This window comes from Lytechinus variegatus, chromosome 2 (genome assembly GCF_018143015.1).
Source record: "Lytechinus variegatus isolate NC3 chromosome 2, Lvar_3.0, whole genome shotgun sequence".
Classification (NCBI taxonomy): domain Eukaryota; kingdom Metazoa; phylum Echinodermata; class Echinoidea; order Temnopleuroida; family Toxopneustidae; genus Lytechinus; species Lytechinus variegatus.
Genome location: NC_054741.1, coordinates 16,735,159 through 16,795,807, shown reverse-complemented (window position 1 = coordinate 16,795,807; position 60,649 = coordinate 16,735,159). Strand labels below are relative to the sequence as shown.

The 60,649-nt window shown below is 35.0% G+C and overlaps 2 protein-coding genes across 3 annotated transcripts; one reads left to right on the top strand and one right to left on the bottom strand.

Annotated features, from left to right (window-relative positions):
• Positions 1 to 9,229: 9,229 nt before the first annotated feature.
• Positions 9,230 to 11,601, bottom strand: LOC121407451 (serine/threonine-protein phosphatase 1 regulatory subunit 10-like). The gene is made up of 2 exons (XM_041598528.1): positions 11,378 to 11,601; positions 9,230 to 10,369 (listed from the first exon to the last, which is right to left on the bottom strand). Exons 1-2 carry the CDS (start codon positions 11,430 to 11,432, stop codon positions 9,471 to 9,473), a joined length of 954 nt encoding a protein of 317 aa, XP_041454462.1. The 5' UTR covers positions 11,433 to 11,601; the 3' UTR covers positions 9,230 to 9,470.
• Positions 11,602 to 13,966: 2,365 nt separating this feature from the next.
• LOC121407450 (adhesion G-protein coupled receptor D1-like) lies at positions 13,967 to 57,727 on the top strand. Of its 2 annotated transcripts, none has more exons than XM_041598527.1 (26): positions 13,967 to 14,277; positions 17,177 to 17,225; positions 21,816 to 22,004; positions 25,447 to 25,895; positions 26,986 to 27,238; positions 28,954 to 29,097; positions 29,906 to 29,992; positions 31,127 to 31,236; positions 31,571 to 31,775; positions 32,970 to 33,112; positions 34,069 to 34,380; positions 35,044 to 35,212; positions 36,019 to 36,141; positions 36,517 to 36,589; positions 47,174 to 47,288; positions 48,043 to 48,098; positions 48,753 to 48,873; positions 49,527 to 49,633; positions 50,197 to 50,302; positions 50,815 to 50,968; positions 51,772 to 51,905; positions 52,499 to 52,584; positions 52,829 to 52,955; positions 53,388 to 53,501; positions 53,833 to 53,881; positions 55,502 to 57,727. In XM_041598527.1, exons 1-26 carry the CDS (start codon positions 14,197 to 14,199, stop codon positions 55,570 to 55,572), a joined length of 3,627 nt encoding a protein of 1,208 aa, XP_041454461.1. In that variant the 5' UTR covers positions 13,967 to 14,196; the 3' UTR covers positions 55,573 to 57,727. The 2 variants fall into 2 exon arrangements, with proteins under 2 accessions (XP_041454461.1, XP_041454460.1); XM_041598526.1 differs by having other exon boundaries at positions 32,970 to 33,118.
• Positions 57,728 to 60,649: the final 2,922 nt, after the last annotated feature.

Here is a 60,649-nt window from a genome sequence, read left to right as displayed (position 1 = left end):
GCAGTGGCCTGCCAATGCTGTTTATTGCAGAATGGTTTTGAATTATTTTGAAGTACCCTTTAAAGGGGAACCCAGCCTTGGTCATAAATGTTATGTTTGGAAGGAGAAAAATAAATTAAACAGAATGGTGAAAGTTTGAAAGAAATCGGACAAGCAATGAGAAAGTTACAGCTGCTTTAAAATTGAGATCACTAATACTATGTAGATTTCAAATTGGCAACTGTGTAAGTAAATTATGATAAGGGGCAAGGACAACTTTCCCATAGGCCATGTACTTTATTATCAGGGATTTGTGGTTTTCTCCTAAGTACCCATTCCCCTGGGGCAGTAATCTGAATATAACCCAGGTAGTATATTGTAGTATGTCCTCATGAAAGAAATATATAATTTTAAATAAAACTTTTGGGAAAAATGACATTTTAGCCATAATATGTATTGGAGTACATGGAAGAGTAGTCCTTGCCTTACATCACTATGACATCCCATATGCGGCCAATTTGAAGTCTCCATGGGTATAGTGATTACCAATATTTACAACTTTTAAAAATTCATAACTTTCTTGTTGTTTGTCCAATATTGTTCAAACTTTCACCTATCAACTTGTTTGATTTTTCTTTTCCTTATAAAAACAAGTTTTTATTGGGTTGGATTCCCCTTTAATGAATTTGATATTCAATCATTTAAAGAGTAAATCTTGTGCCATTAGAAAGAGATCAGGTACCTGGATTTAAAGAGTATAGGTAAAAGCTTAACAGGGTGCTCTCAGACCTTAAATTTTAATATTTTTTAGGAAAAGGCCGCTCTTCCATTTGGCAGATGTATTTTATTACTGCACAAAGGGGGGGGTACAGACAAAATACAAAAACACTGCATGGCTAATTAAATGGGTATTAAGGCAAATGGGTAGGGAATCTAATGCCGTTAATTGCTTGTAGGGGGGGGTCAAAGGTGTTTTTTTTTCAATCTCCAGATTATTTATTTAGAACACTCACCGAGATTTGTAACGGGTGAAAAGCAATGTTATTTTTATGATGAAAGGAAATTCATTACCTAATTCAGTGAATAACCAATCTATCAACCCATTTTCTATTGAATTGTTCTTGTATGGGAATAATAAGTAGGACAGGGATATACTAATCAAATTCCTGTTGACACTGCTGTAGGAATGTTTTGAGCAAAGGTTTGAAGGGTTCAAGCATAGTTAAAGGGGAAGTTCAAGCTGACAAAAAAGTTGGTTTTGATAAAAACAGAAATAAATGAGAGAAAATAATGGTAAAGGTGTGATGAAAATCTTTCCAAGAGTAAGGGTGTTATAAATTTTAATTAAGCAATCAACAGACACATGTATTCCATCTGTAAGAATTCTGTTTTTTTTTCATTGATTCCCATTAAAAAAATATAATGTATGGAATTTATTTTTCATGAAATATAGGGGAGCTGCTCAGGTCTGACAGGTGCCGATATGATAAGATCTAAATCATGCTTCTTACTGGTTAGAAAATAAATAAATGTTGGCTGATTGCGTGGAAGCGTTATGGTCTAGGGGTCCCGACTCTTCTAAGTAGAAGCTCATGGTTTCAAATTATACTTTAGGCATCAATTTCTGTCAGCAAAGAAATTGATGCACATTGGCTGCACTCTATCCAGGTGACCTTTACGGTAGCTCAGCTATACCCAGGGTAATAATATGATTAAAAGTATTAAGTGCAGTAGAGTACATGCATACATGTATAGAGTTGCTGTGCTATATAAATGGACCTATTATTATAATTCGAGTGTGCAGGAAGTTTGTATGAGTGAAATTAGAAATTGGGGTGCAACATGTTCTGTATGTATAGACATTTTAAATGTACGGCAACTTTACAACTGTCGGTTATGGGCACTGTTGATAGCATTTACCTTTATTTAGAACATGATAGTAATACCCCTTTCATAAACCCAATTATGCGGCTAATAGCAGCATAATTTGGTCGTAAAATTGGAGGAGGACCAGAGTTATCCGCATTATTTTGATGCTGCTATTATCTGCATAATAGCAGCATCGGGACAAGATTTTGAGTTTATGAACGTATTTCCAAATATGCAGATAATTGCCATGGTGCGGTCACAAGGTCACCCTTTTCCAACACAACCGCATCGGAGGGGGCGTGTCCAGTTTTCATGACGATTATCCGCCTTTTTCAGGACGGGTGCTCGTAAAAATAATGCGGCTTATTTTCAGAGTTTGTGAACGCAATTTTTATTGAATTATCTGCATTACTCTTAGGCGGCTAATTGGAGGATGGGTTTATGAAAAGGGTATGAGACTACACAGACAAGCAACAAGCTTTTGAATTTATCAATTTGAATTGATAACAACTGTTATCAAAATTTAAAAAGTCAAGGGTTAGTTTATGTAAAGTCTTGATTTAATGCAGATACGAACCAAGGCCCCATCTTACAAAGAGTTACTTTATGGAAATCCATGAGTCATAATTTTCTACATGAAATTTGCAAAATATCCTTGCAAACAATGGAGAACAAATCAATGAATTTATGAATATATATCATATCTAGATTTTTTTAAGAAACATGCATTTTGTGTGTTAACTTTGCTGGCTTTCCATAGTTATGATTGATTGGATCAATTGTAACTCTTTGTAAGATGGGGCCCAGTAGCCTTGTAAAGGACTACCTCATGTGACCAGGTGCCCATCATGCAACGTTCTGAACAGTGTAGTCTTGTGATATAGACCCACTTGAATGATCCAAACTAATTCACATTACATTTATTATATTCAATACAGTAATTATTGTGTTACCAGATTGCTGGACAAGTACTGGTACTGGGTAGTTTTCCTCTCAAAATACTTAGTTTCTCTCTACAAATGAAATGATAAGCTTATTTGTTATCTATACCATTATTTAAGAAGAAATATTTTAAGACTAGCTATTTATAACACACAGTCAATGAATAGTCTGTATTACAGACTCAAATTTAACACATACCAACTATACAATGTCTAAGAGTGAAAACAAGATTTCAAACATTGCTGTCTGTGAAATAAGACAACCACCGTAAATAGTGAATCTAGTCTCCCTACTCCAGACTCTATATTATGCACTATGCAAATTATGAAAACCAAAGGTCTGTGCCTGTAGACTAGCTAACTAGTCAATGAGACCATGTAGGGTCCATGGTTTGTTCCCCCTTTAAAAGGAGAACACAATCCTGATGTCACGTTTGGTCTAAAAAGGTAAATTGAAAAACATGTTGATGAAATGCAATATTCCACAGTAACATTCTAAACATTTAAATCACATATTAAGTCAGATACATGTATAATTGTGTTTTCCTTTGAAAATCTTTTTATATAATCTTGTACTTTTGTCGATATCATGGTGCTGTTTTTGTATTGTGTTTATCTGTGGTAAATGTAGATCACACTTTTATCTGATTAATATGATATTGCACTTGTGAGAAAATATACCAAACTACTGATATAGATAGAACTATCCAATAGAATAACCAGTAAGGTATTCAACAAAAAACTTTATGAAATATTTATGAATTTTAGAGATATCATCTTAGCGAAATGTTTTATGGATTTCAGTTGCTTTAAGTTCTGAAGAAAAAAAGTAATACTGTGTGTTGATAGGTTTCATAATAGATGTTGTATTTCTTAAGTGAACTATGTTTTTATTTGCATGCTTGTATTTTTTCTCAATTTGACACAGTGTAATATCATTTATATATCAAAGCACGCATGATTATTAATTTCTCTTTCAAATGGCGCTATATTGTGAAACTGTAATATCTGAATGTACAACTCATCTCAAAGTTTACATGTGCTATTAAGTATAGTGATATTAAAGTAAGTGGTATTAATCCATATGACATACTGGAACCTTGTAATCCCTTTACAAAGCCTATAATGGAACTTCAGAATTAGTAGTCAATGTGTTAATCCATTGCTTATAGGATTCGGGTTGTTCCAGTACAAAGCTTATGTGAATTCAGTATTCAATGTGTTAATCCATTGCTTATAGGATTCGGGTTGTTCCAGTACAAAGCTTATGTGAATTACTGAATTCAGTATTCAATGTGTTAATCCATTGCTTGTTGGATTCAGGTTGTTCCAGTACAAAGCTTATGTGAATTACTGAATTCAGTAGTCAAGGGATTAACCCATTGTCTACTAGAGAACTCATGATCCTTGTACAAAGTCAATGGGAATCACAAAAATTCCAAAAATCTGTTGCTTACTGGATTTAGGTGATACTGGTACAAAGCAAAGGTATTTTTAAATGATTCAGTCAGGAATTAATGTTCAATATTGATTGGTTGATGTAACAGTCCAGTTGTGTGGATGTCTTATTGGTGGTGTACTGATAAATGGTTTCAGCATGGGTAATAGAATGTCTCCCTCTTGAGTTAGCAGATGAATATCTCCTCCCCATCTCTCTCTATCTTTCCCCCTCTCTATCCCTTTACCATGTCTACCTCTTCGATCAACCCTGTCCCCATTTACATTTCAGTCTCTTCACTAAAAAATCTGCGATGTTAAAACTGACACCAATTGGTGTTAATAGAGGACCACACCCTGAGGTGTTGAAATTACACCCTAGAGATTGAACATAACACTAAAGAGTGTAAATGTAACAACACCTATAGGTGTAAAACTAACACCACCAATTAAACACCGGTGTAAAACAATTAGTGTGGTCCTCTATGTAAACCGGTTAACACCACAGTTTTTGCTGTGTACCCCTTCCTCATTTTCACAGGTAATTTTATTTTAAAACGCACTGCTACTAATTGAAATTTAGGGGAAAGTCCACTTTGAAATGACTGTGGTTCTTACAAAATAATGCAGAATAAGGTTTAAAAAAACCTTGTCAATAAGATCTTTGACATAGTAACTCCATTAAAGGACTTGTAGTTTTTAATATGGTTGAAATTTTATTCAATCAAATCACCAGCTATAGCTGCTTTTGTACATGTGCTATATATTTTCTGTCTTTCCCTCAAAATATACCCAATTGACGATGCATGATATATTAATATTACCCATTTTGCTAATGATGCTACTGTATTTTTGTTCAATTTTTTATCTTCCAAGTATAAGATTATCTAATACTATTTGAAAGCTTTCACTTTTTTATCAGAATATAGAGATTTTAAGTTTATTAAGCAGCAATTTTAATGTATTTATTGATAAATTTGTGAGTTTTTAATTGTTTCCTCTGTGTATTCTTAAATCATGTACTTAAAATAAATATATTATGCATTACTGAACGATGTGTCTCATATCTCAGAGATTCCAATGTCATTTCCCACTTATGATAGATTTGCAGTGAGTGATGTTATCTGAATAAGTAAAGGTGAAATACATGTTCTAATTATTTTTGTGGGATTGCGGGTCAGGAGAAAATGCTTGATTTAATAAATTTATAAGCAAATTTATGGAACATTCCCAGCATGTTAATCGCTCTGCAGATATGGCTATTTTATCCTTTTTTATACAAAAATATGCACGTTTTATGAATTTTTGATAAATATTTTTATTATACACATGCCTATTAACTCTGCCAGTATGGATGCATTATTTGAAACTGTTATACATGTAATGTATCGCATCAAAAAAAGAATTAAAAGATGTTCCCAAAATAATGGATTTCGTGAAATTCCTGGCCCTTATCTGAACTCGGTTTTATCTTAGACTGTGGTTAAACTCTGTTCTAAAATTATGGGAAGCCAAACATATCACAATAAAGATGTTTCGTTATTTTTACTGTGTTCTTTCTTGATTATTTAATGGCGAAGACAATTATTAACCCTTCCCAGACAGTTAGAAGGATTTGATAGTCAAATGAGCTGATACCAATGAGCCTCTACTGTTAGAGAGTATGTCACACTCAGCTGTCCATAGTGAAACCACAACTTTAGACTAGAGTTTAAATTAAACCCGACTTCAGAATACGGGCCCTTGAATTCAGTGTTCTTCCCATGTCTTGGTTTTGTTCCAGTTTCCGTTTCGCGGAAATCAGGGAAATATTATACAATACTATTTACTCAATAACCTCAACCAAAATGTTAATCATACTTTCCTTAATATCGTGAATATTATTCATACACTGGCTTTTTATGGTCCTCTATCAATATATCACAAAACTTGGGTGACGAATAAAGCTAATACCTGTTGGTATTCCTATGTCGTGAGAGTACAAAAATTGACACCTCGCAAATCCCCAATTAAAGTGAACATGCAATTATTATATAAGGAATTACTGCAAAGAAGGAATCCAGATGTCAAAGGTGTCATAATCCTTCAAGGGTTGCCTTAAAATCCATTTCAAAACACATTTTCACCAATTTATATCATAATTGACTTAGAAACACTGTTATCAATTCTCAAGCTAATTTTATTGAAAACGGATTCGCAAATATGTTTAATAACTCATACAGGATGATGACATTGAAATCCGGATTCATTTATTGCAGTCAAGTCTTACTTTGGCTCAAATCAGTATTGACACACTGCAAATAATACCTTCTGAACATCCAAGTGTGAACACATGCCACATAAATATGGTGTCAAATTATTTGGGAGAAGATACTCTTTCAGGTCATATATAATAAATATGTGTTTATGAAAAAAAATCCTTAAATTAGGGATTTATGAGGTGTCAAGTTTTTTTATTCACGCGGTATAGGAACACATCATTAGGTGTTGAAATTGCACCCAATAAATCGAACACTAAACAGCATAAATACATTACCCAAAGGCATTGTAATAACACCTAAAGTTAATTGGATGATCCATTAAAATACTCTGCTCACTTTACAATCATCTTTTTATCGAGTATATAATCCATCCCTCTAACATCTTTCCAATTAATGTGATATATGAGACCATTGTTTCCGGTACCACAGTTTAATAGATAGGAAACCATTATAGGATTATGAAATGGGTATCAGCGTGATTAGTTCAATGTCAATTGGTAATTTTCTATCATCAAAAATAATGAATGGAATCCAGAATTGCGGACGAACCTCGACCCCGATCCTCCTAACTGGTAGTGGTAGCCGTTATCTTATGTTGAGGTTGTAAATCTCAATTCTGTCGACCATAATCCTCGGTCTGAAATAATTCATTTGGTACAGCTATTTTAATTTCGATCAAGGCTTTAATGAACGTCACATGCTCTCCTATTCAACAATCCAAGATAAGGTTTCTTTCTTAATTTCTCCGACATTCTAATCCCATCCCCTTAGTTGACGAGAAGATCTTAATTGATTAAATCAATTTACGAAGAAACGAACGACCCCTTCAAGTGAGGAGTTAAATAGAGAATCTGTGCAAATACACACGGACTTTAATTATCAAATCAATCGATACCGTTCGCGATGTTTCCAGAGATTCTAATTGTATGATACTGAATAGAATGTAACACATGTGTGTGAAATAAGATGTATTCATGCGGGTATTCATGGTATGAGAGGATTGTCGTTTTGTCCTCGTCGGCCGAAATAAGGTAGTTCTCACATTTACTACGGGGAAACTCTCTACAACGCATCGAATCCTTTGAAAATACAATCAAAATCATATAGTGGAGAGTTGAAAGCCCGGAGGGGCCACTTACATTTACGAGTGGATACCATGCGCGACCAGAAAAACACGTAAAAAGGATGTCTTTTTCACGATAGGGCATGTTACGTACGTAACGTGATAAGGGTGTCAAAAACACAAAAATAATGAAAAAAGGGTATCTTTTTCACTAGGAAAATTACGTGTTTAGGGTCATATTTGCGGGGATGATACAACAAAATTAAAATGTTTTATAAAGGATGTCCATTTTGCCCAAATACTTAGTGTTTAGAGTCCGATTTGCGCGAGGTGTAGTCGTACTAAACCATTTAAGGTAAAGCCGACAACCAAAGGACCCTTAATAATAAAACACTCCTGTACTTGTTTAGGGGTTCATTTCAAGGCGGAATATTTGCCAAAAACGGTTTTGTTTCCAATACTTGTTAAGGGTAGGATTTCACACGCCAATACTTGTTAGGGGTGCATTTTTTCAGCATTTGGAAATCACGTGTTTAGGGTGCTTTCCGAGACCCCATGTCGCGCATGGCAACGTCTTGGCAAAGGCAAGCAGACCGGCCAATGAATCACCTCACCTCGAGATATGTCCAGAATTGTTAGTTACATTCATATCACATGGCAGTTGCCCGGGGGGGGGGCACTTACATTGACGAGTGGATACCATGCGCGACAAAAAAAAACACGTAAAAAGAATGTCTTTTTCAAGGGTGTCAATAAGGGTGTCAAAAACACTTATGGGAAAAGAGAATCTATTTCGCGAGGAAAGCTACCGACGTGTTTAGGGTCAAATTTGCGAGGGTAAAACACTAAAATGTTCTATAAAAGTTGTACCTTTTGCCCCAACAGTCAACACTAAGTGTTTAGAGTCCGATTTGCGCGAGGTGTGGCCGTACTAAACCAAATGCTGTCGGTAAAGGTAACGGTAGTCCATGACATATAACAATCTAAATATCGCTGTACTTCTTTAGGGGTTCAATTACTTGCCAAGGGTATCGTTTTGTTTCCAATACTTGCTAAGGGTAGGGTTTCACACGCCAATATGGAAAATACTGTCTTGTTATTGGGCTTTTCGAGACCCCATGGTCGCGCATGGTATCCACTCGTCAATGAAATGGCCCCCGGGGGCCGTCGATCTGATCACTTGAGCATTGGGACGATGGGGAGGGGGGGGCAGATACTGTGGCAATTTACCTCATAATATTGTTATAGTGACACCCCCCGCACCCCCCATCCTTTCCCCTTTCCTCTCTTCTCTTCAACCTCTATAATTATATCCATCACTCTTCCTCTCTATATGTATTCATGATCTTTCTACACCCAATCTTTCATGCCTGTTTATTGATTTTTTTTCTCTATCATTGTTTCTCTGGGTCTCCTTTCAAGCTTCTGTCTGTATCACTTCACACGCATATAAAGTTTCCCATGCACATCTCTCCCCAATTTTCTTTCCGAGCTTTCACCATGTTCACTCCGATAATTATTTGGAGTCTCCTTTTTCCCATCCACCCCCTATACCTCTCTCTAAATGAATCTAAAAAAATCAACCCATAATATCACATTCTCTACTTTTCTCTTTCAGAAATTATGTAAACTTTATCTATAGTAGTGTATGAAAAAGTAATGCTATGAAAGAACATGAGTCTGGTATGATATTTATCATGTTTATTTTACAAGTCTTTCAATAATGAATTAAAGGTCTAATTCATGATGAAACGTGTTGTATCTCCATTCAATTTTCATGTCTGTTTATGACTAAAAAATATATATGGATGCCCGGCCTGAGAATCGATGAAACATCGTCAGGAATTTTTATCAGTCAATACTAGAGGAAAGACATGGATGACTTCATTTTTACCGTATCAGTCATTTTTAAAACAAAATTTACAGTTGTCCGATGACATTAGTATCTATTTCATTGTCATTGATTGCAATTTCAATCACTTCCGGTTGGGAGGATGGTGTTATCACTTCCGATGGGGAAGATGTGGTTGCATTTTCCCTAGTTGTAGACTCCTGCACTTGCTCCTCCTCTTCCTCCTCGCTTTCATGTGACCCCCAGCGTCCTGGGAACTTGCCAAAGGGATGGCGGCGGCCATCATGTCCGTGAGATCCTTCCTCGCCGGTTCGGTTGTGTCTTCCAAATGGCCAGTTTTTGAAGAACCGGAACGGCCTCATCTGGAATCTTGGTCCGTCCCAATCCCAGTCTCCGGTCTTGTTGTGATGGCGATGGGGGTAATCTCCCGTCTTGTTGTGAGGGCGGTGGCCTTCAGTACGGTTATGACGGTGGTGATGGTGGTGGGGGTGGTAGCGATGGTGATGGTGACGATTACCTCCATCCTCTTCGCTGCTGTCGTTATGCTGTTGACCTTCTCCTTGATCTTGAAGACGATCCCAACCTCGCGATTGTCCTCTAAAAAGCGGACCGAGTCCAAAACGATCAAAGATTGATTTGGAGGCATCTGCGGTTTCTTCTTCTCCACCACCACGTCTGGTTCCGTCTTGACCGAAGAAAGGCCTTCCGACTCCTTCAGGTCTAGAGCCACGGAAAGGACCGTCAGATCTTCTTCCACCACCCATCGGACCACCAAATTGTCTTCGTTGGTCCATCTCAGGGGCACCTAGTCCTAATCCGGGGCCATCAAACCTCCTTCCATCCATCATTCCACCACCTCCTCGCCTTGGCCCGCCCATTGGCAACCCGTCAGGCCTTCCTCCGAAAAGACCATCTCCCCTCTGTCTCCCAGGCCCCATACCTCCACGACCACCTCTTCGTGCATGAGCTGTAAAAGAGGTAAAGGTACAGAAAACTTTATCATTCCTATTAATTAATTTTTAAAGCCTTCAGGATTCCAATGATATGAAACTTTTTCCGATGCCCCCAGGGGCCGTCGATCTGATCACTTGAGCATTGGGACGATGGGGAGGGGGGGGGGGCAGATACTGTGGCAATTTACCTCATTATATTGTTATAGTGACACTGCTGTAAGAATATTTCTGTCACGTATATATATATTATAATGTTCATTTTACCAATTTATGCCTTGCCTAGGCCTATATTTCTTGCTATGTCTGATATTTCAGATATATTTAATCTGATTAAAGATTTATGATGATTTAGTTCTTATAGTCCGAATTTATAACAACAATAAAAATTTCATTGTTTGTTTGGTTCGATGTGACACTATTCATGTATAGTCATAGTAAACTCGAAAAATATTTGACAGATTATAGGATATAAACCATTTTGACTTAGGCAAGTTTCTTTTGTATTAGCAATTCCCCGACAAACTCAGAATACTGAATACTCATGATTAATGTTGAATTACGAGTTACAACTTTTGGCAAAGCCATAATCACCCTCCCCTTCCCCAAATAACAATAACAGTAGTAATGATAATAATAATAATGACGATGATGGTGATGATGATGATAATAAATAATGATAATGACAGATTAAAACCTGGCGTATGGGGGAAATATTTTTTTAATCGCGAGGGAAAATTTTGACCTTCTAAGATCTTAATTTGCGACATTTTTTTTATTTTCAGAAAATAAAATCATATTTCACTCCTTCCTAAATGAAAATTTAGTTTGGTCACGGAACGTTTGGGGACTACCCCCTAGCCCCTCCCCATCGATACAGCAGTGATGATTGATAATGATATGAAGTCCTCCTTTAACAAACAAAATAGAAATAATTATGATTCCTATCAATGAATTGCGATAATCAAAATATCGTCTTGTGTAAAATACTTTTAGATGATCGAAATTGAAATTTGAGAGCTTACCTGACATAGCAAGTGCAGCCAGGATAGCAACGATCACAGTTGCTTTCAACTCCATGTTGACGTATTGGGGGTCTCACTCCAGTCCCGTAAGTTTGAATTCTTTCCGTGTATTGATAGCTTCTCAGGATGACAGGATCAGCTCCAAACCTGATTAAATTCTGTTTAAGATCACTGTATTTATACACTTTCTCTCCCAGACGAGAACCGCCCTCGTACCAAACCGTGTCAGGCTTTTCCACGTATTACCTGGTTAAATCATTTATTGCTTTTTTAGTTTGTTGTTATTTACTCGGGAAACGTTTCGTTGAGGCATCGTGTCAGTGGTTTTCACTGGACAAATTTGCTCTAAGCCAATCAGATGCAAGGATTTTCAGTAGCTTATAACAGTTTTCAGTGGAAATCCCTTACTTTACTGTTTAGTGAAATGCTCACCTGGTTACTCTTTTCAATATCAAAACATGATCCAGGTGACCTGGAGCCCGTAACATAAAAAATAGCAAATGATCGTAGAACATTTTTCTACGATTGATGCCATTGGCTGCAATGTACAATCAATCGTAGAAATCAAGCGTACGATCAATCGCTAACCTTTGTGTTACCCGACCCTTGTCAACTTTCATTCGCATAAATTTATTGCTCATTGTTTTAGAGAGTGCATGGTACCGGATGGCATTACCTCATCTTCAGATATCGGTTCGGATATCCTGTAGAGCCATGTTTTGGATGACACCACAGACAATGGCCTTACAATCTCGCGGATATAAGTACACTTTTTTCTTTCGGTTTTGAATGCAGTCGTGTACTCGGAAAACCTTAAACGAAGGGGCAATAATTTTCGGACAACAACTAAAAAAGAGGCTAATGAGGCTAGTTCATAATGTTTATCTCTCATTGCCAGACCTGTCAATTTCGCTAGGGGAGTCTTGATGCATTTTGAAATTGTTTTGTTCGAATTCAAAATTTCTACTAAAAGCGCCATTCTTTTCATGTTTGCCACTTACAAGGCTTTAAAATAAATCGCTCTACGGGGGGTGGGGATTGTTTGGACCAGATAGGAGCGATTAAGACCTCAAACAGGAGCATGGACCCACCCCCGGGGTTGAAAGGCTTTTGTCGAAAGTTGGTGGATTGGTGGACTGGGACAGCAGATCATCCGAAGATTTGCAGTAGATGAACACTTGCAAATATGTCGTCGTCCATATTCAAGAGATTCCGATGCTTTCCCTCTCCACCAACTTTTGACAAAAGCCTCTTAGCTCTCCTTTGTGATATGACTTGCATTTTCAAAGGATTGGCGTGTAGTTTCGGATAGACTGGTTTGGCTACAGAGAGATTCATATATTCGCAAGATAGAACCGAAGTTTTAGAAATATGAACAGATATTTTTTCTTTCTTTCTTTCTTTCTTTTTTTCTTCTTATGCTTCTTCTTTTTCTATTTCTTTCTTTCTTTCTTCTTCTTCTTCTTTTTCTTCTTCTTTATCTCCTCCTTTTCATTTTTTCCTTCTTCTTTAACATCTCTTCAACGTACGCCTTATAGCTCATAATTTTTTTTCTCTTACCGTGAAGAACTTGGTGTTTCATGAGCTGAGTGATTTCCTGTTTTGCATTGAAACATAATAGATTCAAATGTAAACCCTCTCTGAGTCAGTACATTTTCGGCAACAGATCTGTCCTATATTTACTAGAAAAATATATGCAATATTGATAAAAGTGAATTATAGAAAGGCCTTCGTACAAAATGGCACGCCATTCTAAGCGACGTGATGTGTTTTATTCTATTATTGTGGGATATTGTCATCAAATCCGAATGTGATTATATGCAGTATACGGTGCATATCATTATTTGACGATTTCGAATTGGTGAAAAGTACAATGGACCTAATGAAAGGTGATATCACTTGAAACCAAATTTAGGAGATGCAGATATAATTCTATATAATTCTAGAAGATTATATTCACAGTAAACAATTAAATTTGTCGTGTTTATTTATCATTCGTATAATACATTTTCTTTACATAACAAAGGTCGCATAATATTCATTACTGTTTTTTACATGAATCATATAAAAACATATATGTTTACTAAAATATATCATTCTAAACAAATAGAATGATCTACTACCAAGTTATTATAATATTCATACTTACAGGAGAATGATTGTCATCATAAGCTGATTGCTCTAAAAAAATGAAAAATCAGGATTAAAATTCATCTTTATATTAATCGTAAACTTTTCTTTTCACTATAACATAAAAAATAGCATCAAATAATACACGGCGCCCGATGTCACGTGGTATACCACCTCCCAACCAATCAGCGATGGGATTGCTTGTGGTTTGTGAGAGTGTACCCGCGCGTGTGTGTTATAATTCTCAAACAAAGCTCTACTTTATAAAAAAAAAGTGTATTGATTTGTCAAAACGTTACACCAATATTGACATGTACGAGCGTGATGGGAACTGGTGTTTGACTTTATTTTCAGATTGTTTTACAGGAGCTTTTGGAATATGTGTTCCCGGGGAAAAAAAATGTAGAAATTGATGTGCAAGAAGACACCGACGCCTGACATTGTTTCAATTATACTGACCCGCCGACAATACCGAGGCTAATAATCGACTCGAGTCACTCGCTCGATGAAATTATTGCCATCGTTTCTATTTGACCAACCAATTATCGGGTATCAAGAGGCAACGGGTGCGTTATTATCATTTTTTGCGACAGAGTATAGGATATATTCGATAATACTTATTTTTGCCAGAGCTGCGAAATGACATTCATGTTTAGTTTTTCGTCGTCGGTGGATTGCTCAGTTCACGGATGGAGATGGGTGATCTGATGGCGGGTCTCCACGGGAAGAGCTGTGTTTGGCGATTCGTTGTTCACCTTGTATTGATTCTGGTGGGTTGTTATTTTTTTGCAACATTTATCATTTTAATCGTTTCTATTTCCGTTTGATTCATGTTTTGTCCAATGGATAAAAAAACGACGTTTGACTGGGCATTTTTGTCATGACAATTCCTTGAGTAATAAGCAGAAATCCTTTTGTTCTCCGAAGGACTATTGTGTTTTAACAACAATGGCCGTCTTTATACAAAATAATTTTTCATATTTTTAGTGATATAGTTTTACAGGCGTATCCCGACACGACCACCTGCTTTCTGTGTTTTACGCCTAGCTACATGCACATGATTTGAATATTATAATGTTTTCGATTTTGTTTTTCAACATTCAACATTGTTTTTCAACAATGTTTTCATTGTTTTGTATATACTTCTTTGTAAATGGATGAAATGTCAATCGAAAAAGGAAACTTTTATTTGAATTGAATATTGAATTCTTCTGTTCTGGAAATTAAAGGGTCATATGATGAATAAAGGTTTGAAAATCTGCATCAACACACCAAGATTAGATTTTTTAAGCTTTAGTATGTACATAAATATGGTCAACAGTTTTGAAGGGGCATTTTTTTATGCGGTGTAATGTTTTAACAATCTGCAAGCGAGCGAGCATAACGAGTAAATTTGATCAAATGAATCTGGACTTTTGTATTAGGATTAAGGCATAACTTAAAATTTGTTAGATGTCAAATGAAATTCGACAGATATAGTGATGTCGAAAAAATACCACTTTTGGAAACAAAAATTATTTATTTGTATTTTTGTAATTCTTATTTCACTTTTTTCTTCATTTTTATTTATTTTTTTCTTCTTTTGATTCTTCTTTTTCTTTCCTCCTCCATTTGTTCACACAAAGACCTCTTTGTGTGAAAAGCTTTGCATTTGTTCAGTAATTATGTTTGCATCAGTATGATTTCTTTTGTTCTCTTTTCTTTCCTGTAATACATACATGTACGCATATAAGAATAAGTCGACTATACTTTCTTCATTTCCAAGGGGGATCCACACTTTTACAAGCTTTGCTTTTTAGTGGATCCCCCTCATTTCCATTTATGCTCTATATTATACTATTTTTTATGTTTGTTTTACGAAGTAAGAATGCCCTTCTGTAAAATTGTACTTGATTTGTATTACTTTATATTACTTTGTATTATGTTTTGAATAAAAATGAAATAAAGAATTGAATTGAATTGATTATCATTGTTGAAATCATTTAGTATCATTTATTATGGGGGCACAGCAGTTATCATCGCCTAATCACACATTGCTACATACAATGTTACTCTAAAATTAATGTTACATTACATGAATTCGTAATAAACCTAGATGTTTTATTTTGGTTTGTAATAGCATATCCGTAGCTAAATGTTTGTTTAGTTGTGATTTTTCTTTGTTTCCATTAAAAATAACTTTGGCGTTCATGCCTAGAATTTCAAATTGTAAGCACCGTATTTGCACGTTAATGGCCAGAGGCAGATTCCTTAAATAGTAACACTTCTTGTCGTAAACAAGAACCTTTTTTTTTATTTCTTTCCCTTTTTTGGCCAAATAAGGTTGAATATTTTTTCCGGACTGTTTTCTTAAAAAAACGTTCCTGTCAGGGTTACATTATGATGAATGTTATTGATATCTCATCTTGTAAGTGTCATCCAGTGTCCCCCATGACGGTATATACGTATTTATTTTCTTCTTTCTTTTCATTGCGCTTTGAACACTCTACATAGTGGATCTGGTGCATTATCATTTATGTCACTTTTTGGGAGCCAATCTTGTGTAAACTTTATATTCTCTTCGGCAGCAGGAGCCAAAATGGCGGACAGAAAATGAAGTCAAGGTTCGACTCTATGGATCCGACTTGCTTGGCAAATATAGTCAGTCAATAATGATTTAAACAAATTAATAACGCGCATTCACGATGAGCTAATTACTTTTTTTTATCTAAAATCGAACGACTCAAGACTCTAAGTAATCCAGGGCTCCGTAACACAAAGCATATATGATTACTTGTAAGCTTGATTTTTACGATTGATTGTACATTGTAGTCAATGGAATCAATCGTAAAAATTTGTTCTACAATCATTGCTTAGCTTTGTGTTACGGGCTCCGGGAATTAGAAAAAGCGACAGCCTCTAATTACCTTGTGAAGACCATTTTTTTAAATATTCAACTCAGGTATTCCCAGGGGATATTTAATCTGGGATATATTCCTTTTGAAATATTATATGTATGTCCTTCATAGGAAAATATTATTTATCTTTATTATTATCTACTCTATGCCAGCCGCAGTACCCCTGTTCCCTTGTTATATTCATGAAATCATTTATGTCATAATATTTCATAATCATACATTGGCAATGAATTTTGTATTGTTTTCTGCACTCTAAAAACAGTGAGTAAAATTTTACCCAATATTGGGTGGGAAGGGAACATGCATCATTCCTAGATATAATTTTAACCCGTATTGGGCTATTTCAACGCAACATTGTGTAAAATTTACAAAATATTGGGTATCTTTTTACCCAACCAGCATGCATGTTCCCATTTTACCCTATATTGGATCAATCTTTTCGTATTTGTTCATTTCTACACACTCTATTTAGAGTGTGTAGAAATGAACAAATACGAAGTAAGATTTTATTTAGAATTTGAATAATATGTTTTGATATTTCCTTTATAACGACCAAGACCATGGAGACGCATGTACCTGCTTCTACCACCTTTTGCATCTTCTCCCCTCCCCCATCCCTCTCTCTCGCTCTGCCTGTCTGTCTCTCTCTATATATCTCACTCTCTCCATCTCTTTCTTTATTTACCCGTCTCACTTTCTCTCTATTATTAAATATAATATACATGATAACTTTCTACAATTCTATCATTTATCGATCTCTCTGTTCTTATAGTTTCTTACCGATGTCAGCTGTAATGGCCAGCATATCCACAACTGTACAGGTGAGTATCATTCAATTAAACTCCTCGTTTTCTTTCTGCTTCATACGGCATTCGAATTGTTTGTTGTTATGAAAGAGGAAGTTCACCTTGACGATAATTCAGTTTTAATAAAAGACACAAACATAGAGAAAGATATTGGTGAAGGTCTCATGAAAATCTTTCTTTCTTTTATTTTGCCATGTCACAGATGGGGAACTATTCCGTTTTTTGTGTGAAATCGATTTTTTATTAAATTTCGTTTTCAAAAATCGAAAGTGACTTAATTGTGCTTGAGGTGCATCATCAGACACATTCTTTGAAACCCCTGTATACAAATATTTTTATTCATCATTGCTCCATTAAAAAATGTGAATTTAAGAAATTTATATTACATATAAGATACGGTGAGCTATTCGCATGTGACGTCATAATTTGACGTGTTTGAAGCATTCAGAGAGAGAACTTTAAACTATCAATTAACTGAGTTTCATCGGTGTCCATGATAATGACTTACACCATCGTGTTCTTCTTATTTTCTCCTTTAATTTGATATATAATTCTAAATTTTTAGGATTTGCAATATATTTCTACTTTAAAAATTCACAAATTTCTCATTCTTTGATGGATTTTAATGAAACCTTCACCAATATTTCATTTATGTTCTTCTGATTTTATCAAAATCACCTTAATGCCATATAGGGTTAAAGACCCTTTCAAGACAATTCTCTCTCATACCTCTGAATTTCGAAGAAGAATACGCCTCGAATACTACACTCATTTCTTTAAATTGCGACATGGCTTTGCAGCAAACATGTAACTGACCTCATAAAAATTATAATTTCTCGTTAAGACCATAAATGTGTGTATGATTAAGCATTTTATGTAATCAAATTTATTTAAAGAAAATTCATATGTGTTCTATGTATTCTTTTTTTCTATAGATTGAATAAGATTTGTCGATGTTCATGATAATTTTGTGATGTTGATGATGGCGATGATGATGATGACGATGATGATGATGGCCGATAATGATGGAGATGATGATGATAATGTCGACGATGATAGAGATGATGATGAATACGATGACGTTGATGATGATAAGATGATGATGATGATGATAATGGTTATGATGTTGATAGTGAAGTTGATGATGACGAGGAGAAGACGGAGGAGGGTGATGGTGATGATTATGATAATGGCGTCGATGACGATGATTATGTTGATGATGAGGAGGACGATGATGAAGATGGTTAGATGATGCTTATGGTGGTGAGGGTGATGACAGTAATAGTGATATCGAATAATATTATGTTGGCGATAGTGATAGTGAGTGATAGTAAGGAGCACATCCTGTTTTACCGGTTTGCCTAAATATTATGGGAGCTTATCACGAGTGGTGTTCACACACAAGGCAAAAAGTGAAATTAAAAAATATTTTTTTTTTTTGGGGGGAATGTTTGTGGAAAGAAAATGTCCAAGAACTGTCTCGACCAAGGTCGCGATCCAAATCGCACTTCTTTTTGTATTTTTTTTAAAGAATAATCGTGATTTACTGCTCGCCGTGTTTATTTGAATCTTCTAGCAATTTGAAAATGCTTTCTTTTTTTATCCCGTTGAAAAAAAATAGATCTAACTCTTCAAATTGCGGTCAGTCTCGAAATATACAAGTATGGAGCATTTTTTCCTTGCGATATTTCTATGTGTGTGAACGGTCGAAACAAATAATCGAAATTTGGATCGCGATGCAAATGTCAATCAGGGCCTACCCTTATATAAACGCCCCTTTCATGATTGTAGACTCCTGCATATTTCATTTTGACCCGCTTATTTGAAATTTGCCTGTGGCGATGAAAAATAGATTACTCGTTTTTCGCCTTTTGATTAAAAGATATGAGGTTGATGATCATAAGATCAAATCAAATTTTCATGTAAACTTCGTCAATTCAACAGAGCTAATCAACCCAATTAATGGCAACTCAATATGAAAAAAAGATATCAAACATGGATTGACAAAGTGCACTTATCACATTCGTACATGAGACTTTTTTCAGAAACTCAATGCAGACGAAAAATATGCGCTCCGTGTGCTGGAGAAGCTAGTGGATATAAACTTAAATTTTGATCTAATGTTGCTTATCAAGTAACTTATTTTTTTTTCCTGTATGGTTATGTTTACCAACGGAAAACAAATTTCTTTATAATTATAATGTTGCGATGACTAAATAAATATATTGTATCTTGTTTCTTATATGTAAACCGACAAGCTGTTTGCTGAAGCAAAATAAGACGCAATATATATACATACATATATATATATATATATATATATATATATATTAAGCTGTTGTACATGTATAACTTTACACATTTGTATTTCTTCTCCTATATGTGTACTGTATCGAAGCAATCGCTTTGATCCAGCTGAGGCATGGCGGCTTGTCATTGTTCTAAACCCACCTTCACCCGACAAAGGAAATTATAGGTATAGTGTCGAAAATCTGTCTATCTGACGGTCAATCGGATTGGGTTCGCCCTAGCCATTAACCCGTCTCTGTGGTCTAGTGGTTAAGGCACCGGCGTTCAAAGCTGGGGGCCCGGGTTCGATTCCCGGCAGAGACATTTTTTCGGCATCGCCAATTTTTCCAAAGGGTAGATAGCTCTGGGGAACCTTGATTTAAGCTACGCCTACCATTGTTCTCTTCATCCATTTCTTTAAAATATTTAAATAAAAAAAGAGTTGCCAAAAGCTGTTGTACATGTATAACTTTACACATATATTGGGGGTTCAGTTGTTAGGTTCATATTTCAACCAATAAGTTCTGAGTTGGTTAAACTATTAAGAGTGCACTTTGCAAGACAAAGACTATACATATAATTAATAAGCGTAAAACTGAGCCCTGGTTAGATAAATATTGTTTGATCCTATAAATCCAACCGTCCTCGAGATTTTTGTACAGGTTCTTATAAGCCATTACGTTCATTGCATTTGAGTGGGTAATTAAAAGGTCATTCATTGATACTTGAATATAGTTACATATTCCATGAATTGAGCTTCACGTTTGCATTGAGATGGCAATAGGTGGTCCAAACATTTGTCTCAACCCATTGCATTGTTTTTCAAATTCTAATTGTAGACAGGTCTGCAATGGATATTTATAAATGCATTTATAAATTTGTCATATATATTATCGCAGTAATACATCTAGGCCTATATTTAAATACAGAAAGAAAACTCAAAAGCCAAAAACCGTACCAGACATGCGCACCACTAATGTACACCATCTTTTAGATTCACCTCACTTGCGCCAACATCATATTTTCTGATGTTTGACTTTCCTTACTTTATTATTATTGCTCCAGTTTCCACCGCACATACAATTCGATTATGCATGGCTATTGCATCAATATTCATATGGCTTCCCTCTATAATTTAATAATGAAAGTGCACTGATAATAATAATTTATTCAACGTATACGCTGATAGAAAAATGATCAATTCAAAAGCATTCTTCCTCGCTCGTCAACATACACAATATCATCATAATTTTATTGTCTTTCATTCTCTTTTAAATATCTTTACAATGAAATTTATCAAATTTCATTTCCGAGAATAAGTCTTTGATAAAGGGCAGGGTGGTTCTAAGTTTCTTTTCTAAGTGGGACCAGAAGGACCATCACAGCGTGCTGCGAAGCGGCGAGCCAATTTATTGTTATTTTTGTTGCTATTTTCGGGAGCAGAACCAGCTTTCGCCAAAATTACACCTGCACAATATCCCATTACATTGTCATACTTTATGCTGGTGCATGTACGGTGAAAATACTTGATATTCATTACTCGATGCCAGTTTTTGGATTATTAGTTCATCTAACCCAATCAGGTCACCAAACCCGTTAAAGGGGAAGTTCATCCTGGCGATAATAATAAGAGCAGAGAAATATATTGAAATATATATTAGTGAACAATTTGATAAAAATCCTTCAATGAATAGTAAGGTTATATAAACTCTTAACCTTTTGATATTCTACTGGTAACGTCACAGAGCATAAATTTTATTATCACATTTTCATTTTTTCCTTTAACATTTATACATCCATCAAAATAAACTTCCTACCTCCTGTATACTTTTACCGTCGGCCTTTTATCTCTTTGGTACTCTTTTATCATGTCGAGTCGCAATATTTTCATGTAGTCCCTACATTAATTTTTTTTATATCGGTTTCAATTAGGACTCTAGATGTCATAAATTTGAAATAAACCCAGATCGATCAACATCCATTTATATCCTTCCTTCAATACAATTATTAAAAACCAGGTTAAAATATATTTTCTTTCCTCTGTTATATCCTTTATTGTTATAGCACCTACAGAGTACATTTATTCATTGTTATGTTATATTGTAAAGCGCTTTGAGCACGTTTACGTGCAAAATCACTATGGGAAAGAGGATGAGGAGGTGGGCGGGTATATTATGTGGGAGGGTGCGGGGTGAAGGTGTGTGTGTGTGGATGTGAGGGTGTGTATGTATGTATGTATGTAATGAGAGGGTGGATGTACGTGTGTATGTTTGTAAAACAATTTCAAAGTACAAAAATTACTTCATTTCATTTCAGATCTCGTACTGACCGATGGCACGTTAACCATCAATACAGACTGTGGTGTTTGGTATCTTGTTTGTGACGACAACATGACGTCATGCCTGCCATACAACGTCTCGGATAGTGAAAATGGGACGTTTTCGTGTGTTTATTACATGGACCTGGATTTGGAACTGGCTCTGTTCGCAGACGAAGGAAGTGGAGGTGAGAAATAGGGTCGCTTTATTGGATGTAAATCCACTTCCGTTTCAAAATAAAAGTGTAATAGTAACAATGAAAATGACAAAATACAGCAAATGCAACAACAACAATAATAACGATAATAATAATAATTGTAATGAAAATGATTATAATGATAATCATCATAAATGATGATAATAATAGAAACAATAAAATATTAATAATAATGATAGTGATTACAATAATAACAATAATAATAATAGTAATAATAATTACAATAATAGTAACCAAGAGGAGGAGCGATGAGGAGATTGTTGATGAATTAGGGATCGGAAGTCAGTATTCCTTCTATGTTAGCTTTCGGAAAGAGAGCATCCATACATTTTAATTTTAATCTGGACGTATGTGGGGTCCGCGAATCCTTTGGTGTTTGTATAAACGCAAGAACACCGCATGTGATATGCACGAGCATCGGACCACATGTACGCAGTTCTTACGTCGAACGCACAGGGGAATAGGGAGATCGCATCAGCATCATTGTTTAAGATAGACTACGTGGCATGAACCAAGTTGGTTCATGCTGTAAGTCGATTGTACATTGCTAGTCAAGTGCGGTGCTGTGTACGTTCGCCTCAAGATTTTTCATTTGTAAAATGGTCCATGGTATCTAACAGCCCACGAAGACACAAAATTTTTTTATGACGGGATTTATCCGCAAAGTTAGACGTACGAAGAGCAAAAATTCGTTCGCAGGCTGCGATACTCGTAAAGACATGCACAGTGGATTGCGACCGTAGCAATACTCAGCGAATCACCCACTCGCGCTGCTTTGGGGAATTAAATTATATCAATAATTATCCTTCGCAGATCAATTATTTCATAATGAATAACATCATTCTGGCCTTGATGAATTATTATTGGAAGGTATCACGGAGAACTCCCATATTACGTTATTTGAACCTGCATAGGTCGGAAATCGTTAGACAATGGGGCCTCCTGATGGAACAAGCGCTGAGCCGACTTAAAGGGACAAAGAATCTTGGTAATGACACGATTTTTGTTTAATTAGCGAAATGTGAATGAAAAAAAAATATAGCAAAATGATGGTTAAAGTTTCAAAGAAATTGGACAAGACAAAATTACGCATTTTCATCAATTATTCATGAAAATTGAACTGTATAGATTAGACAGATCGGACCTATACCCAATATTTAGACTGAATGGTCCTTAGACTACAACTAGCTGATCAATAAAGTAATAAAATTAGTTACTTGCTAAAAGGGTTACGAGACGATGTGATAAATTGTCTAAGTTTGGATATAAGCCAAAATGGACGCAGACCAAATGTGTACTAAGACCTGGTCCCGGACCTGGTCCCACTGGCCGACGGACACAAAACGTAGTCATAACTGGCTCCATCCGTTTTCATCCGCTACAGACAATGGAAAAAATGGGCGAACAATGAAATCACAGTGGACGGATGCTAAATGGATATAGAGCGTATGAAACACGTATACAAAGAGCACACAACGGACACATAACGTTTTCCAACGGATGGAAAAATTCTTTTCCGTTTTACATCCTCTCTGCATCCGTAAGTGTATAGTGGGACCAGCCTTTAGACATAAAGAATAAAATAAACCTTAAACGGACGAGATGATGCGAATCGAATACATGTATTAGACAAGCTTCAATATGCTAAGCATGGTAATTTAGATGAAAGAAGGGTTATTAGACGAATCAGTTGTAGTCAAAATGGGATGCGACAAACTCGGTAGCAGAAGGCATATAGACCAAGTTGCAATTCACTCATAAGTACCACCCCCCCTTAACCTAACACCCGGACCTAGCCCTGTGGGGGAAAAAATACGAAAACTCAATCTCGATCTATACTGTATGATGGCCTAACCCCCCCCCCTCCTTCCGTCACAAAATTCGTCCCAATCCTGTTGATCATGATGATTATCCTTCAGGGATAATATAGACCCTATTATTTTACTCTTTTTTTTTACATCTGGAACGCTAAATCTTCAACCCCCTTACCATAAAAAAGAAATCCGGGAATATTTCTCCCATGCACGAAGTGTCTTATGGTTTTTAAGTTACGTCACTGAAATAGTGTGTCGGCAAGTTACATTATAAATGCACATTTTGTTTGAAGGGGATCCCGTCAAGTATGCGTTCCTTGATTACAAAACTTTGTTATTGTTTTGATAAAATGAGGAGCAATTACCGAATGTGCAATAACATTAATGTATAGTAAAGATGCATTTGGGTACATCGCTCATTTTGTGTAATTTACCGAAATTGGCGATTAATCATATTGACACTAATATTATTCATCGTCCTCTGGAGAGTAAGTCTCGAAGAGACTCCGGGGACCATTATCTTTGTTGATCATAAAGTGAGACTGTAGGCTAGTAAAATTCTAACATCCAACAACTCGCAATCACACACACCCACATACCCTTCCCCTCTTATCATCATCATCATCACCATTATCATCATCATGTGAAAGAGCCGTGGTGTAGTGGTTCTGACTCTCGCCTTGTAAACAGAGGGTCGTGTGTTCGAATCCCACCGCGGTCTGGCGTCCTTTGGCAAGGCGTTAATCCACACTTTGCCACTCTCGACCCAGGTGCTAAATGGGTACCCGGTAGGATGTGAAAATCATTGTAGCTTGTCCAGTACTGTGTGCGCCTCACAGACAACTGACTGGAATACTCCCCAGGGAGTGGAGGATGTGCACAAATTGTGTGCGGGAATGACTGATTGAATCCGATGACCGGGGTAATAATATATCTGTAAAGCGCTTAGACACGTCGTTCCGATGTATCAAGCGCTATATAAAAAAGCGGATTATTATTATTATTATCATCATCATCATCATTATGATGATAAAAATGATGATGATGATGGTGATGATAATGATATGATGATAATAATAATAATACTAATAGAAAATATAATAATAGGCATATAATAAAAACAAGGTTGACACATTCATGCTTTATTTCAACATATTTCAAGTATGTGTACATTAGGCTAGTACCCGGAATCGAATTTCTCTTGTCAGTTACTTTCGAAAGATGATGATAGGCATGATAGGATGGAGGACAACCATGACAACGTTGAAAATTTGTGCATCAAATAAACTAGGATATAATGGAATTGCATGTAGGATATGCTGGAATAAAGCATGAACGAGTCAAGCTTGTTTTAGAATATAATTAGACATAGATATATAGCGAGAGAGAGACATCTATTCTGAGGCGCACCCCTCACACACGCACACACCCACATACCTTCTCTCCTTCCCTCTCTCCCCCCCTCTCTCCCCCTCTCTCTCTCTCTCTCTTCCTCTCTCACACACACACACACACACGCATTCTCTCCCCCTTCTCTCCCTCTTTCTTTCTGTCTCTATCTCATACCAAACTTATTTGCGGCTCATTTCGTTTCACAGTTGATACTACCACAGGGCTTTCGACTACACAAACGACGTACACAAACACAACAAGCGGCAACACCTTAACCTCGGAAGGAAGCGAGAGCAGCATGACAAGCCCAAGTACAGGAACTCCAGAAACTACAGTTCAACCCGAGAACACCGGGAGCACAACCCCTTACACGACTACGCAATGCCAATCAACGGGAACACAAGGAATAGATGGCGCATCCTGTTCGTCAGGTACCCAACAGACACACAGTAGTGACAGTACAAGGACGGGACCCATGGAAAGCACTACCGAAAGCCTTGGCGAGAACGTAACCGAGGTTGAGAACATAACCGAGATTGAGAACATAACAGAGATAAACGGCACCGATATGACTACCACAATTGACTATACCACGACTGATCCCGAGTCAGACCAATCAGAATGTGACCAGCTTTTCAATTCAAATGTAAATCAGGTACGAAGTGTAATAAGTAAATCAAAGTATAGACGAACAAAATAAAAACCTGTCAAGTTCATTTGATAGTCATAATCTGATTAATGGTGATGCATATTTTTATCATTTTCAGATTAACTCATTGGTGTTAACATTAAATCCAAACGTGATAAGGTATAAAAAGATGAAGATTGATAGAACATTGCTGGTTTTTAATAATTAGTGTATTTTTTGCAATCTAAACTACTGTACCCTCAGAATTTTTATCCTGAAAAATCCCTTGGAGATTCAACACTCAAGAACGAGTCGAGAAAAGCAATATGTTCTGGTTTTCTGATGAAAGCTCTTCAGTAAATTCTTGACAGTGTCATTAAGTCACTGAAAATACAGATCATTGATGTTGTTTTACATAAGACCATATAGAAAATATATATGTACATGATAAGCGTCTCCGCCCTTAATATCATTTTGGAGGCCACTGCTTTCCTTTTTATATTCCTGAAAAACGAAAAGATAAATTATAAATTTCATTACCCTTTTTCTGTTCTATTGGTGACTTAATTTACTACAACCTAGAAATATATAAATTTATACCAATACAAATATGTATTTATCTGAAAATGCTATAGTGAGTTCATATTCCTACACTGTCACAGTTAGGAACATTTAAATTATATTGTCTACGGAATTAGCTTTAAGATGCTATCAACGTGACGAGATGGAATATATTCTATTTATCCAGGGCGAGATACGTTATCTTTCAAAGTCGACTTATCAAAAGAGTTGTTTGTCGACATTACGAGATACATTATCTTGCCAAGTCAGTTTATCAGAAGGGTTGTTTGTCGACATTGCGAGATACTTTATCTTGCCAAGTCAACTTATCAAAATGGTTGCGTGTCAACATTGTGAGATACTTTATCTTGCCAAGTCGACTTATCAAAAGGATTGTGTACCAACATTGCGAGATACTTTATCTTGCCAAGTTAATAATGTTGTCGACACGATGAGATCTTTTTTTCTTTCCAAGTCGTCTTTCAAAAAAGTAAGTGTATGTCAACATGGCGAGATGCGAAGTATAACATTCACTTAATATGGTCTCTATTAACAGCATATAGTTCTCCGTGGCAGTGTAACATATCATAACTACACGGACGACTTCAATCGGACGTGGGAGTATGGCGTCGCCACCTTTAACATAAACGGTTCACTTTATCTTGGGCCATCGCTGAGAATCGAGGTCCGTGGAGAGAATGCACTTCGTGTGAACAGCACCTTCGGTGACGTCATGATAAACACAACAATTACGCTCGATCGGTTGAATTCCAGTTCATTCACAGTTCGACATATGGGTGGGTTTGGAAGTAAGTGGAAAATAAATTGTTATTTAATACCCTTTCATCAAGGGTCCTATTTGATTGATAATTCCAATTGCAGGATTTGGTCACTTTATGCCATATTTCCTCCCACCACGCACACTCCCATTCACCTTGATCCCCCTTGATCCCGCAAATTCAATTTAAAAACACGACAAGTCCCGTTCATTTAAAGATCGGCATTTAGGTAGATTTAGGCATAAAAGAATATATATTGCTAGTTGATACTGTTTCATTACGATGAATTTAAGAATAAAAGCCGGTTCTGTTCATGAAGTTCTTATGTTGCCCCCACACAGATGCAATTAAAAAAAAGATTGATGATGTGATCTTTTTTCAAATCCACATCTCCTTTTAAAATGAAAACCTGTAGTTACCTGTACCCGGTCACAGTTGTTTTTTTTTTTCAATTTGATACAATAGAGTTCCGTCTCTGACAAAGAAAGTTAGAAATAAAGATTATCAATCATAAACATGGACGTCAGACTGGGGAACTTCGCGTTCACATAGTGAGATAGTCTGTTCTTGATTATTTCCTAGAAATAGTCCTTCAAATGTTCTATTTGCATGTCACTTTATGAATAGCGCGTGCCTCGCGACCGCATTAAATGTTTAGTAAGATAAGCCTCTATTTAATGATTACAAAGAGTGCTTAAAATGCCCAGTTCTTAAATCTTTATCTAAAAAAAATCGACCCGTGCTTTGTGCTCGCATAAATTTATGTATTGTCATACGTATCCTCTTTATGATTTTCTTAGAAGTCGAACAGGGTTTCAAATGTTCATTTTCTGGTCAGTGTAGTCCTATTTACAAATTTTGCTTGCGCTTCGCGCTCGCATAATATGATTGGTAAGATATGTATCCTCTTCACGAATCACTTGCAATAGTAAAACCTTGATATATTAAAAATATGTATTTTTTGTTATAATGAACAGGATAGATTTCTAACTAAACAATAGATGCGAGAGAATCCTGCTGAGCCAATAATGACTGCACTCGAGTGGTAAATCCGATATATCATTTCCGATGTATCGTTTGTAACTATAGAGCAAATATTACATAACCCTTACACGAGTGCCAAATTCATGCTATTGAATTCAATACATCCGATATGCCACGGATGCCAGTCAATAAAATCGTTATTATCATTCAACAAAAAACGCGGAATGCCCACGGCAATCACCCCTGCATTATGCTATTTCATGTTGACGTTGTTACATGATGATTATCAAACATTCTCATTTCACTTTTTAACACGTTGAATCACCTTTCAAATACATACATGTATCATTTTTAAAATGTGTACATATACATGTATCACATCCTTGACATAATATATTTTCGAATTATACAAGTATCGTCAAATTTTACTTGGGTGTTGAGACGTAAAGCAATATGCTTATGTGCCCCAAATACAACTATTACGACACAATTGTACATGGAGAGGGAGGAACGCAATATACAGAAGAAAATATGTAAACAATATTGGATTTAAAGCTAAACGATTTAATAAAATGCTGTACTGTCTGTACATGTTTTTGTTTTTGGAAAAAAATACTTATTTCTAGTATCATTGGAATATTTGTCATTGTACATGTATTACTTTTGCATACGCATCGTCGTTCCATACTGTTAATCCCACTCTCTCTATCTTTTCTTTCACCCCCCCCCCCCTCTCTCTCTCTCTCTTTTCCCTCTCTCAGGTGCCAGTGGTCCCGGTGGAGCAGCTCCAAACTCATCTGATGGGGCGGGGCATGGAGGAATGGGCGGGGCCACAAACCCCTCAACACTCTATAGCAACGCCTACTTACTGAACGACACGGATCATCTTCTTGGTGGAAGCGCAGGTTTATTTCCGTTTTCATTAAGCGCGGATCCAGGGGGGGGGGCACAGGAGGCACGTGCCCCCCTTCTGAGAAGCAAAATTAAAATTTATGATGCAAAAATGCCCTCTTTTTGAATTGTAGACCCTTTTTTTTGCTTGTCAATTTTTTTCGGTTACGAAATATCCCAAATTTGAGGTTAAAAACCTTTTTTTATTCTTTTTCTGTTTTTTTCTTGTCAAATTTTTCCGCCGAAGAATTTGCCCCCCTCCCTTTTGGAAAATCCTGGATCCGTCCCTGGTTTTCATAACCTTTGTTTTCGTTCATTCTAAATAAATGTAATATAGTAATAACCCTATGGGCAATTCCAAACCCATTTCCGACCCCCCCTTTTTGTCTATTCTTATTTACTTCATATACTGCCCAAGCTATGATAAATTTGAGAGCATTACAACTTTGTATGAATTAGAAAACAGAGACTGATTATTAAAAAAAGATCCCTCATATAGATGGATAGGTGAAGATGAGACGAATTGTTCCTGTGGTTCTCCTAAAAGAAATATAGACTTCGATTGCAAAAAATGATAGTTATGCATATAAAAAAAGTCACAAATACTTCCACTGTCTTGTACTTTACTTTTTTTTACTTCTCTGATATTTGATGATACATTTCTGTTCTTCCCTTTGTTATCATTACCCCATAAAATCATATTTTGGCGTTATTACATTGTATCTTTATCCTGTGTTAATGAGAAAAGCATCATTTATAATACAATGTTTTGGAAATTGATCATTAAATATTTTACTCCTTAAATCTGATTACCCTAATTAGGTGGAATATCATCGAATTGTACTGAGGTCGAGCAAGCTTATGGTGGTGGTGCAATTGAGATTATTGCAGCAGGTCTCATATACATTGGTAAGTTTCTCTCTCGGGTGGGCAAATCAGTGTATGGTGTCTCTAAACACTTTAAATTCGTTCAATATATCTTCTCTATTTTATTGATTGGTATCATTGGTTGGCCTTTTATTTGCATCCAAGATGAAATCATACAACTAACATGATAAAACAATATTTAAAAATATTATAAAGAGGCAAGGGATAAAAAAGCAAAATACAATTTTAGAGATAACAATTACAACTTACATGTACCGGATGCAGGGGACCAGCAAAGGCCGAACTCCTATCAAGGTTAGTCCCCGAACATAACATACAAAAAATAAAGTATACACCAATACAAAACGTAATAGGGCAAAACAGGCAACTGAATGGCTATTGAATCACCGATTGATTAATAAAATATGATTTGTATTGTCTTTTAAAAAGAGACATTGACTGGCAAGATTTCTGTTCTGATTTCAAATTATTCCAAATAATAGGTCCTCTGTAATTAATAATGGAACGAGAAAAAGCATATCGGTACTTTGGCAAGTATAAATCATTATAGTGTCTTGTTGCATATTTATTGACAGAACTTTGAAAAATAAATGCAGTCCTTTGTCTTTCGAGACCGTGGCCATGCACAGAGGCTTTTTTCATTTCATATTTGGTTTTCATTTTATGAGTATACCAATTCACTTCCCCTTGTTTGAGTGCAGCACAGTGACAGTTGATTTTGAAAAAGAATTGCGCAAAATTATAGGGTTTGAAAAGTTATGAAAACACATTGTCCATATTCCCGGTGACTATGCGATAAAAGACCCAAAGACTTTGATAATTAGGTAATATTGGGCTTGGGAAATCTAGAAAGGTGGTCAATTTGGTAAACTTACTTTGGCATCAAAGTTGTCTACGAAGGTGTTAGTCGAAGAACAACAAGATGCATTAAAAGAAAGTTTATTTGAGAAAATGTAAAAGAGTGAAATAAAAAAAATTAAGAAAGAAGAAAAACACAAAGGAGGGTTAGATGTTGGTAGGAAATGAAACAGAGGTCACCAAAAACAAACTTATCTCTTTATCAAGAATAAAAACTTGCTGGAAGAATGCCCTAAATATCAAAGCTAAAATTGGTACCAACTCATATGATAATCTATACGTTATGCTCATTCATAGATTCTGAAATCAAAGCCGCTGGAGAAGATGCAGCGGAGTTTACCCCAGAAGGACAAGATTGTTGTCTTGGTGGTGGCAGCGGTGGGTTTATTCGTCTTATTGCTCAAAACGTGAGTATATCAAAATAATTCGCCCTCATCTTGTATATCTATTTGTGAAAGGCATGATCATGTGACAAAAGACATGATAATTATCTTAACACTAAGGTCTTGATATTTGTTTTATTATTTAGTTATGACGCCAAACATGAATGTCAATTACAGATTTATTTGTAGATCTTGATAATGGATTGATTGTAGGGTTTAAAATATTAATATCTTTACTCAAATATTAATCTTTGACAGACCTCGCATGAATGAGATTCTAGATGTTTCTAAACATTACATGCATTGTTCACAGTTCTTTTAGTTATATATATATATAAAAGGTTTGCATTTATTACAGATCTACATGGGTGATGGTGGATTGTTGAACGTTGAGGGTGGAAGTGGATCTTCGGCAATCAATGGAACCACATTGTGCGGAGGGGGCGGGGCAGGAGGCGTGGTTCAACTTTTGGCCAATGAGAGCTGTCTTACCTTGGACGCAGTGAACGTTCAGGGTGGAGTTGGATTTAAAAATGGAGATGTTGGGTCGATGACAATCAACGGTAAACACATAGTTTCATTTCCCACGTCTATGTTTTCACAGGGATAATTAGTATAATTGAGTTTTATTTGTACGAATTCATGAAAACAGTAAAAAAAAAAACACGCTGTTTAAGCATGTCACTCTAAGTTGTAACTTTTTAATGAGTTGTTTAAAAAGTTTAAACAGTTGTTTAAAAAGTTTAAGCATTTGTTTAAAAAAATTAAACAAAAGTTATTAGAGTGACGAGCTTAAACAACGTGCTTGAAATTTTAAACAGCGTTCTTACAGTGAAGGACATATGGCAAGTATTCGTTGCTGTTCAATCCAAGTAGCTTATATGTTTTCCCATTAAAAAATTGATTACGAAAATAGTATAAAATAATACACATACAAAACCAACAGTACCGGTACGGAATTGTAAATTGTAAAGGTGTGAACCATTATTTAATTATAAATTTATATTGACATATTTGACATCAATTGTTTGAGATTGATCAACTGCTCTATGAACAAGATATTTTTGTGCCCCGCTCGTATATCAATTCAATCATGGATACGCTTCCGTTCGTGATAATTATGTAACGCAGTGTTATAATCTAATAATGAAAGCTTTCATTTTGCTTGTTTGCTCATGCAAACCAAGGGGCACGTCATATCAAAATGTAATTATCAAGAAGTTACACATGATGTTACCAACGACTGGTGGTCGTTTCTTATGCTAAAAATATATACTCCTTATCTAGCTACCGGTCTAGCTATCATAGCATCTTAAAACATTTGAAGTCTTACGTGTTTCATCGTGCGTAACTGTACATGGCCCTGGAAGCGAAGGTGTTGGGGATGCCGATGAAGCACTACTATTTTATTCTCCATAGGCAGCACCCCCTGGAATTGTGATAGGTATGACACAATGGAGAAATGTAACCAAAAATACGTACATTTTGTACAGAAAACCCTTTTTTGCTTGTCAATTTTCTCGTGACGAAAATAGGCTTCATTTTTTGTAGAGAAACCTTTTTTTACGCTTTTCCAATTTATCGGGGCCAAAATGACATTCATTTTTCTTGTAGTGAAACCCTTTATTTTTTTTTGCTTGTCAAACATACATCAGCACTCCCTGTAAAAAAAATTGTTCCCATGGCCTCGTAACTTTACGATCAGCTACTTGAAACACCACCAAGCGATATTATTATTATTTTCTTTCATGATACAGGATCCCAATGTCCAGTCAGAGAAGGCGAGAGTACTACTGGAAACGGCGGGAACGGAAATGGCGGCAATGGGAAAGGGAACAAAAATCAAGAAGCATCCGATTCTGGATCGAGTTCATCTCCTGTGACGTCAGAGGGGGGAATGGTAAATGTGAGATGTTCTCTACGTTTCTATGCACTATGCACAGCCTGAGCCACGATTCTTATTTTGTTTCCTGACTATCATTGATAGAACCAGCTACCGGGCCTTTTCTTCTTGTTCTATTTAATTCATTAATCGTTTCAGTTTTTAAAAGAATGGTAAAACTACGTGGAAAAGTATATTGTTTCAAGACAACTAGTGCTCTGTCTTGCAGGGGCCGCAGAACGTTTTGGAAAGTGGGGGGGGGGCTTATCATGAGGAAAAACATTTAAGCCTATTTTCGCGTCAAAGCACGATATTAGACTTGATCTCTGACAGTAAACTTGAGAATGTTTTATACATTTGTGAAACTTCGATGACATCGTTATGGAAATATACATTTAAAAAATGTTATTTCTGCTTTAGGACTATAGTACATGTTCGGAATAGGTGGAGGGGCGCATGCAGCTCTTGCAAAATTTACCGCTGTGCTTCACACCTCTCTAAGACTGTCCACTTCCTCTTGAAGCGAATAATTTTGGGACCCCCATTTTTTTTTTCTTTCTTATTCACTTACCTCTTTACTTATGACTACCAGGAACCTATATCACTTCTTCAGCTACACCCAATGTCATTTTATATTAGTTTAACTGTTTTCCTTTTCGTTTTAGCTTCGAAAGACACATCTGGGGGGCGTTTCATGAAAGGACTTGTCGGACATTTTATCCGACAAGTACCAGTTTATCCGACAGTTACCATAGGAACAGTACCTCTTAGCCAATCAGAATCAAGGAAAGATGTCAAATCTGATAACTTGTCGGATGAAAATATTGATGAAACGCTCCCCTGAAATGCATTTTATTTTAATAAGGTGACCAAATGAGCGTTTTTGTGCCAAACACTCTTTGTCGCGGGAAGGGGGGGGGGTAATGTGGAAAGTTTAGAATCGTATCATGTCCACAATCGTTTCACATATACAGTCCACGGGGATGACACCCAGACTGATGACTACACCTAGAGATGGAAATGGAAGTACTACATCAACCACTACTCCAGCAGCATCATTGCCTACCACATCTGCATCAACCTCTAAAACTAGATTGTTAACCCCTACTTCATCAGGCACGTCCCATGCAACATCAGCAACAATGCTTACAACATCCTCTATAAGCCATACAACATCAGCTACAAGCCATACAACAAGAGCTACAACCTATACCACGTCGCAGACAACTACTCCAAACAATACTGTCGTTCAACAGGAACTTGCCAATCTGATTTCATCGCTTTCAGTAAGATATGAGAATGCGTTGTTCCTCATTACAAATGTATGCTTGCGTAGACTGTTGAGATAGAATGGTAGATAAATGATAGCAATCATCGTCATCGTATATTACAATTACAAATCACCATCGTCAGAAGGAAAAAAAGAAGAAAGAGGAGGATGAGAAGAAAGAGGAGGGTGAAAAGAAAACAGAAGAAGAGGAGGAGGAAAAAGAAAAAGAAGAATCAGAAGAACGAGAAGAGAAAAAGAAAAATGGTAGAGAAGGAACAAATTTGAGGAAAGAACATCTCCATGTCATCATCATCCTAATATTCATAATCGTCAAATTCATCAGCCTCATCATCAACATCACTACCACCATCATTATCATCGTCACCATCATCATCGTCATTATTATCATCAGCATCATCGACATGATCATCATACATGATCACAAGTCATTCATTCATATACACCCATCCACCCATTAATTAATTCATTCATTTATATATTCATTCAATCATTCATTCATTCATAAGCCATTCATTCCTTCATCCATCTATCCATCCATGAATTGAATAAATCAATAATTATTTCATATATCCATCAATTTCTTCATTCCTTCATCCGTCCATCCATCCATCTATCCAACCAACCATTCATTCTACGTCTCCTTCCTTCATTGATTTAGGTGAGTACTTCGGAAGGAAATGTGAGTTCAAACACCAATATCTCATCTTCTGAGGCTGCTACTCAACTCAGAGATCTTGAGAATGCAGTGTCTAATGTAGCACTCAATCTACTTCAAGACTTAGCAGCCGATGAGCAGTTAAAAACAGCGATCACAATCGGCGATACCGGTATGTTATTCTAAACATACTAATTTATGTGCATATCCCAATCATGTGACGAGGCTTTTTATGTGAATTATAAAATATTTCATAAACGATTTGAATGTTTACTTTACCAAATAATGATATTAGATAATCAACACATTTCAGACAATGGCGTACAGATGGGGGGGGGGGCTTTTTTTATCCCAAGAAGATATGGAGTGAAGGAAAGAAAAGGAAAGAGAGAAGGGTGGAATATAGAATTTACAGGATATTATGTCAAAATCTATCACAAAATTCGATTCTTGTAATACACGTAACAACATGTCGAAATATTTGTTCGCTCGCAACTTTTTAGAAATTATACGCGTTACGCCATATCTAGACCCCCAATTATTATTTTGCTCATTACACCTCTGTTTTTAGAATATTAGATTTACAGACAGTGCAATAACACATCTTTTGTGTGAAATGGTATTTTTATATGAAGTTCCTGATCTTCCTCAAGATCTCTATTTTAATATATTTGACGTTTTGAGTGAATGAATGAATGAAACCTAAATCTAACGTTCTTCCCGTCTTCTCTCTCCTTAAATCACTCTCTTCCTATATCTTTCTCTCAAAATATATGCATTGAACTTTACCTTCTCGATAACTTTTCGTCGTTCTCTATTTCTTTCTCATTTTCTGGCCTTTTTCACCCCACTCCCCTTGTTTGCATTCCCTCCGTCTTACTATTTTCCCTATCCTCTTCAATTTCCCTACCCCTTTCCCCATCCAATGTATCTCCTCTCCTTCCTCCTCCTCCTTCTTCTCATTCTTCCTATTATCAGCCGTTGCTATAGAGATTGTACCAGTGGATGACTTTGAAGGGTCGTCGTTTCCATCTAGCGATTCGAACTCCAGTGACACTAGCATTACCATCCCGACCGTGGTCCTTCCAGAAAATGCCACCGGTAAATGAAACTTCCAAGTAAAAATAAAACATTCTTTATTCTCTGTATTTTCTTTTATATTCCTCTATTCTCTATCAATATTCATATTTTATTATGGGAATTATGGCCTCCTGGGAGGCTGCCAAGATACCCCCAACAACTAGTTTGTTTACTTGCATCCTTTACAACTACATTTAACAATGTATTAACCCTTCAGAATTTTAAGTTATTGAATGTGTCTTCAATTTTTTTATTATTTCATGAACAGTTTGAAAACTAAAGTGGAGAAGTAAGGTTATTTATCTTATCTGGAGACTGGCCAGCTTTGTAATAAGATTTTTGTGTTTGTTTATTTTTAAAAGTTTTCTTTATCAGTTTTTTCTTTTGTTCGTTCAGGTCACTTAGTGTCAGTTTTTATCCTTCATACAAGACCGCCCCCTCTCGGTGGAAACCTGGTTGAGAATAATCGGTAAGAGGATTAAAGGGATGGTCCGGGCTGAAAGTATTTATATCTTAATATATAGAGTAGAATTCATTGAGCAAAATGCCGAAAATTTCATCAAAATTGGATAACAATAAATAAAGTTATTGAAGTTTAAAGTTTAGCAATATTTTGTGAAAACAGTCGTCATGAATATTCATTAGGTGGGCTGATGATGTCACATCCCCACTTTCCGTTTTCTTATGTTATGACATAAAATCATATTTTTTTCATTATTTCATACTTGTGTGAATAATATGTCTCCCTTATAATGAAATAAGTTGCAGCAATAAATATCTAATGCACTAAATCAGTTGTCAATCCAATTTTTCTAGTTCTTGGAGGAAAAACAGAATGAACCTAATTTCATATAAAAATTTATTGCTGCAAATTATTTCATTATAAGGGAGACATATTATTCACACAAATATTTGATTTGATTTGACTTTATTTTACATATTTCACAAGTACAAACAAAATTTGAAAACAATATCAGAAAACTCATGAGAATACAAATCAGACAAGGCATAACAATGAATTCAAATTAAAGAGAATAGCGATTTGGAATTAAAGACAAATAAAAGGAGTGAAATATGAGGGAACCTGCATAAAAAAGCAAGGCTTGTTAAGTCTGCAGGATCCAGAAAAAAATTCGGTCTTAATGAGGAGAGGACAGGTAAGAAATTGATTATAACAAAGTAATGCCAAAATGTGACGATTGTGTAAGGAATACAAAAAAGTAATAAAATAAATAAGTAAAAAAGAGTCCGCCACTCTATCACTATTATTTATTACTCATTACTCAGCCAGAGCGTATTAACAAAGTACATGAATACAAAAGTTTACAAAGGGAAATTATAAGAATTGATAAGCATCGCTTTCAATTTACGTTTGAATATATTAAGTGAGGTACTCTGTACCATATCATGGGGAAGATCGTTCCAAAACCTGGGCCCTTCAAATGCGATTGTTCTTTGAGCAAGGAGAGTGCGAGTACGCGGAAGGTGATAGGAGTCACTTAGCCGGGTGGGATATGTGTGGATTAGGTTGCTCCTTTGAAACATAGAAACAAATGTATCAGGCAATTCACCTCTTGAAAGCTGAAACATAAATATACCAACTTGAAATGCATATATATCAGAAATTTTGAGTACTTTATTTTGGAAAAATAATGGGTTTGTATGGGAATAAAAACCAACTTGATTAACCACTCTAATTGCTCGTTTTTGTATCGTGAATATTTTATCAATTAAGGTTGTATTGCAATTACCCCAGGCCAATATTCCATAATTCATATGGGATAGAACAAGTGTAGAATATAATGTTTTTAAAATGTGATCAGGAAAAAAATATTTTAGTTTATTCAAAATGCCAGTGTTACGAGAAGATAACTTACATATATAATCAATTTGACATTTCCATGATAATTCATGATCAATGTAAAGACCGAGAAATTTGGTGGAATTAACTTGTTGCAAATTAACATTGTTTATAATTACATGGTCCGGCAAAGAATTCAAAGAGTTACTGAAAAGCATAAAATTTGTTTTGTTTACATTGAGTGACAACTTATTTGCTTGAATCCATGTCTGAACAGACCGCAATTCCCTATTCAAAATGGTAAGTAGTAAATTAGGGTTACGGTGTGACAAAAAAAAGGTTCGAGTCATCCGCGAAAAGAATAAATGATAGGTCATTTGATGAATTATTAAAATCATTAATATACAACAAGAAAAGCAGTGGGCCTAGGAGTGATCCTTGCGGTACACCGCAAGAAATAGTTTTCATTTGAGATTTATGGCCTTCTATTGAAACAAATTGTTTTCTGTTAGTTAGGTAACTCGTGAACCATTCCAAGGCCTTTCCACGCACACCATAATGTGATAACTTGTAAAGCAAAATATCATGATTAATCGTGTCAAAGGCCTTGGAAAGGTCCAGGAATACACCAACTGTGTGCAGAGAATTATCAATAGCATTTGCCACTTTGTGAATAAAAGAAAGTAAGGCGTGTACTGTGGAATGTTTTTTTCTAAAACCGAATTGGGAATCGCATAATATATGATTATCAGATAAGAAATTTATCAAACGAGAATATATTAATCTTTCAAGAATTTTAGACAGGGAAGTAAGGAGTGAAATTGGACGATAGTTGCTGACAATCCGTTTATCGCCTTTTTTAAACACTGGAACAACCTTGGCTACTTTCATATTTTGGTGAACCAGACCAGTTACCAAAGATTGGTTGAATATAAAAGTCAAGGGAGTTAAAATTTCATTAATGACACGTTTTATGACACAATTTATTCGTAAGTTCGTCGCATCCAGGACTTTTTTTAGGTTTTAAATTATTTACAATATTTTTAATTTCAAATTCAGTGATCGGAGTAAGGAAAATGGTTTTAGGGTTGGGATTTTTTAGAAAGTATTGGAATCTTTTGTCAGGTTCAGGAATATTATGGCAAAGAGTCGCACCAATATCGACAAAATAGTTGTTAAACACGTCAGCCATATCTGCAGGATTTACAACCGTTACATTATTATTTATAATTTCTTTAGTGAACTCCTTCGATTTCTTTGTTTGTAAAACATTATTTATCACCTTCCATGTACTCGATGCATCATTTTTATACTTATTTAAATTGATTAGCAAAATACTGTTTTTTAGCTAAACGTAACAGGGATGTAAGAACGTTCCGATAACGAATATATTTTCGTTTTAAATGACTATTTTCAGGATTCTTTTTGTATTTACAATATAAATTGTTTTTACGATTTATTGACTTCAGGAGCGATTTAGAAACCCACGGAAGTCTGGGTATTTTTTTATAATTAGATCGGGAAAATTTTCTTAGTGGTATAGTTTCTTGATAAATCGACATAAATATGTCCATAAACTTGTCAAAACAAACATTAACGTCGTGAATATTGTATATTTCACTCCAGTCAACCAATGCCAGTCTCTCCCGAAATCTAATAATATTGTCATCCGATAAGTCACGAAATGTATGTTTAATATGGTTATCTTTAGAGACTCTATCACATACAATTTCAACAAATATTGGGAAATGGTCAGATATATCCGATACCAAGATGCCAGATGATATATGGGAAAAATCGTTAACAAAAATATTATCAATTAAGGTTGACGACGTATCTGTAATCCGTGTGGGTTTTGTTACTAATGGAATAAAAAAGTTGGATAACATCATATCTATAAATTCTTGATTACAGGGGGTATTACGATCTAATAAGTTCAAATTAAAATCTCCCATTATAAAAACCTTTTTATTAGTCAAAACATGCATTGACAAAAGACTTTGAGCACGATGTAAAAAATCATGGACTCTACCTTTAGGGGGTCTGTATATTTCTCCAACAACTATTTGTTTTTTATCAGGTAATTCTATTTGGATAAATATGCATTCAATAACCTCAGACATCACATAAAGCTCGGTAAGTTCATTGACTTTCAAGTTATTTGATACATAAAACCCAACCCCGCCTCCTCTTTTGTGTTCCCGATTGTTTGTATAAAAAGTAAAGCCGTCAATGGTTACGAAGGATCGTTGTTGGTCATTCAACCACGTTTCAGAAAATCCGATAACGTAATATCCATAACAAAGTTGCTCAATGAATGTCTGAAATTGGTCGATGTTTTTATTAATGCTTCTTATATTATGATGGAGGAGAAAGAGTTTATTTTTTGAATTGCGGGAATTTACAACAGTATCGTACTCAGAGAAGTATTTGGTACATATGGAGTGCATAGAACGATCTTCAGGATGGAAATCAAATTGGAGTTCTGGCATTTCCAGGTTTAAGTAACGCTGGAAGTGGCCATTATCATTTAAATCAATATTATGTTCATCCATAAGGAATTACGAGATAACTGTAGAAAATAGAGCGAGGATTCCTGTTATGTATAAAAGTAGAAAAGGATGCATTGCTTACTATTGATAAAACGCACTGGCTGAGCAAATTATAGGGTGGCAAATGATGTACAAGAATGTAAAACGAGTCAATTACAGAATTAATTAAAGTAAGGTGATATTCGAATATCACAAAAAGTAACCAAGCAAACATAAACGATTTGCTTCTATAATCATTGGCTATTTGCAACCACCAAAGTATAAAGAGATAAGTCATTACGATGAGGTAATTAAAAGAATTGCATAACAATCATTGGAAATATTCAGGTCAACAAAATGAGATAACTACTTTTGCATACTATGGCGACAGTACCTTCAATTTAACCTGAGAATGCATGTGAGCAAAATGGTAAAGGAGTATGAAATGCAGAAAAATACTGTGAAAACCATAGAGCAATAATTCCAAGCAAATTACATACAATTTCCAAGGAAACCCAGTCATTGTAAATCGAAACCATCACTATGTTATAAATAATGATACTTCTATCTTGGCTTAGTTTTGGATCCGACAGTGAAAATTGGCCGAGCAAGGCTGACAAAAAATGAAATATCAAGCTGTCGTGCATCTCCAGTTAAAAAACTTCTTTGAATGTCATATAACAGAAAATTGAAGACTGAAAGGAAAACCGAGTTTCTCCTTGAGGTTGATTTTTAGTGATATAAAATGAATTGATTGATTAAATGCAGTTTCATGGTCTTAAATATAATAGTCAAATCTGATCCTCAAATGCTTTTAAGGAAAAGAAAACCCATGAGGGCAAAAACATCAGTGTGAAAAGTAGCACTCATTATGGTATATATTTGAAATGCAAATAAAAACCACAAACTCAGCATGAAATATTTTTTTCTTCTTCATTTCAAATATATGTGAATGACCAAGAATTAAAAAACTCAAGTAAGGATATTCATATAAGTCAATATGCTAAGGTTATGAGAGTTCTTTTTATGTGAAAAATGGAAAGGACCCATTCGCAAAAAACAACTGGAATTACAGAATATTTCCTGTTAGTAGAAGAATATATATACCATGAGATATTGTGAACCAGTATAATAACGTTGTAATATCCTCAGATTGATATGTCCTTTAATGATATTTAGCAGAAAATAATCTGTTTAAGAAAAACCAAAGTGTTAATTCACTGAATGTATTTGATATGAAACGAACTGCATTCAAATGCAATGTTAAAGGCTAAAATAAGATAGCAAGTCACAATCTAACTTATATTTAAGCAAAAGCTCATGGGAGCAGACCGTCGGAATATAAGGTAGACAATATCTCATGGTAGATATCTGAAATACAAAGTAACACTATACGCACCTACATGTGTATAGGCAAGATCAATATTGAATTTTTCTCTTCATTATTATGGGTGGGGTCTTCCTTCCGATTACACAGAAATGTAAAGAAATACAGCAAATCTCACAATCATAATCATAGATCATAAAGATATTAAAGTCATTTTGGTTGTGAATTGTGAACGTTTCTTTTCTTTGTGAAAATGAAGACTCTCTATTAAAACAACTGACAACTGGTACAGAAAATTCCTGTATACACTGAAACATCCATCATAACACTATTAACCAGTATGTAATATCCTCATAGTAACACGAATTTGAATATCTAAAATAAATTTCAATATATTTACAGAACGACGTAATGTCATTCAGAAACAGAGTAAACACCCTAGCTGCATTGGGTTATATTCTGCTATAAAGAGAGTTGTTTAAATGCAAATCAATAGACTAAAGAAAAAGGGCAAGTCAGCTCTTTACTTGCAAGTTTTGCGTGAAGTCTCAGGGATACAGAGCATCGTAAAGCATGGAAAACATTTTTGATGTAATCATGTTTGTGGCAGATATTTGAAAATTAAAAAAAAGTCAAATAATAATATTAACATTGTAGAGTAGGCATCAAATATATAATTCTTTTCAATATGGGTATACAGTGTGTCCCAAAAAAAACTATACACTTTTGAAATGGCTGCCAAATAAAAAATGTAGCACTTTGGGGGAAAAGACTTATAGATATGGAAAGCCAATAAAGTCAACTTTTAAATGACACCAAAAAGTTGGAAAATTATTCATGCTTGAGCGAGCACAGTCCACTGAAACAGAGGGTATGCAAATTAGGGTGGGCTGGAATTAGCCTTCCAATTTCTTTCAGATTTTTTGTTTGGTACTTGCAAAGTTGAAGGTTATTTGGTGAATTAAAGATCAGATATGTGATCAGTTTGTTGTTTGTGAAAATTTCATACGTTATTAAATTGAAATTTAATGCATGAGTGATCATGAATTGCAATTTTTAGTGCAGTTTTATCATGTGGATCATGTGGATCTCAACAATGTGTTCATGACAGTCAGGAGAAGAGGGGGTAATATGACTTAGGTAGGTGAAGTAAGTTGATGGGCTAAAGGTCAACAGAACATTTAGCAACCCCTCCCTCCATCTCTACCCCCTCCCCCCCCCCACTTCTCTCCTCCTGAGAGACTAAGCTTGGCTAGGCTGGGCAGGAATTAGCCATACAGTTTTTGAGAGGTTAGTCCTTTGGAACTTACAAAGCTAAGGGTGTTCTGCTATTCATGAGTGAGATAAGTTTTGGTTTTAATAGGCAAATTTCATGAATTACTAAATTGAAATGTACTGCATGAGTGAACAGGAATTGTAATTTTAGTGTAGCATATTCATCTTGTGGACATCAGAAGTGTGTTCATGAGAGTCAGAGTAATGTGATGGTACATGTACCTGTTACAAGCAAGAGGGCGAGGTATGCTAAGACTTGGTTAAAAGGGCATTCCTCTTCTTTTTGTCCTTTTACAAATTAAAAGTCATAGGTACCCTCCCCTCTTCATCTCCATTTTCCAGCCCCCCCCCCCCCTCTCTCTCTCTCTGTCTCATCTCCTGGATTGTAGCCTTTTCAAAACTTAACTGCCAAGTGACCGGTGGCTGATGGTCAGTTTGAATGATTACCAAAAAAAATTAATGATTATGATGATTAATGAAATAATTTATTGGAAAAAAATGAACGTTTTATTGATCACATTGCACATTGAATGAGTTGATTTACTGATAAATTGTTGATTGAATGATTGATAGGAAAAAGTTGATGCCCTAATTCAGAATTAATCATTAAACCAACATTCTGCTCTGGACTTCACGCGTACATGAGAATAGCCATCAGTCTCTCAACAAGAGGGGAGGGTGGGAAAGAGGGGGGGGGGCAGGGGCTGAATATTCTGTTGACCCTTATTTCATCAACCTACTTCTCCCACTTAAGCCCTATCTCACGATTCTCACCCCCTATTCTCCCGACTGGCCGACTCCCATGAACACATTGCTGAGATCCCCATGATAAAGTTGAAATGCTGCCCCAAAAGAGATCCAAATGATGAAGTTGAAATGCTGCTCCAAAAGTTTAATTTGTGTTCACTGATGGATAAAAGTTCAATTTAATGACTTAAAAAAATTGCTTAAGCTATCAAAACTGATCAAGGTTGATCATTAATTTATCACAACGCCCTTAACTTTGCAAGTTCGAAATGATTTGCCTCTCAACAACTGAAATAAATTGGAAGGCTAATTCCAGCCCACCGTAATTTTCATACCCTTTGTTTCAGTGGGCAGTGCTCGCTCAAGCATTAATAGTTTTCCAACTTTTTGGTGTCATTTGAAAGTTGACTTCATTGGCTTTCCATATATGTGAGTCTTTTTCCCCAAAGTGCTAGATTTTTTATTTGGCGGCCAATTAAAAAGTGTATAGTTTTTTTTGGGACGCGCTGTATAGGGGCCTGCGTACCTATTACATTTAAGTGTACAGAAGTTCAGTAACTCATATAATTATCATGGATATTCACATGGAGGTGAAAGAGAGTTTATGTGAAACATCCATTTGAGAAGTAACCGAAAAAAATTACCTATACGTGGAAGAATGTACCATGCAGTATTATTTATCAGAATATTAAAAAGATTACATCTTCAAGGTAATACTTGTTGCATGACATATAGCGAAGGAATGGCATATCTTTCCAGAAAAGACTGAGATATATCATTCAAATATGAAATAATGAAAAAAATTACGATTTTATGTCATAACATAAGAAAACGGAAAGTAGGGATGTGACATCATCAGCCCACAGGGTGACCAGATTTCACAAAATGAAATACGGGACAATCGACAAAATAAGATCAACAAAGAAGGCTACAGTGTTATATAAAGAATTGGAAGGGAGGGTGAACAAAAGAATAAAGGAGAGAAAAAAAGATGAATTGAGAAGAAAGAAAAAAATGAAGGGGAAATGAAGGGAAAAAAGAAAAGAAAGTTAGAATGAAAGAAGGATGAAAGAAAGGATAAAAGAGAAAAAAGGCCATTCTTTGAGTTGAATATAGAAAGAAAGGAAGAGAAGTTAAATAAATGTGTGAATTCAAAGACAAAATGAAGGAGAGAAAAACAGCAAGAAAAAAGGAGGAAAGAAAAATAAAGGAAAGTCATGTTTCCTTCATTCTTTGAAAGTAAGAAACAAAGAAAGAAGTAAAACAGGAAGGAAGGGAAAGAAAGAATAAGGGAAATAAAGGAAAAGAATAAGCGAAAAATAAAATAAAGAATGAAAGGAGGAAAGAGAGGGAGGAGAGAATGAAAAAAGAAGAAAATAATGGAAGGAGAGAAAGAACGAAAAGTAAAAGGAGAGAGAGGGAGAAGCTAGGAAGCAAAGAAAAGTTTAGGAAAAAAATTAAGAAAATTAAAAAAAAGGAGAGAAAAACAGTAAGAAAAAAGGAGGAAAGAAAAATCAAGGAAAGTCATGTTTCCTAATTCATTCTTTGAAAGTAAGAAACAAAGAAAGAAGTAAAACAGGAAGGAAGGAGGGGAAAGAAAGAATAAGGGAAAAGAATAAGCGAAAAATAAAATAAAGAATGAAAGAAAGGAGGAAAGAGAGGGAGGAAAGAATGAAGGGAGGAGAGAATGAAAAAAAAGAAGAAAATAATGGAAGGAGGAGAAAGAACGAAAAGAAAAGGAGAGAGAGCTAGGGAGAAGGAAGCAAAGAAAAAGGGAAAAAAATCAAGGAAATAAAAAAAAAATGAAATTTAATAAAGAAAGGTAAAAAAAAGAAGGATAGAAAGAAAAATGAACAGAGAGGGAAAAAAAGGTAAATAAAGATAGATGGAACAAAAAGGGCAAGCAGGAAGGATAGATCGAAGAATGAAGATAGAAGGATAGAAAAGAAAGAAAAGATCGAACAAAAACAATCCAATCATCTAATAAAAAATCATGATATTTGGTGTTTTTTAGTATATTTAAAAAAATGTTTCAGAAATGAATAAAATTTCGAAGTGAGGCATTGTCAACTTAACAATTTGATGACATCGCGGCATGATACACAACGAAAGCTGAAACAACTAGATCTAGTTATGAAAACTCATAACTTGTTTCTCCGATTACATCTCCAAATCAGTAACCTGAGAATCAATAATATAATTATACAAATTTCCCGCCGATTTTGTGATTATTTTGGTGGAAAAACTGTTTATCATATCATTGTTTGCACCATTGAGAATCTGCTCCGATCCTAATTGCCTTGCCAGTACAGAGGCAGGAGGCCAGTTTGCAATGTATTGGGTACAATTTAGCAATAAATTCACCGAAGAACTTGCAAAGGTTTAGTTATCGATTTTATTGTTGTCTCTGCTTCGTCATCTGTTGGTTATTTAAAGAAAATTCGTCACTTTTAAAGGTATTAACTACATTTGGTCAATTTTCTGAAATACGGGACAAATAGGCGTCCCGGGAAGGGTTTGTCGGGACGCCGGGACAAAGGAGCAAAATACGGGACGATCCCGGGAAATACGGGACGTCTGGTCACCCTGTCAGCCCACCTAATGAATATTCATGACGACTGTTTTCACAAAATATTGCTAAACTTTAAAATGCAATATCTTTGTCATTTGTTATCCGATTTTGATGAAATATTCAGCAATTTGCTCACTGAATTCTACTCTATTTATGAGACTATAAACACTTTCAGCCCGGACCATCCCTTTAACTACTAAATAGGCCTACAGGCCTATACCGAATTGCAACGCCGGCTCAAAAAGAAAACAGTAATCAAATAATGCTCTTATAATTCAAAGAAATAAAAAATAGATGTATGTATCGAAAGAAACCTCAGTAAAGGCTAACACTTATACATGTATTTCAGGACTAGAACACTAATGAATATAGACTATACTAATGTGTTGAAGGACAGTAATTAATTTAGAAAAAACATGTAAACATTGGTACCAATAATTCAATTTATTTCAATGTATTAAAGATTTTAATTTATTTCAATGTATGGTACAAAGCATTGTTGATTCAAATGCCTTGCTCAGGGCCATAAATACATGCCGTGGCCAGGGTCGCTTTTTATATCGTAAGATCATTCTTTGCCAAGGGTACAAGGGTATTGGAAGTCAAAGTCAAGTCCAAGTCATTTTGAAAATTTAGAATTAAACAAAGTCGCAAAAAAGCAAATCATGATTCGAGTTCCTTACACACGACTCAAGTCAACAACTCTAGTTTATAAAATTAAACCTATCGACGTCTCATAAATGCTATTAGTAATATTATGTTTGTTTATGAAATTTTCTGTACGTGTATTTTCTACACAGATCTGATGTACGATTTGAACTCAACAGCCAAGTTATAAGTGCAAGTGTCTCATTGGCAGATGAGGGCGCTGTCGCCTTCAACGAACCGATCAGGATCGTTCTAAGAAATAGTCAAGTAAATATTTTGTTCTCTCATTATCAATTACTATAATTTAATTTTGTTTTTCTTATAACTTATTTAATGGATATGCTGTAATGGTAATTATTAATTTTCTCCAGTTTTATAATTACATTGCTTCTTTATCAATACATAATTCATGGACACTGAAATGCGTAATAGGTTCTGTTCATATAGAGATATATATCTCTATGGTTCTGTTTTACAAAGGCCACAGTGCACTACTGTATATTCTATCGAGAAAACTTCAACTTAGACATAATTATGATGGTATATTGCCAATTCGTCCACTCACCACATAGGCTTATATAACCAATTGGTCTAATATCCATTTCATATTCATTAATTTTGCACAATTAACACTTATTCCAATTAGTCCATATGGTATATGGACTAAATGGCTATTTTGGACCAACTGGTTATTAGACAAAATTGGTGAGTGGACGAACTGGCAATTAGACCCTATGGATAGTGGACGAACCGATGGTAGACCAAATGATAGTAGAAGAGTTGGCAATTGGACGAAATGGCATTATACGAATTGGAAATAACCCACTATGGATTGGTTGAGAACGTACACCCATTAGATTGTTTTTTTACTTTGTGCTAAATTCAAGTTTCAGAAAATATGGGAGTCAATCAGTATCACCCTTTCATGTTTATGGCACTTTTACGCCTACTTCTTCTTGTTCAAATCTTGAAATAATATTTATAATTTGATTAATTTAATCTAATCATTTTCATTCTTCAGGAAGACGACACGGGGAACTCATCACATTGTGTCTTTTATGATTTTTCGGCTGAAAAGTAAGAAATTAAACTCGATGTCCTTTAAACCTGCCATTCAAATTTAGTCATATCATGCATTAATTTTGGTCTAATAACAACGGCAGCAATATTCCTTGATCTGAAAAGGCGTTTGATGTTAAATCTCACGAAATATTTTTAGCAAAATGCCATATAGTGGTATTACATCTGTCGAATTAGACAGGCAATAATGTGTCTCGTTCCAAGGAGTCCAACGCGATTCCCCATACATTGATATTGGTGTGCCGCAAGGGTCAATTATGGGTCCATTCACTTTCTGGGCAAGCACTATCCAATCGAGCATACCTATTACCCAATTATTAGTTTTCATTATCCAATTTAGACATATTTTATCAATAGTTGGATGGACAGTATGTTGCCCAGTGATGTTTAAAAAATTTTGCCCTTTTCCCCAACCTTTTTAAGAGTGTATACTTATCAATTGGCCGAATAATAGGAGTTAATATGATATCGTAAACTATCATGTGTCAGAAAACCATCTTCAATCAGATTAGTTACAGTTACATTTTTTGATCTACATTTTAAACGTTATGGGCGACGGATGAGGCGTTTAAGTGATTTATGATTTTTCAGCCTTTTTTCTTAAATAATTCTCTCTCATTTTGATAATTCTACTTTTGCGTATCCTTAAAGTAATACAGGGGCGTGGTCAACTGAAGGATGTAGAATAAGTGATAGCAACGCTACTCACGTCACGTGCTCATGTGATCACTTGACAAATTTCGCCATTTTGCTACAAATAAACGATATCGAGGTAACTATACTCAGATACTGAACACGGCTCCGTAACACAAAGATTAGCGATCAATCGCTAAATGAACTGACAAATCAAGATCAATGTTACACGCGCATTTGGTTTGAAATACTGACCAGGGACCAATCAGTGCGGTTTTTCATATTTGTAATCCATCGCAAACCTTTGTGTTACGGAGCCCAGATCATTGACCTACTACATCATTTCTTTACCTTAAAAAACGCATGTTACAAATTATCATCATTTGTTTTATTGAAAGTCAAATTCCTAATGCTAAATTTGCAAGGAAATTACATCAGTTCATCAAAATTAATCTAGTTGTCAAGGATTAAATTTTAAATCATTAAAGAAATAGAAATGTACTTGATTAGGATTTGAATATATGTCCAGATGTTTTTTTTATTCACTGTTCACAGACGACCTGTGATGCACTCTTAAGTTCCCAGTTGCTTGAGGCTTAACAAATCACCGCATTGGTTTACATCGTGCCGACATGGCCGAGATGGCGCGTTGAGTATCGCGATTAAGCATGAATTTAAGTCACATTTAACTATTTGTTGTGAAACACCCGCCTGGATTTATCTTAATTCCGAGTAATTTAGATTGTATGGAAGGCCAAGATCAATTTTAATTACTTTCGAATTTTTATTTAGATTTCAGAGAAGGATCAATTGGTACTTCAACTCATCTCTCAAGTCGGCATTGGTCTTTCTCTTATCTTTTTGACAATTGGCTTCATTATTATTGCAGCTTCGTTGAAGTAAGTCTCCTTGCTCGCCGTCTGTACTTCCTATAGGTCTAGTAATATAATTTATTATTAGAAGCCAATGTATCATTCGATGACAACCTATTATGTAGCAGAAAGGGAAATCTAAATGATAAAATATTACAAGTACCTGAAATTTGTCTCCATCGGGTTTAAAATATCTTATTGATTGAAATTCGTCTGTCAGCTGAATTGTTTAGATCCTATATTACTGATTTTTGGGTCCATATTCTGAACGCAGGTTTGGAGTTTGAATTTTTAAAACCCAACCAAGTGACAAATCAATAAAACAGTACGTGTTTAAAAGCTCATTTTACACTCAAATAATTCATAATTGTCTATATAGGATTGATAACTAAAGTATATCAGCATGAAACGAAAAAATAAACATAAGAAACATGCAACATCAACCAAATGTTGACATTTTCCTCTTCCCATAATTTCAGCACAAAGATAGACCATTATCTAAGTTTAACATTTATTTAATGCATTGTATTTATTATTCCATTACTGATGAATTATTGTCTTGTTTTTAATATTTTGCTTCTTTAATACAGATCTTTACATAATCGAGAGGCTGCCATTATTCATCTCAATCTTATGGCAGCTATGATCATTGGTCATCTCATATTCATTATTGGAATAGATGATGTTTATTCTCAGGTATTTTTTATTTGATTTTATTTATTTATTTATTTTTGCTTTGATAATTCTATTTCACAGTTTATCATGGTCATAATAATAATGATGATGATATTAACGATGTTATTATTTAATTCTTATTGTCATCATCATCATTTTATTATTATTATTTCTACTACTTGAAAAAGCGAAAATACAGACAATATGTGCCGTTTTGCACCAACATAATGGTTAAGTTGTTTTTAATCGAATATTTTTTTTATAATGGATAGCTACATTATCATGCACTCATCACTTCTGTATGTATTTGATAGATCGATTCCCAATACACTGCTTCGTGACAGTATCACATATTTTCTTTTAGTATTTTGACGATTCTTTTTTAAACAAACAGATTAAATTACGTTTGCAATTTTTCTCCTAGTCTGTTTTTTTTCTTTCAATTATTGAAAAATCATAAGAGGTTGGTTGACTTCTGCTCCCCTGTAGTTCCACTTATTCACTTTCAAGTTGTTTTCTCTTCAAAATATTAGAAACGATGTAAGGCTGTGGCGATGCTGCTTCATTTCTTCTACTTGGTGACCTTCTTTTGGATGCTGACGGAAGGGATTCATATCTACTTCCGGGCCACGCGTGTCTTCAAGAACACAGGCTATCAACTTAAGATATACCATGCGATTTCATATGGTGCGTACTAATCCTAGCAAGGAGTTTGGGCATTCAAATGCAACGGGGGGGGGGGGCGGATTCAACGCAGTAAATATATTGGAAGTGACTGTCAAAATATGACAAAGGACAGCTGGGAGGTTTTTGTCGAATATTGATGAACCGGGACAGAAGGTTCGTCCTATCAGTTTCGGAGCTGACGAAAAAATTGCAAATAATTGTTGTTTAATTTCCTAGAGTCCAGGATAAAACTGCTGTATTTGATTCACCAATTTTCGACAAAGACTTCGTGTTGGTACTTTGTCATGAAAGGAATTTCACAATACATTTTCATTTTTCTTGAATCCGTCGTGCACCATTATAAGCGAAAATAATAATGATCTGCAGATCACTACTACTGGCGTATCGAAAGGGGGGGTACAGTGCCCATGACAGAATTTCCATGATGTTATTGTTCACATGTCAGCAATTTTTATGCTGGTGACCATCTACCTCTCTCTTTTTTTAGTATTAGTCTCTACCCCTCTGACCCTCAGACTATAGGTTTCTAGGTACGCCATGTATTGAATTATGCATTTTAAATTTCTCTCCTATAAAATTGAGGCAAAGCAAAATTATGCAATTGACCAATCGTTTAAATACCTATGCCTTAGATGAACCAGTTGAATACATATATAGTAAAAGACCAGTAAAACCAGTATTTTGTTCATACAAACTGCCCGTCCCCATCAGCGAGGGACTGCTATAGTTTCTTTTTCTAAACATAAACGCCAATAATAAGAATATTTCGATACAAACACATTTTTGTTTTATAATAATTATAGGAACTCCCTTTTTGATAGTCATGGTGACCGCTCTGGTTGATATCGACTATTACGGGACAGCTCAAGCTTGTTGGCTTTCAAGAGAGAGGGGTGCAATCTGGGCTTTCGCTGGTCCCGTCGTAGCCATCATAGGGGTGAGTACTTGAGCATCATCACCATCCTCCACCTCCTCCTCCTCTTCATCATCATCGTCATTATCATCATCATCATCATCACCACCACCACCGTCATTATTATTATCCTCTTTTCTTCCTTCTCCTTCTCTTCTTATTCTTCTTCGTCATCTTCTTCATATCCTCCTCCTCCTCCTCCTCCTTCTTCTTCTTCTTATTCTTCTACTTTTTCTTCTTCTGCTTCTTCTCCTCCTCTTCTTCTCCTTATCCTCCCCTTCTTCTTTAAGAAAAATCACCTTCATCTTCTTTAATTTAGTGAAGGATTGACAGGTAAATTAGTATTCCATTTTGATTGACGGAAAATCAGTTTGCTCAATAAATTTGCAAAGTCATGTGGCAGAAATGCTCGGTGGCAAGACAGACTTACAAAACTTCAGTAATTTCAGAAAGTACAAGTACTTCTTCACAAGTTGTGAACAATCTCGAGACCAATCTATTTTTAAATATGACGTCAGGCTTAATTCCACAACGATAGATACAAGTATCATCAAAAGGAATTAACAAAAATTGTTTTTATCTTATCATTATGAATCTGCATTGTGTCATTTATTCAGATAAATATCATCATACTCGTGATAGTCTTACAGACATTCTTGACCATCAAATCTATTAATAACAAGTCAAAGTTTGAGCAAGCCAAGTAAGTATTGTATTTTTTTTTCATTTCATTTATCATCAGGTGCACATTAACATACAAGAAAAGCGAAACAGAAAGAGAAAATTCAGCACATAATGAAACAATATGAACGTGTAATGTTAAAATCAAGTAAATTGATGAAGAAAAACGCCAACCTGCGATGATAAGCATATATTCTGCCATTTATAATCTCTCATGTTATTTCGTTTATTTGTTTATCTGTCTGTATATTTTGTATATATTACAGACGATCAACAAGAGCCGCTGTGGTATTGCTGCCACTCCTTGGAATCACATGGATCTTTGGTTTCCTAGCAACCGGATCAACAACCATCTTCTTCCAGTATGCCTTCGCATTGTTAAACTCTCTCCAGGTAAAATCTTTTTAGTTTTCTGACAACTCTTGTCTGTTAGAATTTTCCAATATGTATATATGTTTTAAATTCTCTGCTGATAAGATTCATTTATTTATTTATTTGTTAATTTATTTATTTATTCATTTATTTATTTATTTATTCATTCATTCATTTATTCATTTATTTATTTATTTATTTACTTATTTATTTACATCTTTGTTGTTTTCAAATTCACATCGCGGCTGCTAAATTAACATGATTAAATCGCATAATGCTGGCGAGACTTTCTGTTTGTTTGTTTCTCTTTGTTTCTGACTTTCATTTTGTTTGTTTGTATGTTTCTGTCTGCCAGAGACGTTCCATTTCTATCATTTTCCATAAGAGTTAAGCTTATTAATCAATCTTAAATCGAGTGATCACATACTCATATCATTTTTTCTTACTTTGTAGGGGGTCTTCATCTGTTTATTTCATTGTTTTACGAACGATGACGTCATGAAGGTAATGAAGCTCAAATACAGGCGATCCAAACAAAACTTTGATGCCATCTCGAGTCATCACTCGGTAATTACTTTTTAAATCAGTTCAATTTATGAGATTTATAATCACATTCTAATATTAATCTTAACATTTATGTTTACAACAACAACAACAATCTTCAAATCGTTAGAGGGGGTTATATTCCCAACTGAGATTATGTTGCTTTTACTATCTCCTGTAACATGTATAAAGAGTTTTCATTTTTCAGTGTCCGGTAGGCTGTATTTTATTCAATGTTTCCATTCGTAATTCATTCGTATTGTTTTGAATGGGAAAACTCTCTCGATACATATTTAGTTGAATTTCTCAAACTACTATAAATTATCACCAACTTTGGTTTTTTTTTCTTTGCTAGATGATTGATAGATTTCGGTCAACGACCCACACGAATAAAGTTTCAATTGGTAATTATTCTGGTTTTGATATTTAATTGGTATATAAGCAGTAGGTCTATAAATAGTTGGTTCTTATCTGCCCTTGCCCCCCCCCCCCTTCCCACCACTTTAAAGATTCCGGTGCCACCTCTTGACTTCTCTGGGGCCCGTTGCAGAAAGAGTTGCGTTTAAACGCAAGTCAAAAAATCAAACGCAAGTCCCAAATGCGCGCTGTTGATTGGTTGAAAATCAAGTTGCGCATAATTTTTAGAGTTGCGATTGATTGCAACTCTTTCTGCATCGGGCCCCAGATCATTTAATGACATATGGGCTAAATCCATTTGGTCTACCATCAATATGGTCCACTGATCGTTTGATCCAATTTCACTTGACTCAATACCCACCTGGTCTAACAGTCATTTTGTCTAATGCCCCTCCCCCCTTTTTTTTTGGGGGGGGGCTGAAACAGTTCATTTAATCATTATACTAAGTGGTATTAGACCAGCTTATAACACAAATAGATGCTAAACGAAATAGTAAATGGGCTAAGTGGGAAATAGACCAACTAATTGTAGACAAAGTGGGTTTAGACCAAATGGCAATTTGACCATTATTTGGCCTATTTGTCATACATTATCAGTTGAATTTGTCTTTACAGGCTGGGAGAGGGGGGGGTGATTGGGTAGCCGCAATGAGATTTAACATGTTGACAGCTGGAACCGGTTGTTATCCGTACAAAAGCTATTGAAAAAGACAATTCAGTGGTCATCGGGTTACCTGTATGGTGAAAATGAGTAAAAGGTGAAACAAGGTGATAACAGTAAACAAAAGAGATATTTTGGTCATGTAGCTGTATGATACCGCTATTTTTTTATTTCTATTATTATTTAAATAATCCAAGTTCACCTTTGTTCATCTCTTCTCAATACTAAAATACCCTGCCACGACCCTTTCTTGCATCTTACTTAATCATTATCAATATCAGGCCAGATCTGGTTTTTACAAAAAAATAAGAAAAAAAAACGATTTTAAACTCTTAAGAATTGGCAAAATATCCATTGTGAGAGTTATGATTTCAAAAAGTGCGAACATTGTTTTTTTCCCCAGATAGAGTTGCTTGATAAATAAACCAAAATAAGTAAAAATGTAAACAAATAAATAAAAATAATAGAATATTCTGGTATATTTCTAAATGAAAGGTTTTATGAAAGTGACCACGCTACTGGTCATTTTATGTATATATATATACATATATATATATATTTACAGATACAATCATATTCACCTCCGTATTGTTTATTTTGCCCAATTATTTTCAACAGTGTATAGTCCAAATCCATTTTACTATTATTGTTCATCATTTAACATTTAAGAGGCTTTAAAAGAAAAGAATGATTATGGCTATAAAAAAAATCAGCAAAACTTACAGTTGACAATATTTTCAACAAATTTACCTACAATTGTACATATTTCCTCATAGATATTTCCTCAAAGATTACATTTCCTCATAGATTAGTTGAGAAAAAAATCAAAAACGCGTCAAAGACAATGTTATGAGCAATCTATTCAATTAAAAAGTCTTCCGTCTCGGCTGGCGTAAATGTTTTTTTTTCTTCAAACAAATCTCTCTTTTTAAAATTTCAATTACAGTTGGCAGGAAAGAAGCTTTTGTAGACAAGTCCAAGATTTCAACGACTACTACCGATACGTCAGTGTTTTGATTGCAGTAATAAAAAAAATCTGGCTGAAAAAAGAAGTATGAAATCACCCAAGCTTATAACTTCAGTAAAATTTAGAATTAAACTAACAAGGCTACTTAAGGCTGAAAGTAGTACTATCCATGTGAGTTACATTCAAAGCTAAAAGAAACAATTAAAATCTGATAACAAATAATGAAGTTATCTCATTTCAAAGGTTAGCAATATTTCGTAAAAATAGTTGTACGAATGCCATCCTGAATATTTAATATGTTGGCTGATGATGTCATGTACCCATTTTTTTCTTATCTATAACATTGAATCATAATTGTTTTATATTTTCATATAGATGTGTGCATGTTATGTCTCTTTTATAATGAAATCATTTGAAGCAATGAATATTTCACACATTTAATTAGTCAATCCGCTGAAATATCGTAAGTTTGTTTATTCCTCATCCGATTTTCACGAAATTTTCATGTTTTGTTTTACTTTATCTTACTCTACTTTTTAAAATAATTTTCAGCCTGGGGTACCCATTTTACTCAACATTTTCATTTTGAATAATTGATGATTCATCTAAGTTGGAAGCCCGACTCATTCGTGGCTGTTTCAGAATATTGTTAGAAAGTGGATCAGTGATTTTGGTGGCAAAATACTGAAAAAACATCATCATGTGATAATTTACACATACTAATCCAAAACTAGGATTTTCCTACGTATATGTACATTATGTTATTTGTGTAATGTCGGTCCAGCAGTTATCTCAATAGCAAGCAAGTGTCAAACTTTCAAATGTATTAATTTTTAAAGAGTTTTTTGGTTGTCTTTTTAAAGTTTTTGTTGCGATGGGTAGAATGACCGGCAGAAATATAATGTAAAACTCAAGATTACGGCGTGCCTTTTATGTCTTTCACGTTTTTATTCCTTAGAGTGAGGTCATTATGAATAAATAGACAATGATGTTAGACTCTATGTAAAGTGTATTTTGAATGTATATTTCAGGGAAATGTACATGTTTTTTATGAGAAAGAATTCAGTATATTAACTTGTAAATTTTTTTTTTTGGGGGGTATGATCATGAAAGATAGAAACTTTGAAATGATGTTACTGTTATTTGCATTTATTCAATATAACTTAAAAATATTGGATTAGACGAAATAAAAATTAAGACTCAATCTTAATCCAGTCTTGACTCAGTTCTTTAAGATTTAGATGTTATGGAAATAATAATTTAGTATGAATAAATGCTAAATAACTTATCCGTCATATTTTTTAATCAAATTAAACTTCAAAGAGGATTTAAATCATTTGGGGTTTATCATCTTAATGATAGAATGTGATACAATTATCACGCTTTAATATAATTCTGTGAAAATGATGTGTAAATATTGAAAGATAATTTATATGTTATTTCTTTATATTCTACTTTGATATCATCGGGTCTTTCATTAAGAAGTATGACAATATGAAAAGTATATGTGCGATTAATTCTCATAAGAAAAATTCATTGCTAATGGTTGAGTTTGTTATTGAAAGGGCTTAATGGTCACAAAGAAACCATTATAAAACTTACAGGAAACTTAAGAGGTATGTGTTGTTTTAATTTATATTATTGATTAGAAAATGACACACACTTATTTACCCAGAGTATATCGAATCTTTTCTTTGGTTTGATTTGTAATTCATACCTCTATTTTTCATGAGCGACTATATTGTGATTATTATTGTAAATGAGATTTTTATTATTCATAAATTGTTCGCGCTATGTTACTTGCTGTTTTTCGCGACTCTAAATATTCATAAATTAAATGTTAGTAATATAATTATATCATTATTATCATTGTTACTACTATTATTATCATAATTTTATAAGCCAATTCAGTTCTATATGAATTACTCTCCCGTGCAGCACGCGTTGTATAACGGGAAGTGCATTATTATCATCCCTATTCATTCTTTAAATGCAGAGCGCCTGGCTAGGTAGCATAGGGTCCCATTTATTTAAAAAAAGTCTTTGGTTATTGATAAATACATTTATAGTTTGGTAGTTAAATTTCTGATTTATCGTGCATTTAGTTCTGATGCAATCTATTCGGAGGAGAAAATTGTTTCGCTCTTCAAAATATTATGTGCACTATCTGTACTGATAGTAATAAATGTGGCTATTTTAAAGATTCTGAAGAAGAATTACATTCCTGACATTTTGTTTTGAACGTGTGTTCATTAGTGTCACCCTGTATATAGCAGACTGGGTAAATAACTGAATGCAATTAACATCAACCCGCACCCCCCCATACACACACTCCCTTACTCACACAACGAGTTGACGAATGATCGTCACGATTTATCTGAGGGGTCGCGATGATGTTTCCGCGACCACAATCACTGGTTTCCAGTAATTTGTTCTCAAGCTGGTTAGGGAGATGCATCCAAAAACACCCCCCCCCCAAAAAAAAAGTCAGTTTGTGCATCTACTTAAAGCACAAGTCCATCCCAACCAAAAAATAAATTATGATTTGAATTTAAACGAATGAAGAATAATGCTAATCAGTGGCGGATTCGGACATGCTCGGCACTCACACCTCTCTATAATTTGAGAGCTGCCTTTCGAATATACACATTAATAATAGTTCAATCTAAGGAAAACGTTATCAGTGCCCCCGCTATTTCCACATTTTTCTATTTATAACTGAGAACAATCTCAATAACAGATAAGAAAGCTATGCCTTTTTAAGTGAAAGATAGTTACATGCATGCACTGGTCGGTATGCTAATGAAGAGACCGACACTAAGGGGAGTCTCTCATTATTTCTTTTGTATTTTATTGTTAAGAAAAATGTGAAATATTTTGATTGTCCTCGTTATTATGTGAAATTGATGTTTTTCTCTTAGCAAGTGGAATAACCAATACAATGCCGCCCCTAGAATATCGAATGTGTGTCATCATGGGCTCTTCCATTTGCATATTAATAGTAACATCAAAGAATCTCCAAGCCTCAATTCTTTCAAATATAAGTTCAAAAAATTTCTCCAAGATAACCATTGAATTTAACTCTTCATCACTCAAACTCTTGTTTTTTTAATCAAACATGTTTATCATGTCACGTACACTTTTACATCTCTTTCGTTTCCCTGTTGATCGGCGAGGTCCGTCTGTGAGTGCTGGGGCTGGATTCAATAATGCGAGCGCAAATTTTTTTGACATTCCGACATAAAAATTGGTCATTCTAAGTTTTGTATTAATAAATGGGATAGGTACGTAACTAAACAATTGATGCGAGCGCGAAGCGCGAGAGGAAGAAAATTGAGATTTTAGACCTAAAAGCGGGACGCTCTATTCATATTTTGTAAATCATAAATAAGATATAGTTTATTGAGTATCATTAATAATGCGATCGTGAAGCGTGAGCAGACAATTGATATTCTGATGTAAAACTGGATAATTTAAGAACATTTGCAATAAAGAACATGCAGGCTATCGCGCATGTTTAGACCTAGAATCTGGGCATTCTGAATACATTTGTTTAATGGAACATTATGGAATACACGTTGACAATAGTAACTTGGCTAATCACACAATGTGACCAGGCAGCGTGAGCTGATTTGTAGACCATAAAACGGACATTTTACAGAGCACTTAAATTTGTAAATGAAAATAATGAAAGCTCAATGTCTGAGCTAAAAAAATGTTTTGTATATTAACTTCAAAACTTGTTCCATATCAGCTTAATGGGCATGATATGAATCTCATCGAACAGGCAACTCTGGCGGAAGCGCAAGCAAAGATTTTATATAGTAACATGAAAGATTTTTTTTTTGCAAGTCTTCCCCTCACTATTTTTTCTTCTGTCTTTCTTCTTCTTTTCCTTTTTCTCTTTCTCTCTTTTTTCTTTTTTTTTTGCTCTTCCAATTTTTTTAGGGGGGGGCACACCAAAATAAATTTGCTGAGATGAGTATTAATACTACTACTACTACTACTACTACTACTACTACTACTACTACTACTACTACTACTACTACTACTACTACTACTACTACTACTACTACTACTACTACTACTACTACTACTACTACTACTACTACTACTACAACAACAACTACTACTACTACTACAACTACTATTACTACTACTACTACTACTACTACTACTACTACTTCTACCACTACTACTACAACAACTACTACTTCTACTACAACTACTACTACTACTACTACTACTTCTACTACTACTACTAATACTACTACTACTACTTCTACTATAACTACTACTACTTCTACTACAACTACTACTACTACTAATAATAATAATAATAATGATAATGAAACAATAATAATAATAATGATAACAATAATATTATTAATAGTTAGATAAATAAATGAATAGAGAATTAATTGATAAAAAGCCTTTGCCCCTCATAGCACCTCCCTGCATGATTTAACACACTCGTCTTCCTCTTATTTTTTTCTTCTGTCTTTCTTCTTTTCCTTTTTCTCTTTCTTCTTTTTTTCTTTTTTTTTGCTCTTCCAATTTTTTTAGGGGGGGCACCGGGGGGAGGGCACGAGCCCCCAGGCCCCCTCCCCTCCGTAGCTACGACACTGCTTTCATCATATTTATTCATTCTTTCTCTAGTTATTTCATCGTTTGAAAGGCCACCTATGTTTGTATAAATTTGCTGAGATGAGTATTACTACTACTACTACTACTACTACTACTACTACTACTACTACTACTACTACTACTACTACTACTACTACTACTACTACTACTACTACTACTACTACTACTACTACTATTACTACTACTACTACTACTAATAATAATAATAATGATAATGAAACAATACTAATAATGATAACAATAATATTATTAATAGTTAGATAAATAAATGAATAAAGAATTAATTGATAAAAAGCCTTTGCCCCTCATAGCACCTCCCTGCATGATTTAACACATGCCTGACATTTTTTTACCGGGTCTATGTCGGACCATGGCTCTTTCAATACGGTTTTATGAGAGTAAAATTAAGAGGTCGACCTACAATTATGACTTTTTCATACAGTATATGGATCGACTTATTGATCTTCCAAATGATCTTAT

Bases quoted from the DNA above. Each gene is read 5' to 3' on its own strand.
- LOC121407451 (XM_041598528.1), bottom strand. From the start codon at position 11,432: ATGGAGTTGAAAGCAACTGTGATCGTTGCTATCCTGGCTGCACTTGCT. The intron at 10,370-11,377 runs GTAAGCTCTCAA...CCTCTTTTACAG, and splicing joins GGCTGCACTTGCTATGTCAG to CTCATGCACGAAGAGGTGGT.
- LOC121407450 (XM_041598526.1), top strand. From the start codon at position 14,197: ATGGAGATGGGTGATCTGATGGCGGGTCTCCACGGGAAGAGCTGTGTT. The intron at 17,226-21,815 runs GTGAGTATCATT...ATTTCATTTCAG, and splicing joins GCATATCCACAACTGTACAG to ATCTCGTACTGACCGATGGC. The intron at 50,969-51,771 runs GTGCGTACTAAT...TAATAATTATAG, and splicing joins ATACCATGCGATTTCATATG to GAACTCCCTTTTTGATAGTC.